The 72,089-nt window shown below is 29.5% G+C and overlaps 5 protein-coding genes and 1 pseudogene across 6 annotated transcripts; 3 read left to right on the forward strand and 3 right to left on the reverse strand.

Annotated features, from left to right (window-relative positions):
* Positions 1-935: 935 nt before the first annotated feature.
* On the reverse strand, positions 936-8,250 carry LOC111312645 (protein IMPAIRED IN BABA-INDUCED STERILITY 1-like). Its single transcript, XM_022913097.2, has 9 exons — positions 7,535-8,250; positions 6,213-6,497; positions 5,724-6,041; positions 5,028-5,255; positions 4,152-4,249; positions 3,512-3,599; positions 2,873-3,409; positions 1,886-2,018; positions 936-1,420 (listed from the first exon to the last, which is right to left on the reverse strand). Exons 1-9 carry the CDS (start codon positions 7,961-7,963, stop codon positions 1,401-1,403), a joined length of 2,136 nt encoding a protein of 711 aa, XP_022768832.2. The 5' UTR covers positions 7,964-8,250; the 3' UTR covers positions 936-1,400.
* Positions 8,251-19,790: 11,540 nt separating this feature from the next.
* LOC111312653 (eukaryotic translation initiation factor 5A-2-like) lies at positions 19,791-22,297 on the reverse strand. Its single transcript, XM_022913109.2, has 5 exons — positions 21,903-22,297; positions 21,220-21,342; positions 21,072-21,128; positions 20,900-20,974; positions 19,791-20,220 (listed from the first exon to the last, which is right to left on the reverse strand). The coding sequence occupies exons 1-5, from the start codon at positions 22,023-22,025 to the stop codon at positions 20,119-20,121; spliced, it is 480 nt and encodes a 159-aa protein (XP_022768844.1). The 5' UTR covers positions 22,026-22,297; the 3' UTR covers positions 19,791-20,118.
* A 2,056-nt stretch (positions 22,298-24,353) lies between these two features.
* On the reverse strand, positions 24,354-25,882 carry LOC111317543 (uncharacterized protein At5g01610-like). The gene is made up of 3 exons (XM_022919979.2): positions 25,595-25,882; positions 24,986-25,040; positions 24,354-24,878 (listed from the first exon to the last, which is right to left on the reverse strand). Exons 1-3 carry the CDS (start codon positions 25,679-25,681, stop codon positions 24,499-24,501), a joined length of 522 nt encoding a protein of 173 aa, XP_022775714.2. The 5' UTR covers positions 25,682-25,882; the 3' UTR covers positions 24,354-24,498.
* Positions 25,883-28,723: 2,841 nt separating this feature from the next.
* Positions 28,724-31,886, forward strand: LOC111317551 (WEB family protein At1g12150-like). The gene is made up of 3 exons (XM_022919988.2): positions 28,724-28,992; positions 29,634-29,788; positions 30,063-31,886. Exons 2-3 carry the CDS (start codon positions 29,687-29,689, stop codon positions 31,722-31,724), a joined length of 1,764 nt encoding a protein of 587 aa, XP_022775723.2. The 5' UTR covers positions 28,724-28,992; positions 29,634-29,686; the 3' UTR covers positions 31,725-31,886.
* Positions 31,887-34,627: 2,741 nt separating this feature from the next.
* Positions 34,628-52,553, forward strand: LOC111303488 (putative LRR receptor-like serine/threonine-protein kinase At1g74360). Its single transcript, XM_089765983.1, has 2 exons — positions 34,628-34,734; positions 50,260-52,553. Exons 1-2 carry the CDS (start codon positions 34,671-34,673, stop codon positions 52,392-52,394), a joined length of 2,199 nt encoding a protein of 732 aa, XP_089622109.1. The 5' UTR covers positions 34,628-34,670; the 3' UTR covers positions 52,395-52,553.
* Positions 52,554-65,707: 13,154 nt separating this feature from the next.
* On the forward strand, positions 65,708-68,977 carry LOC111303496 (putative LRR receptor-like serine/threonine-protein kinase At1g74360 pseudogene; annotated as a pseudogene). The gene is made up of 2 exons (XR_016345231.1): positions 65,708-66,162; positions 66,720-68,977. The product of XR_016345231.1 is annotated as a putative LRR receptor-like serine/threonine-protein kinase At1g74360 pseudogene (transcript).
* The last annotated feature ends 3,112 nt before the right edge of the window (positions 68,978-72,089 follow it).

Below are 72,089 nucleotides of genomic sequence, written 5' to 3' on the forward strand. Positions count from 1 at the left end.
GTATTGAACATTGAGTTGAAAGCTAAACTCAAATTCAAACTCAAATTTTTTTACTGTATCAACTCGACTCTACTCGACTATACTCCTACTCATCCCCCACTTTTTTACAATCTCTTTGCTCCCAGTTCAAATTATCCGATGCCCTTTGCTTCTGAATTCTAATATAGACTGAAAATGAATTTCATATCATAATTCAACCAAATTTAAATCTTCAGAAATTCAGTGATTATAAAAAAAAATTTTATATTATTTTAAAATTTTATTTTAAAATAATATGATATTATAAAATCTCGATCTTCAAACGTGACACGTACACTTGCATGTATCAACTGCTTTGGAGCAATTGCTACTACGTGCGGGTAACAACTAACAATTGCGGGTGTTTAAACAAAACAGAAAAAATAAATAAAAAGTAAGAGATAAGAACCATGGATTGTGCATATAAAATTTCTCCTAATCATGATTGGTATACGAGATAATTAATAAGATAAAATGATAATTATTTTATATTATATTTAATTTATATTTAAATAAAAAAATAAAATTATAAAAAAAATTAATTATTTTTTATAAAAATAATTCAATCCTCTCAAAATAAAAAAATTTATTTTTAATTCATAAAATTAAATTTATATATTTTATTATACTTTTAAAAATTATATTAATATTTAAATTATATAAATTTTTAAAAAATATAATTTTGATCAATAAATAAATTATCATATTCTAATTATTGTTTAGTTTATCCTTTGTTTTTGGACAAAACTCATGATTTCACAGCCACTGGAATCAAACAGGATGGGTTTTTTAGGTAATGTCATAACCCTGTGTGGCTATGACTTGTCCTGACTCCTGACTCCTGACATTAGACATTTCCAAAATTCATTGCTTGACAAAGGACCTAAAGAACTACCAAAGAAACACTGAACTATATATATCAGAAGAGAGAGAAGCCAGACATTTATAAGCCTTATGAATCATGATCAAAATACACAATAGTTCTCACAATTAATTGCTATGAACCCATACATGATAAGGTCAGTCTTGATGATGAGAAATTAAGGAAACAAAAAGGAAGTGAGTAGAAAACTTCAATTGGAAGGTTAAAAAATGAAATCATGGTTCTTTGCAGAAAGAGACCGACCAGCCACCCATGGCCATCTTCCTTTCCTCTTCCCTTAAAGCTCTATGAATTGTAACATGCAGCCGTACCATCATATTGTAGTTTCCCAGTTTTGTTCTTCACCACTTTTGTGCAGAAGCTTCAACTTGATGTTGTTATTGGTATGATTGATGGGCATGGCATTGGCAGCCGACTTATCACTTTTTTTCTTGGAGTGTAGGATCCTGAATCAATGCCTTACTGCCACTGAGCCCTTAGACCTGACAATATCTGAAGATTACTTCCCATGTTTTCTACCTGCAATACAAATTACTAGTATAAGTCAATGTTGGCCTGTATAATCTTGTTCAATAACATCAACTTACTGAGAAATAATTTTGCAGTGTGAAAGGCGAAAGCCTTGTGCATATATACAGCTTTCGTCATTAATCAAGTTCTATCTTGTGGTTGCTTTAAATAATAAGTCACCATAAAGTGGTAGAGAAGAATTGTAAGTTAAAACACCAATAATAGCCACCATAAATGTAAATAATTGTCTAACCAGGTTTTGTTTCCACACACAGTTAATTGTGTCACACTTTATTCATTTAATGGACTGAAATCAATTACATATAGATTTCAAGTAATTCATAAAGCCAACAAACTACAAGGGCAACAGGGCTCAAAAGGCAGGCACTAAACTAAGGTGGTTGGCAACAGAAATCATTTATATTAAGTAAAAACAGATTAGTAGTAAAGTTGCTTCTGTTGTTATTGTTATACCTCTTCGGAACCATGACTTTCGAATTGCTTGGCGAATCTGCCGTTCATGACGTTCTAAGAGTTCATCAACTCTATGTGATTGAGACAACAAAGGACCTGAAAATTCAACCTTGTCCCCTTCATCTTGGTAAACCTGTCAGAACAACAATACATAATTTGATCAATATAGATGTTCTAATGAAATTGATGTGATAATATCTACTGATTTGAGTTTAGGGGCATAGATAGAAATAGGTTCTTTTTCTTTATTCTTTTAGTTTTAACAGAAAAAATAAAGAGAACTGCATTTACAAAAGTCACATTCTTCTTTTTCTTTCTCTCTGCTAGGTATGAAAGGCAGTTTCCTGTTTCATTTTGGCGAGGAAAATTTTAAAACTAGAAAATTTATGGAAAAAATTGATGCTTCCATTTATTTAAAATAACATTTTCCAAATAGTCAAGTTACACTTGCATGCCAATTACCTCACTTCAGTAATGTAATGGCTACCATTAAAGGTCAAACCTAAACTTGACAAGCCTCCAATTATTGAAGTTCAATACAGTTATCCAACATTCTTTTTCTACTTTTAGTTTCAGAGATAGACTAATTACATTTCATAACAAAATTTGTCACCAAAAAATGAACAAAAAAAAAAAAAAAACCAGGGAAAGGAATAACAAGACCATGGTTTCCCCTTAAAACTGACACTGCACTTAGTAGCATTGAAAGAAATGATAAACCTAAATGGATGGAAACTCATCTGCTATAGTAGACCAAGTTCAAGGAAGTAATTATTTTCAGCCCTTCAAGGTTTGAAATTTTATTAAAGTATCCATTTTTTAGTTTTATATCGAACTGAAATAAATCGAGATGATTTACATAATTCTTCATGCAATATTGAATTCAAACTGAATAATTGATGCCACATGATCTGCAAAAGAAGTTTAAATTAGATGTCAAGAACAAAATTTTGATGTAATTTCTGGTTCTAATATTTACAGACATACCAAATTATTTCTCTTGGCTGCCATTTCCTCTCTTTGATAAAGTGCCAATGATAGCTCTTGTGAGTGGTATTCATCAGAAGCATCAAATGAATCTGGGCGCTCGAACTGGCTCCATTGTTTCTGCGTAGCATGCTTGGAAGATTCACATGAATCATGGCCTCTAGAATCAGTGCGACCTCCATATATTGCATCCCCATTTTCATGTCGTTTTGAATCAAAATTATTTTGTGTATGTAATTGAGCAGAAGGATCTAAAGAATTGTAAATGTGACCTCTTGAGATAGATCTGCTGTATGATATTATGGATGCATCATCTTTTCGTCTTTTGGCCCATGCAAAGCCACTTGATGTAGAAACTTGTAATGGACCAGAGAAAGGAATATCACCTTGGGATGCATGCTTTACATGGGTAGCCTCTTCTAGTGCATCAGTAGATGGGTTTGACACTCCCTCACTGATAGTGGCATTTCTTTGCTTTGAGTTATGGACATGGTTACCATTAATTTTCTGAGAAACTTGAGTTTGTGCAACAGCATCCTGCATGTAAAAGAAATATAGAAAATTAGTTTTCCGGATAACCATAAATATAAATATAGGGTGACGGGGAAGAGAGAGAGAGAGGGAGAGAGATAGATAGACCTCAACTGGTGCCAATTTACTTATGCCATGGGGTTTTATTATTGGCTTTCTTGTTTCAGGCCCGCGAACTCTTCCACTTATCTTTTTCCTGAGAATTCATTGCAGTTTATTCATTGAAGATGATGTTAAACAGTGTTAAGTGGTTAAATATGTGGGTATATGGTGGAATTTGCGGATGATCATCATTGTGTAAGGTGTATAACATGCATGAGTTTACCACATACTTTCTAAAACCTCAGAAAAAGAAAAAGATGAGGTACACAAACATCATTTGAGCATTTCAACGTTTCATGGAAGCAAATTATTTTGTCTGGAAATTTTCAATAATTGGGGGAGCTATCTTAGAAACTAAACGATAATACTTTCCGTTAGATATTTATCCTTGAATATGAACATTCAGGTGAGTACAAGGAGCCGGCTTGTTCATTTAAATGATATGATACCTTCCAAAATACATAGAATGACCTAATTTTGATAGGACATCTAGCTGAAAAGAAAAAAAGATTGAAATATTGGGAAAATATTGAGTGGAATGCCACAGTAATTAAAATTCAATGCAGATGGACTTAGCATTGATCCAGGTTCCAGAAAGCTACCTAAATTAATGTCTCCATAAGCATATGTTTATTAAAGTTCTCACCGCTTTGCTTCTTCACGATGTTTTGCATCAATCTCTTTGCTAGGTGGATATACTGGCAAGCTTGATGGATCACATGCATAAGGCTTTGTTGTGAAATACTGAAAATTGTAGATTAAGAATCAGAATATTGAAAATGAGGGAAATAAAGCTAATAAGTATAAGATTTGCACAAGCATGTTTATAACACTGGATATTGCATTTGTAATGTTCATCCCTCCGAAATAAATTTACAATGCACACCCTTATACCAGTAAACTCTTCTCTGTCGTAGCCACCCCCTTAATAGCATAGTCTCTTTCTCCCTCTTCTGTCAGATACTTTCTCTCTATCAACCCTCCCCATCCCTTCTCTCTATTCTCCTTAACACAGTAACAAGAAGTTCCAATTCTCCATCCATTTCATTCTTGGAATCAGCCACTGCTGCCAGAAATCACCCAAGGCCCAGCCAAATGATGAGAGAAAAGCACTACTCTTTAATGTCCTCATTACATCTTCCCTTACCTGGATCTTTTTTGTATGGTGTCTCATTATGTCTGATACACATCCAACCATATTAGGGCCATCCATGTCGCAGCCATTTCCATAGACACGAAGAGGGACATCCCTGCTTCAAAGTTGCCCTATCTGTTAAATAATTTGTTTGTTGCCCCAAATTTCTTGTCCATGGCGAGGGCATTTGTTTCAATTTTTAGCACTGGACCTAAATGTAAGGGTGTTTAGTGGTGTCATTCTAAGTTTTTACTTAAATTCGGCGATTGTGGTGGCCTAATATTTAAGTTGAAGTACTAAACCTATCAGATTAGATGCTTAATAAGGGTTAACAACAAGTTACAGTTTTGCATGAGAAATGTTAATGGTGCTATTTGGCATAATTACCTCTGATGCAAGAGCAGAAGAAGCAGTCCCACGCTTGTATGGCTCCACTGAAAGCAAAGTTTCTATTAGGTTCACAGCAGTTGCTGATAAATCTTTAAAAGTCTCCCGAAGACTACTATCATAAGGTTGTTGTGGTTTGAATAAAGTTGCATGAGGAAGTCTGGATTTTTTCCAATAATCGTCAGGTGGGGACCCACAGAGCTTGAAAATTTTATGCAATTGTTCGACCTGTACAAAATCAACATACTTTCATTAGTCTCAGATATGTATATCTCAAGAAATTATCTCAAGGATCACCAGAAAACAACGAAGAGATTGAAGTTAAGCAATGATCATCAGACAAAGCACTCTCATATAGAATTTTCTTATCAAACTTCTAAGATTGATACAGTAGCAACAATTCTCAAAAGAATTACTCAATAAAAAGACACATGGACTGGCATTTCCAGAGACTCCTTTTGGCAGCAATGTTGATTCCTAGTAAAATTTCCTATGCACCGTGAAAATTGTTCTGCTCTTGCAATTGATCCTTTTCCTTATTATGAGTTATCAATTATTGTACACCAGCTCATGTCAGTTTCCAATGAAACTGACCTTTTGTTTTCTTTTTAAAATATACATAAATAGTATTTGTCGATTTTAAAATTACTAAGATGAATATAATGTAAAAGGTACATACTTTAGCAAGGTGTTTACCTCTGTTCTTCCTTGCAGGATAGGTTTCCCAAGGAGAAGCTCAGCAAATACGCAGCCAACACTCCAAAGATCCACAGCTGCAGTATAATCTGTAGAGCCCAACAAAAGTTCAGGGGGACGGTACCATAAGGTTACGACACGACTTGTTAACGGTTGCCTGTGCCCAGAACCATAGAAGTTTGCCAAACCAAAATCGGCCATCTTTAGGATTCCTTCATTATTTACAAGGAGATTTGATCCTTTAATGTCCCGATGCATTATACCCCGTGAATGGCAGTGATCAAGTCCAGATAACAACTGCTTCACATAGCATTTAATCTACAAAACAAAATCAATTTTCATTGTTAAAGATGCATTTTTCTATTTTATTAAGGCGTGTGAATACTTCACCAGTTTTTCTCAGCATTATAATGCATTCATCTTCGGGTTTGGGAAAACAAATTTAGGTTTTGGTACTCCAATGCCATCACAAAGGCAAAGTGAACAAACCTGTGACTCGCTGAACTTGATGTCAGGACAAGACAAAAGTCCAGTGATATCATGTTCCATGTACTCAAACACAAGGTATATGCTACAAGACATTTGGGAAGTAATTATTCCATCCAATTTTATGATGTTTGGATGGTCAAGCCTTCGCAGAATCAATATCTCCCTTGCCATGAATCGAATGCTCTCAGGCTCAAAATTGTCAAACCGCACCTTCTTTAGAGCAACTATCTTTTTACTCTCAAGATCTCGAGCCCGGAACACAGTGCTATAGGTACCTTGTCCTATCTGTTAAAGCAGTTGACATGGTACAAGATTATTACATCAAATATCAGGAACAATATGGCATTCCAAGACAATGTTGATAGAAAACGGTTAAAGAAATAATAGAAATCACAAGCCAAAAAATAAATAATCACATCCCCAGTAGTAACTAGATTTAAGAAAACAACAGTTATCAGCCAAATTTTGAAAATAAAAGCTGCTCTTGGAAGAACAAGGTTCAAGTTAATATTGTGAATTCTATAGCAAAAGAAGCTTCACATGTAATTGAAAGGTTAACAGAACAACTATGCACCAATAGTCGTCCAAACAATTCAAAGAGCTTCTAAATCTGAATGGTTAAAAGTAGACTTTACCAATTTTAAACATGAGATGGTTGAACGACATGAAATAATAAGAAAAAAGACCCGAAAGTGTCAAGGTTTAAAATTTTGATAAAATCTATGGATTAGGCAAAAACCAAATAAGAATTTGAAATGGCAATTTTTCTGTTTTACAAAGATTCAATACAAAACAAATATAACACAAATATACGAATTGCTGGTTATAATTAAAAGCGACTCAAAATATGTGCATGTAACATGCATGATTAACAAGCAATCCTCTGCCTGCATAGCATACAATTTAAAAAAAAATTATCTATTGTCTATTACCAACAGTAAATAAATTCACTCCAACCAAATGCATATACAAATTGCTGTAAATTTTTACAGCTCTTCTTAATTTCTAAAGGGTATATAAAAGCAAAAATTGTTTGTAAGGAATGAAAATTTACACTTGAATAAATTCATAACGAAAACATAAAAAACGCTAGAAAAAAAAAAAAAAAAAACAGTAAGAAAACGTGAAAGAAAATGTTGAGTTCTTCCATTTATCTCCATTCTTCACAAAAGAATATAAAAGAACAAACAAAATCCCCATTACCCAACAAACACAATGCTCTCAATGAAACTACACACATCAAGAAAATGATAAAAAAAAAAAAAAAGAAAATTTATCGGAAAACATGAAAGAAAAAGGGAAAGAAAAAGGAAAATCCAAACCTTCTCAAGCTTCTCATAAGAGTCAGCCTTGAGTGGAACCCAACCCTGGATAGCTTCACCGGCGACGGCACTAAGCCAAGCAGGCCACCCGGCTGCCACGTGTTCACCTTCTAAATACTTTTGTAAATTCCCCAACCTCAAACTCAACGAGTCCGATCTCCAACTCGCCTGACCCGACTCACCCAACTCGCTCCCACTCATTCCCAACCCACTACCCAAATCACTGACACCCCCATTATTACTATTCTTTTTTTTCTTCTTGCTACCGCCACCGCCGCTGCTCCTATTCTTCTCACGCTCCGAGAACCCGACCCGAGACCGACCCGAATTGGTCCCGGCACTACTTGCACCCGCATTGTCACGTAAAGCGCCGGAGTTGTCGAAAGCAGGCGTCACCGAAACAGCCTGCTTGGAACTCACACAACCCATTAATGGCCGTTGATCATGTGATCAATAATCAAAGATTTCAACTTTCTTTCTGGGTTTCCTTTTTTGGCGCCAACACAACGCGAAAAAAGAATCAACAAACAGTGGAGGAGGTGAGTTGCAAAATGAGTTTCAGGCTTTCAGCTTCTCTCTCTTCTTTCTTCCTTAAACAGAAAGAAAAAAGAGAGAGCAAAAAATGAAGCCTTTTTATACAATGAACAACCAAAGATACAATTTTTTTTTTTTCAAAATTTTGTATTCATATGCATTTTTTTGGAAGCGACAATTGCGGAAGATAATGAATGGAGAAAGAAAAGATTTTAATGTGGCTGTCAAACAAACCACTCTGAAACTAACGAAATCAACGGAAAGATTGACATGAAAAAAAAAAAAAAAAAAAACTTTGATGATATCTTTTTTGCATGAAAAATTTTGGGGGAATTAATGAAAAATAAAATAAAATGTTAGCACCCTGTTTTGTCGGGGAGTTTATATTCTTCGTTCTTGTTTCTGTCTGTGTAAAAATTTTTGTTTGTCAACTCTGTTTTAATGAAGTTTGTATGATTCTGTGTTTGTATTTGACAAAATGAGTTCAAATATGGGCAGAAAGTTGGCTGTCATTTTACAACAAGTGGAATCACTTTTTTTTTTTTTTTTGCAATAAAAGAAATAAAATTTTTTTTTTAAAAAATATTAGTAAAAATAAAAAATTTTTATATTTATATTTGTTTTGAGTGGTTTGTATGTGGAACACTTTAATTTTTTATTTTAAATTTGAAAGATTTGTGATGTTTTTGCTTATGTTTAATCATAATTGTTGGGTTGTTGTTGACTAAATTAGGTTTTTGTCTTTGAAAATTATGAAATATTGGTCTATTTTCTTATAAAAAAATTTTAATTTTAAATATGTTAAATTTACGATATTTTCATGATTTTAATATGAAATTTTATTGTAATTTATATAAATAAAAAGTTTATTTTTGTTTATATAAATATAAATTTAGGTTTTTTTTTTTAAATTTTTTTTCATATGATTATGGTTGAGAATTGAAGAAGAATAATAATTGTAGGATTGGGCTTTGGAATTTTTTGTTACGTAAGAGTGGGGATGGGGGGGATTTCACATCCTACAAAAGGAAAGGAGACCCCTAATGAGAACATGTGAAAGAGAGAGAAAATCCCAAAAAGAAAAAGAGAGAATTCATTTCATTGAATAAGGATTTGATTTCTAACGTTTATCCCCACAATTTTTTTTTTTTAATTTTTACATTTTGTGCAATATAATTTTAAATCAATTCAAATAAATTTATAAAAAATTTAACTTTTCATAACTTTTCCAATAAAACAAACACAAACAACTAAAAAAAAAAAAATTATTTTTATCACTTGAATCCAACAATCATTAATTTTTATGTCTTCTTTCTTGTGCTTTTTTCACTTCTCATTTATTACACTTTTGCTTCTTCTTTTTTTACATTTAATAGTAATAATAATAAAAAAGTGGGTCCAAAGAATTTGAGTTGGAAAGCCAAAATCAAAACAAAATAAAGCATCTCCATCTCTATAATAGGAGTTCAATTTCCTCTTTTTTTTCTTTTATAAAATTTAATACCAATCCCTAATCCCTAGTGGAAAAATATCTTATGTTATCATCTTTTTGGCAAGTGTGACATTGATCATTTAAAATTTTTTTCTTGAAAAAAGGACACAAACTTTTTTAGGTGTTGGGATGGAAATAGGATGACCCAAGAGTTCATATTTGATGATTATGGAAGGTTTTTTTTTTTTTTTTATTTGTTGTTTTGATGATAGATCTTTGGGACCACTCTTGCCTTGGCAGTGATTAGCTAATATTAATATTACTAATTTTTTAGAGTTATTAAATGATTGTTTGAATTCAATCACATTTTTCATATGATATGATTAAATTTTTCGTATCATCAATTAAATATATATATTAATTTTAATAAGTTTCATTCGGTATAAAAATTTTGTTAAAATTTTTTTAATATTTCAATCACAATTATAATAATAATTATTATTATTTTTAATCTTATCACAATCAAATCACATCATTAATCCAAATAAAACCTAAATCTCTCAAATTTGCCCCCTTCTATCCTTTTTCTTTCTTTTGGCTTTTGTAAATCATAGAGGAAAAACAATTGGAGACATCAAATCTAGCATTGGATCTTGGGATAAGTTGTGAAAAGAATAATAAAAAGACATAGGGCCAGCCTCCTTCTTGATGTAAGGTTCTCTTGAAATGAAAAAATAAAAAATAAAAAACTTCTATGTGATTGAAAAGTGAATTAGATAAAAGAAAACTGCAAAACAAATTCAAGAGGGGAAATTAATGTGTAAACAATGAAGGTCATGACTTAGTTCAATCAGTGCCTATAATTTTTTTATTTTTAAATTATGATTTAAAAAATAAGATTTAAAAATAAAAAAAAAGTGAAAAGCTTTACTTTTGAAAAACATGATCCCATGCAAAAAGAAAGCATTGGGTTAAGAGAATATCTGCACTTGGCTTTAAGTCATAAATCTAACAATATAAAGAAAGTTTCAATAGATATAATATTTGCCCAACTGCTATTATACCAGCAATTCCTTTAATTTGCTTACTAAAAAGTTGTAGTATTTCATTTTTTTAATACATATAATTTGGTATTCATGAAAACATAGCTTTTTTTTTTGTCAAAAGAAAACATAAATTTTTTAAATTAATTTTATTTTGTTGGTCTCAAATCTTAAATTTGAGGTTTTCAAGTTGAAATAACAAAGTATTATGATTTTATGGATTTTGAGAATTATCATGGAATAACTTGATTAAAATTGTAAAATTCTTATTGAAATAAAAATTATTAATAAAAATTTAAATTTATTTAAAATTCAGAGTTTAACTCATTTAATTCATGTAATTATCATTAAAAATTAGCATCAAGTATATATAAAATTCAAATATAAGTACCTATAATTTTTTTATTCTCACATTGAGATCTCTTTTATATAAAAAAAAATTAAAAATTTTTAATTAAAATATTTAAAATTAAAATTATTTATTTTTTAAGTTAAAATATTGTGATTATAATTCTAAATTACATCAAAATTTCTTGATAATTTTCTCACAAATGAGTTCATGAAATTAAAACTCAATAAGACATAAGGATGTCAATGGGTAAGGTAAAATATTTTTTATCTGCATCATTAAATTTTTATATTATATCCACTCTCGTACCTATATTTAACAAGTATTTAAATTTATTTTCATCTCTATTCCTACGAGTATTTAATGAATATGAGTAATCCATATACCCATAGTTATTTAAAAAAATTAAAAACTAATTTTTTTTTTAATTTTTTAAAATTTTATCTTGAATATTTGATAATTTTTTATAAATATATATTTTTAATAAAATATATTAATTTTAATTAATATAAAATAAGAATATTTATATTATTTAATAAAAATCTATTTACTAAAATATAAATATATATAGTATAGATATAAGACGTGTATTATATTACTTATATTTTTATACTCAATAAAAATTTAAAATTATATCAATTCTTATTACTATAATATAATATACATTCTCATCTCTTTTTAAATAAAAAATCAAAATTTCTTGTTAGATAAAAATAAAATTGACATTCCTAATAAAATTCCCTAATAAGACATGCATGTCTTATTCAAAATAAAATTTTAGTATTTATTTGCCTTTCAATCAATGAAGTGACAACTTATAAAAATAGTTGAATTCTAATTTTAACTTTTTCTCTAACACCCTCCCCCAAAGAAAAAAAAATTGGACAATAACCAAAATTGAGGTTAAAATAAATTGTGTAATTATATCATATAAAATATTAAAATTCGTATATTTATATTATATTTTACATAAAAATTATATATTATAATTTATGTCGATATAATTTATATTTTTTATATCATATTCATATTGTATTACTATATTATATTTTAAATTATCATATCTAAATTGAAAGCCGAACTTTTTTAGCATATGAAAAAACTTAAATTAGACAAATTTTAATAATAAATAAAATGGATTTATATAAGAATACAATAATGTACTTTTGATTATTTTAGAAGAAAAGCTTATATAAAGCCATGCTTGATTTACATTTAATTGTCTTGCCCAAAGACCATACACAATTATCTTTAAAAATAACACAACAAATTTAAAATTTAAATTCTAATATTTATAATTTTTTTATCTTCAAGATCACTTTTATTTAAAAAAAAAAAAACCATGTTAAAGGGAAATAACATTTTTGTAGTCCAATTTCTTGTAAGCTTCTCCTTGATTTTTTTTTTCATGAGAGAAATGTTAATGATTGTCTATCTCAATGTTTGATAATTTAATCAGCGAAATAAGTTTATAAATTTGTTATTTGTTATATTCATATCGCTTGTTGGGGGTGGTATTGTTTGATTCTTCAATAAAATAGTTTATATTTATCATAACTTGTTTTCTTTTTAACATATCAAAATTTAAAAATATTTATTTTTTTATGCACTAAATGGTAAATGTTTTAAATTTTATAAACGAATTTAAAAGAATAAAATATTTATACGTAATTAGATATTTCGATAATTTAATTATTTAAACTCAAATGAACAAATGATATTAAAAGCGAATCCACATATTTAATTAGGATGTTCATTGGCATTTTTATGCAACATCCATTAAGAGCAGTTTGGCTAACTTTTATCCCCACAAATTTTTTTTTTTTTGAAAATTTTAGATTTTATGTAATATATTTTTAAATCAATTCAAATAAATTTATAAAAAAAATTAACTTTTCATAACTTTTCTAATAAAACAAACACAAACAACTAAAAAATATTATTTTTATCACTTGAATCCAACAATCATTAATTTTTTATGTCTTACACTTGTGCCTTTTTTTTTTTTTTTTTAACTTTTAATAATAAAAATAATAATAAAGTGGGTCCAAAGATTTTGAGTTGGAAAGCCCAAATCAAAACAAAACAAAATAAAACAAATCAAAGCATCTCCATCTCTATGTTAGGAGTTAAATTTCTTCTTTCTTCTTTTTTTTAAATAAAATTTAATACCAATCCCTAATCCCTAATGGGAAAATATCTTATGTTAACATCTTTTTTGCAAGTTTGACATTGATCATTAAAATTTTTTTTTTCTTGAAAAAGGTACACAAACTTTTTTAGGTGCTTGGGATGTAATTGGGATGACCCAAGAGTTCATATTTGATGACTATGAAAGGGTTTTTTTTTTTTTTTTTTATTTGTTCTTTTGATGGTGAGAATTTGGGACCACTTTTGTCTTGGCAGTGATTGGCTAAGATTAATATTTTTTAGATTTGCTAAACAAATCTCTCCAATTTGCCCCCTTCTATTCTCTTGCTGCTTGTTTTGGTTTCTTTAAATCATAAAAGAAAAACAATTGGAGACATCAAATCTGGCATTGGATCTTGGGATAAGTTGTTAAAGGAATAATAAGAAGTTCCTGTATGATTGAAAAGTGAATTAAAAAAAAAACACTGCAAATCAAATTCAAGAGGGAAAATTAATGTGAAACCAATGGAGGTCATGACTTAGTATCGATAATTTTAGACCTCTTTTATATATAAAAAAATAAAACTTGTTTAATTAAAATATTTAAAATTAAAATTATTTATTTTTAAGTTAAAATATTATGATTATAATTCTAAATTACATCAAAGATTCCTGATAATTTTCACACAAACGAGTTCATGAAATTAAAACTCAATAAGACATGCATGTCTCCTTCAAAATAAAATTGTAGTACTTCTTTGCTTCTCAATCAATGAAGTGATAACTTATAAAAATAATTAAATTCTAGTTTTAACTTCTTCTTCTTCTCTAACACCCAAGAGGAAGAAAAAAAAAATGCAAAAGAAATATCAAAGGAAATTTGGATGATCACCAAGATTGAGGTTGAAATAAATTATGTATTTGTATTGTATAAAATATTAAAATTATTATATTTATATTATACTTTATATAAAAATTATATATTATAATTCGTATTGACATAATTTATATTTTTTATATCATATTCATATTATATTATTATATTATATTTTAGATTATCATACTTAGATCGAAGGTCGAAGTCATTGAACCTTTTTAACATATGGGAGAACTTAAGTTGGATAGATTTTAATAATAAATAAATAAAATGGATTGGAATAAGAATATAATAATGTACTTTTGATTATTTTAGAAGAAAAGCTTACATAAAGCAATACTTGATTTACAGTTTAATTGTCTAGCTGAAAGACCATACACAAAAACCACTATGTAATTTTCTTTAAAGCTACTTGTCCAACAACCAAAAAAAAAAAAAAGGCACAATTCTTATATATTAATGCTATGAATCTTATTGAATTCAAAATTTAATTCAATCGTTTGTATAATTATCTTTAAAAAATAACATAAAAAATTTAAAATTTAAATTCTAACATTTATAATTTAACATTTAAATTCAACAATCTACTTGTTAGTATTTTAAATTAAAATGTTGATTTTTCAAATTTTAAGTGAACAATCAATCGATCAACTCAATTTGAACATATGAGATCAGTTCGAATATCTTAGAGTTGACCATGGACAATCTAGGTCCAAAATCCTTCGTCTCACAAATATAGATAGCATCATTCAGATTCCATTAATTCATGTGGCTTTTTCTTAACTTTAAGTGTTATCTCCTTCCTATGCCACTCTCAAACCGATTTTTAACTTTCCCTTTTTTTTTTTTTTTTTTTTCTTTTTTTTTTTTTTCTGAATCCTCTGTTGCCATGGGAGAAGCAAATCAGACAATGATTCTTTGGTGACATTTTAATCAACATCTTGACATGGGTTTTAGTGGACAAATTCAAGTTAGGTAAATATTCCTTGATATGATTAAAATTTAAACACAGAAATAAGAAAGAATCCAAAGAAACCTTTTTGGAACTTACAAACAATATTGTAAACCCTAAATTAAATCCATCTATTTTTCAATAATTATGTGGTTTATGGATAAAATGTTGACTTTTAATTATAATGATTATGTTTAAATCACGAAGGATTTTTATAAACGTATTGACATATTGATTGTTTTTTACATATTGACATTTGGAATCTTAATAGGCAAACTTTAGAGTTAATTAGATTTAATAACTTGTTAGAGTTTTTAACATAATACTTTGATATTTGAATATTTTATTGAATAATTTTATTTAATTTGTTTAAAATATGAGAAATTAAGATTTTAAAATATAATTTAATTTAAATATATTTATTATTTGATTAATAGAAAAAAATAATCGAATCGATTAAATTTAATTCGATTAATTAATTTTTAAAATTTATAAATTTAACTTAATTAACGAAAATAAAATAATATAATTCAGTTAATTTAATTTTAAATAATTTAATTTAAAATTAATCGAATTGACTGAATAAATACTTTTACTATTTAATACAAATTTTGTTGAAATTGAGAGAAAGCTTTTTTTTTAAAAAAAAAAAAAAAAAAACCCTACAGCAACAATACCAAATTTAATAGGTTATAGGTAATTCAATTCAATTAAGCAAGGGAAAAAAAGAATGCCAATTGGGCTAAGTCAAAGGTAGGTCTAGTGGTGTCATAATCCAAATCATTGCATAACAACCTCACTATAAAAAAATTCAACATTTCCTTTACCAAAATTTTTTACAATTTTAAAAAACATTAAAAAATTTATATATTTTTAAAAATATATAAAGCATTTGAGTTAATTTCAAATTTTTTTTATTAATTTTTGATATGGCATCTATATTTACATTTATATTTATACTCATCGGTAGGGATGGAAGAACCCTTTTCACTAGGAGCACTTCCTAGCCAAACAAGATAAAGGATAATCTATCCTAGGAGGACATCTTCAATTCCATGGTTACAGTTTAAATTTCCTAACATTATGACCTCAAATTTATATTTTGAAGACTAACTTGAAATAAATTTCAATGAAGAGTTATTTTCAATTGTAGAAAGAAAAAAGATTAATCTCAAAAGAATTATGGGTACCCTGATAATGATAATCAAGGAGATATGGTATCACCAAATTAGAGGATTCCATTAATCAGATAAATCAATGTTAGGTAATGAATTTGGTAGATAACTTCAATCATATATAGATTCTTTGTAAAACCCCAAGTGCTTATCCATTTAAGCTATTGTTTGAAAATGCTATGCCTTATGAAAAAAGTAAAAAAAAAAAAAAAAATTAAATTTAAGCAAAGATTTCTCTTTCTTATCATCTCTCTCCTTTTTCTTAATTATGATTTTGTAAAGACAGATTTTTTTTTGTTTGCCAGCTTGGGATGTTATTATTATGAATGATTACTTGTGAATTTTTCAACCCTCAAAATGGGGATTAACTTAGGGATTAAAATCTCTCTCTTATTGTATTTTATTAAGGTAAGTGCATAAGATGAGTGAATTTTGAAGAATAAGAGGCCAACCCCACGTTCTAAAACTTTAGGTGGTGTGGTTGGTTGACCTTTTCCATCCACTTGCTGATAATTTCTTCTTTTTCTATGAGAATTAAGACAGCATCTGATAAACAAGTTATGTCAGTCAATATCCAATGAGTAAAGAAGCATTGGTAAAGTTTTTCTACTAATCTTATAACAAAATGTTTCTGTCATGTGCTGGGAGCTAGGTATGACTTTTGAAGAGTGTTCTTCTGGAAAGGAAAAGGGAGAAGGGAGTTTGGTTTTTTTTCAACTTTCAGTGGGAAAATTTTGGAACATCCAACATCTTGACACTTTACACCAACTGTCAAATTAATTGACGTTTTTCAGGCATTCACTACGATACATTCAAGTCCTTTTCAAGATCTAGCCAAAGAACCAGCGGCCTCGAGCTCATGTTTGATGCTTTGGGACTCCTAATGATGAACTCAAATGCAGCGTAGAAGAAAGAATTCGGAAAATTCTGAGAGAAATTTTCATCGTGCCATCATATCGATATGAGACTGGAACTAAATCATCGACATATCCCACATGTTCAAGGCTACTAGATGATTATGGTAACATACGGCAAGGCATTGGAAACTAGTTCAATGAGCTCAATCATTCCTATTCCATTTTTCCCTGTTCTTTCATTCTTTTTCCAAGTCAAGACAAAGGAGTCATCCCCACTTCAACTAAACCCCATTGCGCGTCAGAAAAATGAAATATTGTAGCATAATTCAACCCACCTTTGACAAAGCAACACTCCCACACGAAAAACACAGAAATAGAGATGAAAATGACATCTCATTACATCAAAGTATAGTCAAGAATCTGATACAAATGTTCAATTAGTGGCCTTGGAGATTGGGGAGACTAAATTTCAGTTAACATTCCAATCAAATGAACATGTTTTTATGCACCGTACACAGGATTACAAATGCAGAATCAAAACACATGTAGCTTAAAAAATTCCTAAAACTCCAGCAACAATATGTAGCCCTAGTTTGCCATACAGATTCTTTATCATACAGCAATTTGCAAGCGGCCAAGTCGTCTTTTGTCTTGTATTTTCCAAACATTACAGCAACAGTTGTGCAACGACACTGATTATCAGGCCGAGTTACATCCCCATGAACAGCCATTTCTATACTGTCAAGCTCCTATCTACAAGTAGTAAGAAATACTTTGAATTACATATGGAAAATAGAGATATGCAACCACAATGAAACAAAATGGTTATTCCAAGAAAACTTTGGGTAGATTGTAGGCAAGAGCTACCTATTTTATGCTTAAGGAAAGAGATGATGGGACGTTCAGAAGCTCAGAAGTTGATGAAAACCTGAATGGTGAACAAGCAACAGGTCATAGTTGGCTAGAATCAAAATATCCTAACTGGCCAATAAATATCTACATAGGCTATTTCCCAGATTAAGATTGTGATACAAGAGGTTCTCAACTTCCTATAGTGCAGAAGAAAAAATGGAGAAACAATCATCAACCACAAGGATATCATCATCAATTGTTGATGGGTATATACAGGGATGCTGAGGAACAATGGCTGTGCCGATTCAGCAAAAAGCTAAAAACCCAATGATAAGTGATGACAAAATAAGGCATTTGACATCCATTAAGAGTTGTATGGCACCAAAAATGAAGCAGCGGTAGCAGTTTATCCTTCTCCATCACCATTCGCAAGTCAGTGAATGACAATAGCCAGAGAGCAAGGGCATGTTTGGTAAACCTGTTATTAAACCAATCAGAAATTAAAAAAAAAAAAAAAAAGCTTTCCTAAATTTTTTTAAGAAAACTATCTTAGAACACTGATGTTTCCAAAGGTAACAACTTGTTTTCAGAGGTTTCTACCACAATTGCTACCTGAAAACCAGTGTTTACAGGAAGGGAACAGACCGGCTGGCTCAACCAGCAACTGTTGCTTCACCAGTGGTTACAAGAAGGACCAGACCTATTGGCCAGTTGCCATTACCCAGCCATGCAGCCACCCAAGTCAGCAGTCTTATAAATGCTTGACTTCAGAATTTCAAGTTTGTCTATTTGGATTTTAGCAATTTTTAACTCATTTTTGGTTGAAATGCTTGAATCTAGTTCACTCATGGTAGTTCTGATTCTTTATAGTACTTTACAATCTGTAAGCTCTGACTCAGACCAAGTTCTTGAAGATATTCATAAGGCAGCTGCATTTTTGAATTTTCAAGTTGTTGCTGTTTTCATTTGAGAAAAAAAAAAAGTGACATTGCATGCACTCTGAGAGAGCTTTTGTTTATGTACACTGGCCAAGGAAATTTCCTTTGAAAACTATAGTAATGATATGGGAATGTGAAGCTTGAATGCTTTAACTTTGAGAGTGCGCCAGTGGCAAGAAGAAAGACTGGTTCTTTTCCTAAACTCAGGTGAAGATTCTGATGGTAAAAACTAAAATGCGTTCGACTGGCTGGTTCAACCAGTTGAACAGGGACCTAATTTCCAACCACTTCTTTCATGGGCCAGTTGTGAAAACACTACTGAAAATTTTGGCTCTCACTACAAAAGAACGAGCTGGTTTTCTTTTTCTTCCCTTTTTGAGAAATAAACAATGCCCTTAGCCAGACTAAAACAACTATTTTTGCTTGTTTATCACGAACAAAAGACAACCAGAGAGACAGATCCCTGATCTGACTCAATCTTCGATTCCCTGAATTAGAGTGATACCAAAATCATACTATTAGGACCAAAGATGATATTTCTACCAAGCTGTCCCTGTCCCATATCGTTGTCTTGCTTTTGCCAGAAATCTTTTGCTTACAGTCCTTCTGATTGGGTTGAGGACACCTTAAGAAAATAGACTGTTTAAAATCCCACTGATCCTTCTAAAATGATAGGCTAATTGTCATGATCCTAAAAAAATATTAGTATTCCCTTGAAATATAAAAATTCTCACCATCTTCAACTTTTAAAAAATCACACTACCTTCAACTTGTAAAAGAGCTGAAAAAGCTTTTATAAAACAAAACTGCAAGGTAATCACACTTCCTTCTACTTGTGAAAAAGCCGAAAAAGCTTTTATAAAAAAAAACCGTAAGGTATTATAAACCGTGACATTAGATATTAAAGTACTCTTGGGATACTAACGGTAAGCCATTATTGGAAAGGGAGATGTCATGATCACATTAATTTCACAACAACTATGTGCTAAAATTAGTATTTGAATGTAAATGTCTCACCACTTTCAACTCGTGAAACGTTTTTTGTGAAATAAAATTGTAAGATTCAATAAACTAAAAGGAATATTTTTTGTAAAATAAAATTTTGAGACTCAATAAATTAAAACAAATAATATCTCACAAATTGATATGAACTTAAACATTAATTCTGATCCTGTACTTTCAGCATTCAATATGAATCTAATTGAAAAGTATCACCAACAATTAAAATGACAAGTTCAAAACCAAGAGCAAAGAAAAAAGGGTTTGAAAGGAGAAACAGCACAAGAAGAAATGAGTAATGATGTTTTTTCCGTATCCAAACCAAACATAAAACCCATCCAGACAGCATTTATACCTACCCAAGTCTTGGAGAGGCAAGCTATTAAAGCTCTTACAAAAATCTTTCCATTTAAAATTGCAATAGCAGGCTGCAAATCAATCTCAAACTACTTTGGACCAATGTCCTTGAGAGCACAGATCTGCTCCTCCCCCATTGCAGACATAACAGACACAACCAGGTCTTTCCCCTCAGCAAAACCATCCTTGATCTGCAGTCACGAAAAGATATTTTTGTCAGCAACTCCACATGACGGATGCAGAGACAATGAATGCAAAATATAACTATCATGATAAAGAAATAAAACCAAAGTTTTATGGTTGGAACAGGTATCACTCACAATATAGACACCACATCGGTTACTAATCATGAGAAATGCAAACATATAAGTACACAGTAAAATGAGAAATGCAAAGTTCAGTAGAATCAGAATAAAAACAGAAGAACAAACAGTTTCGGCTAGTTTAAACATGCGAAAAGTAATATATTCTACATAGGAATTTGGGATTTCAGTCAGGATGCCCATGTCATAAGGCCGGGAAATCAAGAGAAGACATTTTGAAATCAATAAAACATAAACCTTGATTTTTTACCAATACTCCTTGAAATTAATAATAAAAAATAAACCTCTCTAATGCACAAATTTCACCTCTCTTCTTTGAGTAGAAGAAAAAAAAAGGCTGCAATGTGAGCTGCCACTGGAGCCCCTTAATCCAAGGGTGATGTGGCCAGAGGAGCCCAATCACACCGCAGAGGCACAATATAATACAAGTAGCCAACCTTAGACAGTGCAAAAAAGGCTTTGCTTATTGGCTTTAGAATTCAAATCAGTAAATTCAATAACAAAAGAGCCCAATGTAAAAGAACATATAAAACAATAGTTAACTGACCTGTTTCAACAAGCTCTCATCAGTTGGGAGCCTCAGATCATCCTTAGTGTCTCCACTTTCAGTCAGCAGACTCACCTGAAATATTTAACTAGTTTAGAAGAAAAACACACAAATACACACACAAACACAAAAAGAAAATAACATCAAGTAAAAAAGAGGCAAATGAACTCACAAATCCATCCTCAGAAATGTCAATCAACTGGTAGTCAGTACGATTGACATGTGGAACCTGTTAAAACAGAAACAAAACCATTCATTAACACAAATTCAATTACATGACAGATTAAAAGTTAAAACTGAGAATGAGATCTGATTCATACATCACAGTTGTGGGAGGAGGGAACAATATCTTCCAGCTTCTTGGCGGTGAAGATGTCAATTCCAACAAAGTGACACTTAGCATGACCATGCTTCCCAGTCTTCGAGGTGGAAACTTCTACAACCTGGTGCGCACCATACAACAACAATCAAGTTAGCAAAAATTGCAAACCATTATACACCCAAATCTAAATAGCAACCATAAGGTGCAAATCAACAGTCAACACCAATTTATCATGTGCCAATAAATATCATCAGCTTGCTCACATGATAGGAAGATTCATTCAAAAATTACTAATTTCTTAACACTAAAGGCTCCGATTTGTTTGTTTTTGTTACTTTTTGTTTTCCAATTTGCTTTTGCTTTATCAAAAGTTACCAAAAAGCTAAAGAAAACATTAAATAAGTAAAATCATATTTGATTCCGGAAACAAAATTAAATAAATAAATGAATGATAAAAGAGAAAATAGCAAAAGTAAAAATCAAACGAAATATATAGATTTTAATTATCCAACTATTAAAATTAATTTTTTTAAAAAAGATCTAAACCATCTGAATCTCATCTAGAAATTATATACAAATGAAAAAACTAAATCTAAAAAATAATCTCGAGTTCATTTTCTGGATAATATAAAAGAGATGTTTCAAAATAAACAAATAATTTCCGATATTCAAAGAGAGGACCTTGCAGGGGCGGCCTTTGATGACGATGTAGCCGTTCTTGCGGATGGTGCCGGCCTGCTGAGGATAAGTTTTGGAGGCGCCGGCGTCGGCCTTGGATTCGAAATGGTGCTCCTCGTCCGACATTTGCAAGTTCAAATTTTGTTTGTTTTCCCTTTTTTTGGTTTAGTGTGTGTTGCAGAAAACGAAAGGGGGCAGGTGGGGTAAAAAGGGTTTTTATATGTTTATTTTAAGAGTTAGGGTTTTCAATTTTATTTTATTTGTAGTTTCCGGGAGTGAAAGATGGTTATTGCGGGCATTTTTCGCCGTTGATTTCAGCGGTGATGGGTGATAAGGCGAGGAAACGGAGGTTTTCGGATAGATAATCATTAGGAAAATGCAGCAACACCTTTTTATTGGGCTTGGCTGGACTCGTCCCATTTTCCTTCATTTCCATTTTTGGGTCTACTATTGCTTTTCCCTGCAGAGAATTTGACTTGTTCAATTCATGCACGTATAAAAATATACAATTTCAGCCTATTAATCTTTAAATTAATTGATGTGTTATTATAATTGATATTTAAAAAAAAATTATTTTTCAATCAGATAAATAATAAAATAAAAAATTTAAAAATAAATAAAAAACTTTAAAAAATACAATTGAAAAATATACATATATAATTGTCTGTATATATATATATATACACACACTAATATGTAATAATAGATATGACAATGGGCTGGATTAAAGTGAGTTTTTGTTTTTTTAAATTTGATATGATTTTATATTCATAATATTTAAATTCGAACTGATTCGATCAAATTTTTTTTTTATATTTAAATTCAATTTGATTCGATATTATATAAAATTGTATTCAACCATAAATTAATAAAATATTATTTTTTAAATATAAAAATTAATTTTTAATATAAATATAAAATTAAATAAATATAAAAAAATATATAACTATAAAATTAAATAAATGTTTTAAAAATAAAATTTTAATTGTTTGATTCAACTCAAAATATGATTTTTAAAAAAATATTTTTAAAAAGATTGAATTGAATTAAAATCTGTCGAAAATGAGTTGAGGTAATAGTTTAAATATCACGTATGTTGTTAAGATTTTTAAAAATTATAAATTTGAAAGACTTAAGCTCTTGATGTTCTCTTTAAATGAATCAAGTAGATAGGACAAGAAAACTAAGGTCTAAAAATAATACGCTGCAGTTGTATTTTATTTTGCAAAACACGTTTATTTTGTTTTGTTTTTCATTTTATATCTTAAAATTTTTTTAAATTTTCATATCCTTAAAGTTTGAAAATTACACTATAATGAAAATTTTGAATTTTATTTGATATATAAAAATTAATAAATTCTTATAATAATTAAATAAAAAAGTGATATTTTAATAATATTTTTGAAATTTTAAAACTTTACCGTCATTTATAAAATAATAATCTTTTGAAATTATTATTGTATATTTTCAAGAATATTAAAGTAATTTAAAAACAAATATATAAGGGATATCACCCAATATGCATAAAATTTTTTGATATTTTACTAGTGTTACTTTCTTTAAACAAGTGACTTGGTAGTGATTGAGGACTAGATTAGATTCTGCAGCACGAAAAAAGGTTAATTTAGATTTTATTGTATTTTCGATGCACTGAAATTTAATTCTTTTTTGAGAACTAATTGCATTGTGAAATACATTTGGATGGTATCTTGCAATGTAATTTGCTTCGATAAAAGGTCCAATGAATCATTGAACCCTAAAATAGTCCATTATTTTAGTCTAAACATGACAAATGAATACGTTTTTCAACTATAGCAAGCAATTATCGAATATTATATTTAATTTTATTATTACTATTATATTTATATTTAAAAATATATTCTTACTTATAATATTTAATTTTACATAATATTATCATTATCATTATTTTCGGCCTTCATAAATTTTAAATGCTAAATTTAGAGTTGATTGAATGATGACTTAAAGTTTATTTTCGACCTTCGTAAATTTTAAATGCTAAATTTAGAGTTGATTGAATGATGATTTATAGTTTGATGGTAATATCATTTTTAGATATAGCAACAGGTCGAATCGAAATAAGTTTTTGTTTACCTCAATTTTATATACATAATATACGAATCCAAATTAAAATTAATAAAATATTTTTGTTTAATGTAAATATAAAATTAAATAAATATAAAAAATATTTAAATATGAAATTAAATAAATAATTATATATATATATTAAATCAGGTTGAATTTGTCTATAATACAATCTTAACTTGACCTTAAACCTAATTTAAAAAAAAAAATCATAAAAAATCAAATCGAGTCGAAATCGTAAAAAACGGATTGGTTACCATCCTTAATTATTTTTCGTTTTGAGCCACAACAGAGCTTCATTGCAGAGAATCACAAAATTACCATCTATGTTATAAAAAAAAAACAGAGCAATTTATCTAAAAATTTAAAGCAAAAAGAAAAATATATATAAAAATGGTTCGACATATTCATATGTGGAAAGCAATGAACAGATCAATGAATAGGTAATGTCGTTTCATCATATATGATTTACATCAGAAAGTTGATGGTAAGAAGCTCAAAATTCTTCTACTTTAACAGCATCACTAGGCATTTCATAAGCATCTTTAGGCCTTGATTTCTTGACCCCAGCCATGAACCAAACTTTGTCAGATTTGTAGCTCTCAACACTCACACTTGTGACTTTAACCCAAACGATGACCTTGGTTTTCATCCCTTCGATTCCGCTCAGCTTTCCCCTTGACAATGTGGCTTTCACACGAGTCCCGTATCTCACCACTGATGCATCCTTGAAGCTCACTTCACATGGGGAAGGGAAGTACACGATCAACTTGGATTTTAATTGATCGAATTCGTAGCATGTTATGTTTCGTGGGAAGAGTCCCGGTGGAAGGTTGTGCTCTCGGAGAAGATCTGGCAAGGCCTTCACTGGTTTCCCTATAAAACGACAAATCAACAACTTAAATGGAGGATTATGATCTGCAAAATTAGACCAAACCCAGCGTCTATGGCACCACATCAGAAAGCGACAGCTAAAGCTTTACCTTTCATCTTGTTGAATATCCATTTGGCCTTCTCTTCAACCGTGTTTGAGAGTGACTGGAATCAAAATTGTAAAACCACAACATTAAGCATTAACCAAATTGAAGACAAATGTCTGCCCGTAATTTCCAAGATACCATGTTTTTTCCCCCTCCCCAACATCAAAACCATCTAATCTAGTTACCCAAAATTTGAATCCAGCAACAATTACATGCATAATGGTAGAGAAGAAAACCTGAGGCAATAAATATTAAAGAAAGAAAAAGCCAAAAATAATCCGAGCTTATCTTAGTTGGTTCATACAGTCATTTGTCAGATATGAGTTTAAATTCTAGCACCTGTAATCTTATTTTAGAAAATAAAGCTAACAGATCTTGATTCTAACATTTAGCTTTACCATGAAATATTTGAGGAAAAAAAAAATTGATGAGTAAGCATTGTCAAATTGGCAAAGCTCAGGTGCTCAATAGTCAATACCAATAGCTGCATTATCAAATTCTATTCAAGGAAACAATGGAAGAAACAAGAAAGTAGAAAACAAATGATTATACAGAAATGCAAGAGGCTGAAACAGAAACTTGAACCATCTAAAATAAAGTTTATAGCCATACAGAGAGGTCTTCAGTGATGTTAGAGATTTCTTCCTTAGCTTTTTGGGAAATCCAGAAGCTACCAACTTTTGTCAATGCTTTCTCCATTTCTTTTCTGCTCTGGAGTTGGGAAATTGGTATGGTCACTCAGAGAAGATCCTAAAGGCCTCTAGTTTTTCCACCAATATATGGAATGGATGAGGCAGAGAGGAAGAAAATAAAATGCCCTCGTCTTAACAACAGCTCACCACATGCCAAAGCTATCTCACCAAATGTGTCACAAGCCTTACAGCTCTCAAAACATGACAAACTGAAAGAAAGAAAAAATGGCTGCCACATAATAAAATGAAAAAAAAACAAAGGATTGATTATTACTATTGCATCATTTTAAACGACACCGTTTCACATGCTTAAAATGTAAGATTTTATTTTGGAGGTTTAGGGTTCGAATTTTAAAAAATTAAAATAAAACTTACAAAAATGAGAGAAGATTTCGTCACATTATTAATCTAAATAAATTATATATATAAAAAGAAATTACATTGTTTATGTGCTCTCATTTTTATTTAAAGTAATCCCCTTTTGTATGGCTAAAATTAAATTTGAAAATTTTATTTGAACTTGAAATAATTTGATTTAACCAATTATAATTTTTAATAATAGTTTATTCATTTTTTGTTAATTAATAATTTATTTTTTTAAAATTATGATTTAAATTTGAATTTGAGATTTTTAATTTTAAAATCAATTCCAATACTTACTTATAAATTTTTAATAAATCAGCGAAAAGATGAAGCGGAAATTGAAATTGTTGATAATTATGCAGTAGTAGCTGGGGAGGTTGTTTCATGCTTCATTCTCAATTAAAGCCATAATGAAGATTAATTATTTTGTAAGACATGGTAGACAAAAAACAAGGACAGCTCAAGCTCACCTTGAGCATGCAAATTTTGAGCGGCTTAAATAGAGCCAAAAAAAGAAAAAGCTAAAAGACATTGACAGGTTTGATCATAGTTTCTCATTAATTTTCCATTTCCATGAATTTATTGGAGACCAAGTGCATGTGCATCCTCTGTTTTCTATATCTTTTCAATTTCTTCATATTTATTTAAGAGAAAATTTGTCAAAAATAATTGGATAAATATCAAGCCATCCGGTTGTTAAATTTATGGGAATAACTTTGTAAACAACATATTTTTTTTAAAAATGGAATAATAATTATTAACTTTGTATACCATTATAATTTTCGTTCACTTTGAATTTATAAGATTTTGCTAACAAGTGTTATAAGATATTTTTTTATTTTGTTTCGGTATCAATCATATTGGATGATATGTATTAGTTATATCAAAATAGACACACTTAAGGATATTTTTCATATCAAATTCGATATTGGATAATATTAGTTATTTTTGTTAGTTTGAATTGATTTTGATGAATTTTAATTGATTAACATGTTTCGATTGAAAGATGAATGTGAAATATATTTTGTAATTTTTAATTTATTTTTATTATTTAATTATTTTTAATCTAATACAAATAAAATTAATTAATAAAATAACTCTTAAAAGTTGAATTTTTTTATTTTTTATTATAATTTGTTTTCTTTTATATTTTATTTTTTTAAACTAAAGTTTATAATTTTAAAATCAAAATTTATAAGGATTTCAAATTCTTTTAAGAAAGCAATTATGTTTCTTTTATAAGATTTAACATTCATAAAGTCTTGGTTAATTTTTTTATCTTAATATTTTTATTAAAAAATATTATTTAAATATCATATGATCAGATTAAATATTTAAAGATATTATAAAAATTTATGATATTATTTTTTATACTTTTAAACTTATTTATTTGATTTTTAAAAATATTGCATATTTATTTTATAGATTATTAATAGTATTAATATACAAGTTAATACATATTTATAAATATATTTATACTAAATCGAAAAATATGAAATAATATATCAAAATAACTGGTACTAATATATATATATATATATATATATCATAGTTTTATAAAAAATGAAAACGTTACCTAGTATGATATTAATAACCTTGGTTTTAAATGTTTTTTTAAACTTAGTAAAGATATTGATATTATTTTTATATTGAATATAATAGTTAATAATTAATACTAAATTTTAAGAATCATTAAATTTATTGACAATTTGAAAATAAAATTTAATTCAATTAATTTATACAATTATTATTAAAAAATATTGTTTGATAAATTTAAAATTTAAATTTCAATACTTATAATTTTTTTTTTAATTTTTATTTACAACTTTCTTAATAAAAAAATAATTCATTGAAATCTTGAATTTCTTTTAATCAAAATGATCCTAACACCAAGCTTGATGATCAAACCAAAGTTTGGTCACGGACAAGAGGGGATGTATGAGCTTCCCTACAACTTAAAATAATCATCAACTAACAAAAATAAAAGAGTTCTAAAGCACGAGACAAGTGGCAATTTTTTGGCATGCATGTAATGCTTTAATAAAGTTTCAATGTAAATTTACAATCCTTAATTTTTCAACCATTTCATTTGCTCTTTATTTATTTTTAAAACATATAAACAAATTAATATTTTTTTTCAAGAAATTAACTTGATTAATATATTATAAAAAAGAAAAAAAATATTAAATGGTCAATAATTTTAGAAAATAAATATTCTTAAACACAATTCATGAATATAACTAATTTTATCATCGGATAGGGTTTGTTCGAGATCTAACTTTGTTCGATCGAGTTTAGAGCAAAATTTTCTTTAAAAATATTAAAATATTTTAATAAAAATAATGTTATTAACAAAATAAAATTTTGGATTAGATCCGAACTCAAAAATTCATGTTTATAGACTTGAACGTGAATGTATCTAAATATAATAATTATTTAAAGAAATTTAAAATTTAAATAGAAAAAATAATTAAATGATTGAGAATTAAAATTAAATTTCATAACCATGTTAAAAACAAAATTGAAATTAACATTTAAAAATTTTTAAGTAAAAGAGTAACGTAAAAAACAACTCAATAAATATTCTTATGTAAAAAAAAAAATTATTTTTAAATGAGATGGAAAATTCATAAGCACAAGGTTTTTATTTTTTATATTTAAAAATAAAAGGTGAAAAAAAAGAGAGAAAGCAGAATGAGCGCCAAAAAGAGCAGAATTAGGCATTTGTCAATCTCGATCACTCCAAGGAGGATTGAGAAACGATCAATGCCGGCAACCAGATCTGAAGTGTTTCAACTGAGACAAAAATCGCTGGCCTTGTTTTCTACGACAAAGTCTTTGTAAACAATGTCTAATGTTTTGTTCTATGAAACCTCAACTTCACTCTTTTCAAATCAGCGTTCCTTGGCGTTTCCTTTGCAAATTCCCTGGCAATTTAGTTTCCAGCAGTTCCAGGTACAAATTTTTTTTGGGGTTTCTTTTAAATGTTCATTAATTCGCCTTTGCAATTCAGATTGTTTATGGTTTCCTTGATTTGCCTTCTGAAATATTCATGCCATTGATCAACTTTAAGTAAGCTAAATCTATGGTTGTTAAGTCTCCATAAAACAACGTAGGGACCTCATAAAGAAATTGATTGAAGAATCTCCATCGCAAAGTTCTTCCCAGGAATGAAAGCTTTGAATAGGATACATTTGTCTGCTAAATCATTTCTTCATATCTGATTACTAAAAGAGTGAATCTTTCCATATTCTTGTTTACGTTAGACTTCGTAATTTTAAACACGGTAAAGTGACAGGAAAAATATATGAAAAAGAAAAACACAAAAGCAACATGGTTAAAATTTAGTAAAAACTGAATATAAGCTTTACAAAAACAAAAAATGTGTTTCGTATTTGGTATGTTAACATGAATTTTAATAAGATAAACAGAAACAGAGATAAGAATTGCTAGGTCTAATTTTATATGAATGCTAATGCCAAATCACTGGACTTGGTCTTCTGCTTTAGATTCTATAGATTTATACAGCTTTGTTATCGATGTAATAGAGTCATAAAATGCTTAAATTTGTTGGATGTGATTTGAGTTGCTTGCAGATCCTTCTTAGTTTTTGCTTGAAACACTTTTGGGCATTTCTCAAAAGGAAAATATGGGTGAGATTGATACCAAACCTATTGAACCAGTTCAAGTTGCACGATCTTTGTTTGGCGGAAAGGGTGATCAGTTAAAACACCTGTCCAGCAGCAGCGATGTAAGATTCTTGTTGTTATTCTGGTATTCAATTTTTTTACAAATCATAATAAATTTAGTTTAATGCTTACAATTTACAAAGCAATGCTTTCTTCTATCACAATTGGATCCCACACATGGGGCTAAACAAGTGTGTCAGAGAAGGAGAGCATTGCTTTTGGAATATTGAATTAGTTCATTGCAGTCATTGCATTTCTCAATGCATATGCAACATTAGTTAAGCTTCTGATTATGACCATTTGGTCCATTTCTGTCTCCTTTTTTTCTTTTCTCAGTCAGATGTGGAAAAAGAGAAAGATATTGAAAGTCTAGAAAAGGAATTGGCCAATTACAGACTGCAAATGGGAGCAAAGGACCGTGAATACACGCAGGCTCTTCTTCAACTAGAACACTACAAGAAAACAACAGAAGAATTTTCTGTCCTACTCCATAACTCTGAGCTTGAGAGAGATAGATATATAGAAGAATGCAATGAAGTCAAGAATCGGATAGATGAACTTGAATCCAAGATGAAAGGGATGGTACATCAGTTGTCAGAAACTGCAATGATCCGCGAGCAGCTTTCGCATGTTTTAAATGAGCTGAAGGTTACACAAGCTGATCTACTTACTATGGAAACTGAACTTGCTGCTGCCAAAGATTCAGAGCTCAAGGCAATGACACAAGTGCAATTGATGGAAACCTCTGCTAACATGGAAAAGGAAAAGTCAGAAGAGCCTTTAGGCCGTATTTTGGAGCTTCATGATGCTGTTCTTATTTCAAAGGTCACTGCCACTGAAGCTGAGAAAGAGAAGTGCAGAATTGTATTTGAGAAAGGTGCTGAGTTGGAGTCATTGAAGGCAACATCATTTCAAGCACAAGAACTGATAGATCTGAGAAAACAATTGGAAACAAAAGAAGAACTGGAGAATCAGCTCCTAACCAAGTCTGCACATATTGATTCATTACAGGCAAAACTTGAGCAGGTAACTAATATACTTGGTTCAATAGAGAATGCTACTTCGGATGGTGAAATTGATCTGAACCAGATAGAACAAGACTTGGCATTCAAGGAAAGAAAGATATCAGATCAAGCATTTTATATTGAGGCATTGGAAACAGAACTGAATCGCTTAACGCATGAACTGAAAAATGCTAAGGAAGTGGCATGGAACTTGAACCGTACTGTTGGAGCACTTAAAAGTGATCTTGATAAGCTAGAAATTGAGATGGATGAAGTTAGAGAAAGAGAGAATGATGCACAAGTCGAAATATCGATGTTAAAGTCTGAGCTTCATGAAGGGAGGTCAAAAATTGCTGCAGCAGAAACAGCTGAAGCAAGAGCTCAAAGTTTTAAATCAGGGCTGTATCTTGCAGTTCAACAGCTAGCAGTTGAAGCAGAAGAAGCCAAGAAGGAAAATCAGAAGTCGAAACAAGAAGTGGAAGCTGAAGAATCTGACAACTCTACCTTCAACCATCAAGATGAGAATGAGAAGTCATCTCAGGGTGCACTAGATTCGGATATTGATGATCAAAGAGATAAGTGTGTTGACAGTATAACAATTTCAATTGAGGAATACAACTCCTTGATCCGAAAAGCTGAGAAGGCAGATCAAATTTCAAAGTCACTAGAAGAAGACTCTAAACAGCTAACCACAGAGTCAGAAAATAAGAATGAAGTTGAACTTTTAAAGAAGGAATTGGAAGTTGCAATGGCGAAAATTGGGTTGTTTAGGAACCGTGCAGAACAAGCTGCTACGAGGGCAGAAGCAGCGGAGAAAGCCAAAGCAACAATGGAGGATCAGCTGAGGATGTGGCAAGAGCAGAAGCATAGAAGAAAAGCTGCATTAGCTGCCCTCAGGGAGGAGTCTACGCCTAGACAATTCAGTCCTCCCACTATGGAAAAATTACCTGAAAAAAATCAGCCACTAGGTAAAGCTCTTAACTTGAAATTCTAGTCTAAACAATTTTTCAGTAACTTGGTTTGATTATAGAAGTTCTGAGTGAGAACTATAAGCTCTGAGCTGGCAATTTTATAGACTGAAATTATCATATTGGTCTATTTGCATGAAAGGTGTTATATTAATAATAGTAAATGTGGTGTGGCATTGATGTTCATATATATTCTTCACGTTGATTAGAGACTTTCAAATTTTAACCTGGATTGCATAAAGCTGGAGAAATGCATAAGAAGATAGCTATGTTTGTAAAGGACCAGTACAAATTAGAGGTTTGGACTTTAGAAAAATTTTTCTGATTTTTAGTTTGTTAAAAACTATGCTTCAATAATACTTGATTCGAGTGGTTGGTTCAAGTAGCAAAGAAAGCAATTTATTATCTTGGTTTGAACCTATCAAAAGCTATGATAAGATAATTTTCTTGAATTTGTTAGTGTCAACTTAAATAAAACTGCTGGAATCAATATGAAAAAAATGAAATTGTATTAGATAAAACCCAAAAATCTCTTTCACACTTAATAAAAAAATGTTATGCTCCAATTGTCAATACAAAACAAGTCAACAGCGGCAACCAAGACAAGGAGCCCAAACTTTGGGGCTTGCTTTCTCCTGGCTGTGGTAGTTAAAATCTTGGTCTATTTGTGAGATCTGCAGCTCAAATTTGGGCCAAGGTGTTTTACCCTAAGACTAGACTTCAGGCTCTTTTATAGAAGTCCATTCCATTGCTTCATGTTTTTTTTTTTTTTGGATAAATGGTATTTTTATTAATCCAAAGAAGCAGTAAAACCCGCTATCAGTCAACAAATCAACAAATGAAATTTAGCAACTTCCTATACAATCCCCCAATGTTTACTCATTGCTTCATGGTAATATTCTTGGAAAATTACTATTTATGTACTTACTCTTTATTACTTAACATGCTTTGAATATGGGGTTTCAAAGTTCACCAATGTAAAATTTGATTTACATGTAAAAGAATCTAACATATTTGATCTCAATTTATGTACTTAAACCAAGTCTTTCTTTTCCCTATAGATTTCAATTATTTTTATTATTTATCTCAATCACATTTTCTTTACAGTTATATACAATATTTTTACTGCTTAGTTTTTGTTGTTTGAAAAAAATAAAATGTAATATAATAATAAATAAAAAAGTTAACCAATCATCAAAATGTAACTCCCATTAGAACATATCAGAAATTGTGTGGACTTTGAAAAGTCCATAACAAGCATGAAAGGAAAGGGAAAGAAAGAGCCAGAGCCCTTGGTCGGCCAATCTCGCGTTTCACGTTTGCATCTAATGGGAAAAGAATGGTAGACCATTTTTTTTTCTCCCTTTAAGTTCCGTTTTTTCTATCTTTTCCTTGCTTGGTAGACTATTCTCGGTTTGTATCTTCTTTGAAATTATGCATGAAATAATAAAATAAAATATATAAATTAATTAAATTTGATAATTTTAAATATAATATGATCATATAATATAAAAATAATACGATTTAAAATTTTAATTAAATTATATATAAACTCAATAATTTACACGTTAATATGAATTATGAAATGATAAATTTTATGATTTAACGTATTTAACATAAAATAAATATCATACATATATATGAGTTATCAATTCTAACAATTAACATAATTTGTGAGAAATATACAAATTTCACCATCGGTGTTGTATAGAAAACAAATTAACACTATAAGAATTTTTTTTTTCTTTTAGGATAGAGTTATAGAGTTAAATTGTTACGTTTGGTAATGTGAACGATGCCATATGGCAAAAAATTTCAGCCCCTAATTATAATGTGGGAACAAATTTTGTAAAATTTCAGCGGTTTCCATTGTGTGGAAGCAAAAGAAACGCGTGATTAATTTGTATTTGGAATTTGCAAGAGAAAAAGCTGAACCCCTCAATAATTTTAATCTGGTATACTCCAGTGGTCTACAAAGCCCTGATTACATGCCAAATGAAGGTATTAGGGTATTTTTTTTTTTTGTAATTTTAATTATTGGAGTTTGAAACTAAAATTCTTACTTGATGTTGATATTATTTAATTATTAATTTATTGGTTGAAACCTAAAATTTAATTTAATTAATTTATATTATATTTAACATATTTAAAATTTAAAATTTAATAATTATAATTTTTTTATCTCGAGATTATGGTTTTTTTTTATATAAAAAACAACTCACTGGTTGGTATAATTTTAGCTGACTAAGAGTAATTAACAAAATTAATTAAGTAGAATCTTGACTAAATCATATTGGGGGCCTTTAAATAAAAAAATCCAATTATTATAAAATAAAATTTTATAAATGGATAAATTTTAATCTAATTAATTTATATTTGATAAAGTGCTTATGTTCTACTTAATGAAAAAAGCTAACTTTGTGATTTAAAAAAAAAAAAAATTCTAGGGAGTTAATATGAAATCATTATCAATGTGTCTTACTCTTAGAAAGATCGATTCTTTTTCCCATAAACAAGAAAATACATGGAAATTCTAATATGTATATGTGACAGTGTTGAACTGAATAAGATTTAATTTAAAATTAATTAATAATAGATTAAAAAATTTAATAAATATAAAATAACATCACTTAATATTAACCACTTCGTTAATATATATTATGTTGATGGAACATTTTTTTTTTTTAATAAAGAAGATTGAAGGGAAAAAAGAAATTGTACATTCAAATTTCAGATTTAAATGCCATTGATTTTTCGAAGCTTGGTCTCTGGTCGTCAGTGCAAGTGCTGTGTTCTTCCACTGACTTTTCAAATACACGTTTACAACTTTTTACTATATTATTATTTTTCTGTCTTAGTCCAAAATTCATTTTCTCATTTCTTCTCATGTTTTCATTTGATGGGTGTTTAAGTAACTCATTATTGCAAAAGTAAATTGTCTGACAAAAGTGAAGAAGAAGAAGAAGAAGATCATGGCAGGAGACCAAGCTGTTACATGTCGTTTCACTTTGTTTATATTCTTAATCCTGATTACAGGTATGTTACAATCTTTTTTTATCAGTTTTGTTCTAGTTTAATTAGATTCTAAGTTCTAGTTCCAATAGATAAATGATTACAACAATTCTGCGTATAGGAGTATCATTTCTTACTTATATTCAGTTATTGATTGGCGTTTAAAGAGCTTAAAATCTTGCTGTTGATATTAAATTTTCTTATGCATGCATGAAAATCTTTCATGGGGCAGCTTTTTTTTGTTTTTTTTTTTTTTTAATTTCTGTTAATAAATTGATTTTGTAATTTTCAAGGTTGATTCTGTTGACTTATTGCAAATTTATTTCAGTAGTCATGTTTTGTAGTCATGTCTGAGTTTAAGGAATGCCATATCCATTTTGAGGATTATTAGATAATTAAAAAAACAAAAAGAGTGGTTATCAATTATATTTGATTAAATGCGATTGTTCAGATAAATAAAATTTAATTTTTTAATGAAATTTTAAAATTAATTAAAATTTTATTTAACAAATAAATTTTGATCTGTTAAATACAATTTAAGTTTAGAAGTACGATTACGCTTGGTAAAAAATTAGTACCCTCTACAATACCTGTCCAAGAACTATACCAATTAATCTTGTGTAATTTTTTAATGTTGACAAATGTGGTCTTAATTTTGATATTTAAAATTAATTTTCTTAACTCCCTTTATTTATCATAAATTTTGTTTTTTTATTTTATTTTTTTTGAAACCTTGATATTGAAAATTTCTTAAAATATTCAAATATGTTAGTAACATTAAGAGAAATTTTTTCATCTAAGAATTTATTAAGAATCAATTCTTGGATTTTCTTAGAATTTCATCATCGAAAACTCTTGTATATTTTTTAATTAATTAATGCAAATAATATTCATATATTATTATATGTAACCTTGTTAAAAAAATAGTACTCTTTTCTTTTATTTTTCTTCCATTTTTAATTAAAAAATAAGTAAATAAAAACTTTTTTGTATTGAATATCTTTCTAAATACTCTAATATTTTGGTAACATTTTATAAAAATATTCTCACCTAAAGATTTTTAAGAAATCACTATTCAAAATTTTTTAAAATCTCTTCCTTGAAATTGCAAAAAAATTATTTGTCATCATTTTATTTTTTTAAAAGAAAAATGTTGTTAATTTTCACATTTTTCTCATTTTTGTTGATGGGTATAAGAGAGAAGAATTTTTTTTATTGATAAATTTTTATAAACACTCAAATACGTTGGTGGTGTTTAAAAAAAATTATCACCTAAAGATTTTATAGGAATAACTATGTGGTTTTCCTTAAATCTCATTATCGAAAAAATTTTTTCTTTACTAATTTTTTTAATTTATTAAAGTTTTTACTTTTTTTTCCTTTTTTAAAAAATATATATTCAATCTAAAAATTTTAAAAAAATTAAATATGCAAAGATAAACAAATAAATAACTTATCAAAATATGTAAAAAAAATTTAAAAAATAAAAAGTTACCCAAAAAAGGATTGATCAAAATTTGTCAACGGTTTGGGTGGTCAAGAGCTATTTAAGAATCTATCAACGGTTCAGCAATGATTTTTCTACGGTTCATGAGTAGTTCAAAGCGACTTAGTTTGGTTCGTTTATGATTTGGAGTGGTTCATGAGTGGTTTAGTTGAACTAGTTCAAGCTGGCCAAGGGAGGAAGGCATGTGTTGGGTGTGTGGACCTTGGGTCAGGTTCAAGTCCCCGAACGAGTCAAGTAAGTTTTTCTCTTTTTCTTTAGTTATAAAAGCTAAAAAAATTTTTCAATTCATTTTTCTCTTCCCTTCTCTCTCTACATTCCCTTTCTTTCTAACCCTCTTTTCATTATCTCCATACAAATGTTGGTAGCCACTTTAAACCTAGAATTTTGCCATCAATCATTGTGTTATTGTCATCCACTGTTGTCAGCTATCAGTTGTCAGTTATCAGTGTAGAAAAAATTTTAAAAGTATAAAAAAAATCCTTTCTTTCTTTTTCTTATTTTCTAGTTGGTTTTGCCCAAAACAACTTTGAACTGCCTTAATCTAGATTTAAAGTCACAGCCTAAAACTTCAATATGCCCTTTCTTTCCATCGATTAAACACCTCTTCCTCCTTTTAATATGTGTTTCTCAACCCGCTGCCTTCATTTCCTCTAAAAACTAAGCCATAAATTGCCTAGAATGGATTTAATTTATTTATTTTTTTTGGCTTTGTTTTTTTGTGTTTTTTTTTTTGTTTTTCTATGTTCTTTTGACTTGTGTTGATTATGGCCCCCTTTGAAGATGTAATTTTTTTTATAGTTGAGATTTTTTAGGATGATAAGCTTCAGTAGGCACTATTTTAATGGTGGTAACTTTAGGTTTATTTGTTTCTGGTAAGTTCGGGTGTTTTGGAGATGTTGGTGATAGGGCAATAGGTGTATTATGATGAAGGTTTTTTTATGGAGTATTCTTCTGCAAAAATTGGCCTCATTATTTACATTGATTTCAGTTAGGATTTATTGTGTTTAGGTTGAGATCAAATCCCATAATTTTAAGGATTAAAATTAGTTTGCTAGTTGATTTTTCGTTGGTCACGGTGGCTATATTAGATTGAAATGTTAGGGTAGCTGGTAGGGTGGCTTTGAAGGGATAGGTACTGGTGTCGTACACAACACTGTGCTTTAGTTTCTTTCTTTTTTAAAATTTTTTTTCCTTTAATTGGTTAATTTTTAATTAAACTAACTAATTAATTCTAATTAAAAAAATGGGCTTAAATTGAAATTTGGATTTTGTGCTTTCAAACCCAATTGAATTGGATTTAACCTATATGAATTTTGAATTAGACTTAAGGCTTTTCAACCTAATTAACTTGGACTTCAGATTTTTTGACTTAATTGACTTAAATTGATTTGAATTGAATTTTATCCATGCAATCGAGCCACCTGAGCCCAAATAAGCAACTCAAATAAGATATTTGAACGAATATGAATTGAGACTTATTTCAATTATCGTAGACAAAATTAGGTATCTATAGTTGTCGTTCTTGTATAATGTTGACAATCAGGAATAAGGTAAAGAGAATAGATATAAATTTTGATTAGGCTAACCAATTTACTCTTTGGACAAGATATAAACAAACCACTCAAAAAACTTATAAACATGCTAAATTTACATTTGAATGAATTAATTTACACACACTCAAAAAGCTTTTTATTTTTATTTTTTATTTTTTTTGGAAATTTTGCAAACTAATACTGATAAATTTAAAGGCTGCCTCAAAAGCTCTTCTCACCAAAGGCTTTACAACTTTTTAAAAGTTGAAAGGAAAGCTCTTCTCACCAAAGGCTTCACAACTTTTTGAAAGTTAAAGCGAAAGCTCTTCTTGCAAGAGACTCCACAATTTTGAAAGTAAATTGAAATGAAAACTTCTCTCACTATAAGTTTTATAACTTAAAATAAAAATAAAAACTCCTTTTACCAAAGGTTCTATAACTTTAAAAATAAATGAAAACTCTTCTTATAAGAGGTTCTACAATTGTAAAATAGATTGAAATGAAAACTCCTATCACAAGAGGCTCTATAACTTGTCATAACGTATTGGTCTGGTAACTTGATTGCTAAATGTAAAAAATTAGGAGTTGCCACCAATAATTTTTATTTAGGTGTGATTGACTACTTGTCTTTATCTTTTAATAAACCTTAAAATTAATTAAGCTTTTTTAAAAATATTTTGGTCTACGAATTGAAGCTAGATTTGAGAATACGGTTACGTATGAGGAATGTTGTAGTACTTTCATGTCACTTGTATGAAGATGGCATCAATTAATTTTGTATTATCCATTAAACTTGACAAAGCTTTTTTTTTTTAAATTCAAGATAATTTAATATTGAAAATTATTCTTAAATTACTTTGATCTTTCAACAAAAATTCAAGAATATACCCTGACTCAGGAGTATTCAAAATATCTATTGATCTTTTTGAAGGGGCTTCATTGTTGGATTAAAAAATATATTTTTTAATTTTTTATTAGAATCTTTGATATTGGATAATTTTTGAAATACTTTAATATTTTAGCAGCATTTAAAAAATAATGCCTCACATAGGAAATTACATCGAAATTGTTATTGCAATTTTCTAGCAATTTCATCATTAGAAGATTAAAAAAATTTTATTTTATTTTTTTAGTTTTAATAAAATTCACATTTCAAGTTTTTCCTAAATATTCTCAAAATTTTATTCTAAGAAAAAAAATTGATATTTCAACCTTTTCTTTATCATTTTTCAAAATTTATATTTTCAAATTTTTCGAAACAAAAGTTTTATTTATTTTATATCATTCTTATTTTCAAAGATATTTTAAGAAAAAAATGATATTTTAACTTTTTTCTTAATATTTTTCAAATAAACAAAATTTTTTATTTTTTATTTTCGTTTTTTTTTTATTTTTTAACTCTTTAATATCTAAGTGAAATTAAAAATTAATTTAAAAAATTCATCAAAATAATCTCTTTAAAAAATAAAGATGATATTCTTTCGTAAAAAAAATAATTATTTAGATTTCCTCCAATATCTAAGTAGGGTTTTAAAATTATTTTGCTTAAAACTATCATTCTATTTTTTATTTTCAAAAAATTAAAGTAATTTTCATACTCATCAATGCTTTCAAAAAAGAAATTAAAATAAATGCAATAATTGATAATATAAGCCCAAAACTATAAAAAAAATTCAATTGAAGTTGAGTTAAAGTCCAAAAAGTTAAGTGGCCTAACGAAAATAAGCCTTTGGGTTAAAAAAGTGTAGGTCGGGTCGAGCTTTTTGGACCCAAGTTGGTTGCCTGTTTATACTTTCTCTTTTTTTTTTTTTTACATTTTTTAATATTTTTCTAAAAAAGGCCGTTTACCATTCCCTTTGACTTTCAAACTTTCTTTTCCTTCCTCATTTTTTCCTTTTTTCTCATTTTTTTCTTTTTTTTTCCCTACATCGCAGACTTGACGGTTTTCTATTTCTTTTACTTTTCTACATCTTCCTTTTTCTGTTCTTTCTTTCATTGTCGAATAGTTCATTCTTTTTCTCTTTTTTTTTTTTTGGTTTTTCCTGCCACGGTCTCGACCTTTTTTTTTTTTCATTCTCTTATTTTTTCCTTTTTTTCAACCGTCAATTTGTGCCTTTTTTCATTTTTTTTTGGCCAAAATAGCCTCTTCTTTTTTTTTTCTCTCAATTGGTGTGAACCGAGACCCATTACTCTTTTTTTTTTACATCAATTACAGCTGTTAAATTTTTTTTTTAGGTTCTTCACTAATTGGTGAGGACTATGGTGGTTGTGCTTTTGGTGCTGTGTTCCCTTGCAAGGGATATGATTGAATATATTTAGGCTGTGAGTTTCAGTTCCTATTGAAATTTTGTTGCTAGGATGGTTTTTGTGAGGTGAGGTTAGTTTTCAGTGGTTAGAGGTTTTGATAAATTGGCAAATGGGTTTTGTAAGGTTTGGGATTTTCAAAAAATGTAAGGGGAATTGATTGATTTTTTTTAGCTGAGTTGTTAGGTATTTTAGGTTGTATGGTGATGGGGAGGGCGTTGGTTGTACTTATGACTGTAGTGAAAAGTGATGCTTTTTTGGTCTATTGTGTGTGATGATGGGTAAAAAAAATTTTGCTTGAAAAATTGACCCTTTTTTTTTTTATTTATGATTTTCATCTTCGTTTATGGAATGAATTAGGGGCTCAAATCTAAGATTTTTTGGGATCACAAAAGATTTTGTATTTGGCCGATGAGAGTGGTTAGAGTGGTTGGTAGCTTAATTTCAGTTGCCAACCCTTTGTCGAATTTAAAAAAAATTGACTTTTTTTAAATTAATTAATAAAATAATAATAATATATGTATAATAATTGTATCTAATAAATAATAAACATGATCAAAATGCTCGTAAAAGTTTAAATTGGACACATTAAAATTGAAAATACAATTCGAATTCATTTCGATCAATCTGAACAAAATTAGATAACTACAATTGTCTCTCTTTTCATTACTGAGAATTAGTAATAGAGTAAAGACAAAAAAGATAACGATTTTGTCTTGGCAGACACATACAAAAAACCAAACATTAAACATGAAGATTTTTTTTTTTTGTTTTGGTTTTTTAAATAAATTGAAAACTTATGACAGCTTTTGAAAAGAATGATATGACTTGAACTAAATTGAAGTTTAAAAGTGAAATGACCTGGATTGAGCCAAAGTCAAAAAATAAAGTGACTGAGATTAAATCGTAAGTTAAAAAATTAAATGACCTGAACTGACTTGAAGTCAAAAATAAAATAACCTAAATTGAACCAAGTCTAAAAATGATTTGACTTGGACTGAACTGAAGTTTGAAAATTAAATGACTTGGATTGAACTGAAGTTTGAAAATGAAATGATCGGGACTGAGTTATGAGTTAAAAAATGAAATGACCGAGATTAAACTACAAGTTGAGAAATGAAATGATTGGGATTGAATCACAAGTTGAAAATGAAATGATTGTGAATGAACTACAAGTCGAAAATGAAATAACAATAGGGACTGGACCACAAGTCAAAAATGAAATGACTAAGACTAAACCATAAGTTAAAAAGAAAATGACCGAAACTGAACCACAAGTCAAAAATGAAATGACTGAGATTGAATCGAAGTCGAGAAAGAAATATCCGAGACTAAATCACCAGTTAAAAATGAAATGATTGGGGTTGCTTGGACAAAATATCACTAAAAGATTCCAAAATTACTCGAATATTGCTATCGGGTTATTTTGAAAAAGCTCGGATATGAGCATTGAAAAAATATTTTAGATATCACCATTGAAGAGAATGCAAATATTTTTGGATATCACCACTAAAAAAGGCTCGGATATCACCAATGAGAAAATATACAAATAACTTTAGATATTACCACTAAAAATATCACCATCAAGTGAATGTGGATAATTTTAGATATCAACACCAAATAGAACTCGAATATAATAATCGAGTAAATATAAATGACTTTGAATATTGCTATCGAAAAGAACTCAGATATCACCACCAAGAACATGTAAATGACTTCGGATACCACCACTAAAAAAATATGAAAATTTAGAATTGGATACTCGAATATATCACCAAGTGACTTTGGAAAAAAACTTAATTAGAACATTTTTCTTTATTGATGCCAACTTCATTACGTTTAATAACTTTGTGCTAACTAGATTAGGGTTATAGTGCCAGCTAAATTGAGTTTAAAATCTGGGCACCAACTAATCCATGGTTTAATGCCAACTAGTATGGGCTTGGATGTTAGCTAATGTGGGTTTAAAGTGTCAGCTAATTTGGGTTTAAATCTTATCAATGCCAACTAAATTAGGCTTCAAATTTGAGTACCAGCTAATCTGGTTTAAATATTTTTAAAGCTAACTAAATTGGTTCAAATCTTAGTAGTGTCAGCAAAATTAGACTTAAAATTTAGGTGTTAACTAATCTAGGTCTAATGTGCCGGCTAAACTAGATTTAAATTTTATCTTGAATCAATCTAATCTTAAAAATATCATTTTTATTTTCAAAAGTTCTCAAACATCTTTCTCTTTTTAAAAGATTTTTTTGTTTTTCTTATTTTTTGGATATCATTTCTCTTTTTTCCTGGATAACACTTTTTTTTTCTTTTTTTGATACTTTTCCTTTCTTTGTGTTCTTTTTTAATTTTTTCTTTCAAAAGATTGTTCTTTTTCTTTTCTTTTTTCTTTGACAAACTTTTTCCTTGATATTTTCTTTCTTTTTTTTTTCAAAACTCAAAAGAACATTCATATCTCTTATTTCTCCTTAATGTTTGCAAAATTCACAAATGCAACTATGATGCAAATATCTGATTAAATGATGAAAATGTAATATCTTTACACCAATGTAAATGATTACAAATGCAAAATTCTTTTTTGATGATTAAAATACAAATGTCTTTTCCATGATATGAATGTTCCTAATAAAGATGCTTAACAAAGATGTAAATGCCAACGTTCTTTTCTTGTAGATACTCCATGAAAATGTAAATAAACCATGAAATGTAAGTTTTATCCATATGATGCAAATGTCTCTAAACAAATGTAAATGTCTCTTAAGGAAGTAAACGCAGAATGCAAAAATGCAATGCAACATACAGAAATGCAAATATAGATTTTTTTTCCAAGATGCAAATGTAGATGATTGACTACCATAATGTAAATGCATATATATATATTTTTTTCATTTTTTTCAAATAAAAATCTGTATTCAAATTCTCACTATTCAAAAATTTACTGTTCACTTAAATGTGATCTCTGTATTCTGTACAAAATGATTGACTCTTCTTTACACTTTCTAAAGTAATCACAAAATTACCTCACATAATGTATTCTATAAAAAATTAAAAACATGTAACTTTCAAATCTCTTGAAAATTGATGATAATTATTGGAAATATCCAAAAACGGGGTTAATCAACAATTTAATTTTTTCTTTGGTTGAAGGGCTTTACTAGGATCACAGTTCAAAAAAAGGGGGGTTGTTCTTTTATCTAGGTTCACAAATGGAATAATTTTTCAAAAACATTTTTCTTCCATGAAAATCAAACATGATTTGACCCTCTATTAATTTCCTAACGTGATACTTTGATATGTGTCAAAATTAACATTCAGTTTTAGGCAACGTGCCAAATTTTGATGGCACGTAGGGAAGAAATAAAGTTTTGGACTTTGGGTTTTTAATCTTTTGAAAGATATAAGATCTTCAATCGGTATTGATCTCTAAAAAATCTTCCATATTTGTTGCTATTTCTTTTTCGACCTCTTTTTTTGGTAACAAACTTGGAAACTCCTTTTTTAAGAATCTCATTTGGTACTAACATGGTTATTTCTACTATAGACTATCTTTTTAAGGTTTTCACCATAGAACTCCATTATTCATTCTCCTTTTTTTTTATTATTTTTAATGGTTTTATCATGCACACTAACATTCAAAATTTTCACAACAAGAATTAATTCATATAACATAAAAGTTCCTAACATCGAAAGACAAAATAAAAGCTCACAAATTAGTAGCTGGTATGTATAATTTCTAAGAATTAAACTTTTTAATTCAAATGTCTATGTTTGATCAAAATGAACTTTTCATGATTTGTAATGTAGGTTAAGATTCAGGATTATGAAAGAAAGGATAGATAGGCTCAAAATGCATATTTGAGGTTAATGAAACCAAAGATCAATCATAGCTTGTTAAGCATTTCCTTTGAGATATTTGTCTTGTCTTCGGCAAAGCCTTCGTCTTATTATTTCACTATCAGTTTTTGACTTTTTTAATTTTTTTTTTCAAATTTAAAACTCAATCCATAGATGTTTGCCTTTTAAAATAAAAGCATTCTTTTCCTTCAATAAGACTTTATTATGAATGAATCTCGAACATGTAGTTTTTTTTTTCTTAGTATGGAGGATGATCCTTGATCAGGGTTCATGTAGAAGAAAATATTTTGATAGGCTTACAAGGGTAGCAAAAGGGGATAATTTTTTTCTATTTATAAAGCATAGTGAAAGATGATCATTCATCATTTCAAACACAATCACTTAAATTGAAGAGCAGGTATTTGTGAAGAATAAGAAACATAATTTTTCTTTTTTTTTTGGATTTTTGTTTTTTTTATTTGAATATTTTGAGTGCACAATGTAACCAGCAACAATTTTTCTTTTTTTTGCTTTTTTTTAAAAATGATGCCCCAATATTTTTATCACTCGGGTTTACTAGGAAAATCATGCTACATCAAGTGTCTCGAATTCCAACTTGATGTGCATTCCAAATAGTCTCATTTTGGTTTCATATTGTTTACTTTTTTAGTAAAATGAAAGGGAAAATTTTGATTAAAAACTTTTCTTAAGTGATGAAAAGTTGGTTTCTTTATGGCCTCGCTTTAGGTAAACAAGTTATGGCATTTATGAGTATTTGATTGTTAAAAGAGAGTTGGATGGTTTTGGATAATTTAGGGTAGAACATAATTTTGACACATCATATCTCCCACATTTAAGTTCTTGAGAGAATATCATGTTTGATTTTCAAAGAATTCAAAATTAATTTTTAAAATTGGTTCATTTTGTTCATCACCCAATGAAAGTTTCTACTCTTAATATCATGTTAAACCACAATGGAAACAAGGTTCATACAACCCAAACTTATGCCCCTCAAAGAATTAAGTCCAAATTTGAAATGTGAAAGAGGTCAACTAAAAAAATGATTTTTGATATGAGTTTATTTCCAATAATGATCACCAATCTTTTCGAAACTCAAATTTTATGTCATCTTTCTTATTCTCATGATCTAGACATCAAAATATATGAGGCTTTTATTTCAAAAAAAATTTTAGTTCCTAAAAATTTTTTTACAAATGGAGTGATGAATGTCACTTAAATCGTTACACTATTTTATCACAAATTTATTTATACAATTGTCAAATTATAATATTAAACATATACAAACTTCAAAGTAAATAAAAAATCTCTTTCATTGGTGCCTTTTAAAAAATTCAACTTTGATGCATAAATGGAAATGTCCCTAAAAGATTAAACTTAAGATATCTAAGAAAAGAAAAAGTTAAACTTTTAAAACTTTTCCTTTTTTATTAATTTTTATGGAAAGTTCAAAAATAATTTTACCCTCTAAAGCATACATTGATAGATGTACCTTTCTTTATTGAGATCGAATACAAAGTATTTATAAAGATGATGCAGATTTATGTACCAATGATATACATGAAATGCAAAAATATTTTCAATGATAAATCATGTATTTGCATGATTGATTATGCACTTGCAATGCAACAATATTTACTATGCACATGAAATTAACATATTCACATGAAATGTAATTTACCTTGTGGTGTGATCGAAATTTTTATTATCTTTTTTTTTTTTACTTTTTTATATTTGTTTTTAAAAGAAACTTAAAAAAACCCATTTGATTTTTTTTAAATGAAATGAAAGAAAATAACATTTTTTTTTCAATATATTGAAATAAAAACTTTATACAATCTCTTGACGAAATCAATTTAACAACACATAGAAAAATTACAAAACTAACAAGAAAATACAAAAAGGATACAAAAAAGCTCTTTCATGTGACCTAATCAAGGTGCATTCTATAAAAATTCGGCATGGCTTTATCTAGGGTTGGCCTCTTAAGGTGCACTATATGTAGGGTTTAAGGTCTGATATAGTTCCCAAAATTTTCCTCACTATCGTCTACACTGGACTAGTAAGACAATTTGATCCTTACCTATGATAGGCTATAATTGAAAAAAATTTAATTTGAGTGGGAGTATTTCGTTAGCCACTACGGAGACAATAAAATTTCACAAAACCTTAGGTACTATACTCCTTCTTAGAGGAATGAAGCTCGACTATAGAACTTATGTTATGCACATGCAGGATGAATGATAAAATATTAAAATACTGAAATTAAAATTAATAAATAAAAGAAATCAAAATTTTGAAAATCAAAAGAGAAACAAAAGAAGATTTTTTTTTTTTATAAAAAAACACAAGATAGGATAACATAAAATCAAATACTGCCTTGACTCTCTTGGTTTCCAATGGAGTCGCCAAGCTATCATAATGTATCCGTTTGAAAATTTGATTGTTAGACTAAAAAAATTAAGAATTACTACCAATATTTTTTGTTTAGATGTAATTGGTTACGTCTTATCTTTTAATAAACCTTAAAATTAATTAAGGTTTATTAAAAATCTTTTAGTCTATAATATAAGCTCGATTCAGAAGTACGATTATGTATGGGGAATGATGTATCACCCCCATAATGCCTATCTGAAGACTTTACCAATTGATTTTATGTTATCTATTAAACCTGACAGTTTTTAAAAAAATTCAAAAAAAATTAAAATTAAAAATTATTCTTAGATTACTCTAATATTTCAGCAGAAATTCAAGAATGTTTCCTAACTTCATGAGTATTCAAGATATCTATTGACATTCTTGAAGGAATTTTGTTATCAGGTTTAAAAATATTTTTTTATTAGAATCCTTGAAATTAGGTAATTTTCTAAATATTCTAATATTTTAGTAGTATTTGAAAAATAATACCTCATATAGGAATTTACATTGAAATTGCTCTTGCAATTTTTGAGTAATTCCATCATTGAAAGATTAAAAATTTTTTACTTTTTTATTTTTAGTTTTAAGAAAAATTGACATTTCAAAGTTTTCCTAAGTGTTCTAAAAAATTCATTCTATGAAAAAAATTAATATTTCAAACTTTTCCTTATCATTTTTCAAAATTTATATTTTCAAAATTTTTTAAAACAAAATTTTTTTTTATTTCATTTTTATTTTCAAAGGATATTTTAAATAAAATTGATATTTCAACTTTTTTCGAAATATTTTCAAAATTTTATTTCAAGAAAAAATTTGATATTTTAGCTTTTTCCTAAGCATTTTTTAGTAAAACAAAAATTTTCATTTTCATTTATTTAATTTTTTAACTCCCAATATCTAAATGAAATTAAAAATTAATTTAAAAAATTCACAAAAATAACTTTTTCAAAAAATAAAGATAATATTGCTTTGTAAAAAATAATTATTTAAATTTCCTCCAATTTATAAGTAGGGTCTTCAAAATTGTTTTACTTAAAACTATCATCTTTTTTTTTTTTCAAAAAATTAAAGTAATTTCCATACTCATTAATGCCTTAAAAAAAAGAAATGAAAATACATGCAATAATTGATAATATAGGCCCAAAGCTATATATATAAAAAAAAAACTCTTTAGTTGAACTTAAATTGAAGCCTAAAAGTCAAGTGGCCCAACCAGAATAAGCTTTTAGGTTAAAGGAAGATGGGTCATATTGGGCTTTTTGAACCCAGGTCAGCTTGCCTATTTATGATTCTTCATTTTTTATAGTTTATTTTTTAATATTTTTCTAAAAATGGCTGGTTACCTTTCCTTTTGACTTTTCAAACTTTCTTTTCTTTCCTTATTTTTTTCTCTCCTTATTTTTCTTCTTCTCTTTCATTTCTTTTTTTTTTTCTTTTTTTTCCTTCTTTCTTTCCTATGTCGTGAACTTGATGGTCCTCATTTTTTTTTTCTCTTTTCTTATCAAATGACTCTTTTTTTTTTTAGTTTTTCATCATCATTGCCATCGACCTTCTTTTCTCTTTCTTTTTTTCTCATTTTTTTCTTTTTCTTCTTATCTTCTTTTTTTTCTTTTTTCCAATTGTTGATCCGAGCCTTTCTATCCTTTTTTTAGTCGAAATAGCCTCATTCTTTTTATTTTTTCTCATTTTTTTTAATTGGGTTGTTAGGTATTTTAAGCTTTGCAGTGATGGGGAGGGCATTGGTTGCTGTTAGTGGCTGTAGTGAAAGGTGATGATTTTTTGGTCTATTAGGGGTGATGATGTGTAGAGGAAATTTTGTTTGAAAAATCAACCTCTTTTTTTATCTGTTATTTCCATCTTCATTTAAGGAATGAACTAGGGGCTCAAGTCCTAGATTTTTAAAATCTTAGATTTTTTGGGATTACAAAGACTTTAGGTTTGGTCAGTGAAGATGGTTAGCGTGGTTGGCAACTTAATTTTAATTGCCAGCCCTTAGCCAAATTTGAAAATTTTTTTGACTTTTTTCTTTTTTTAATTAATTAATTAGTATAATAATAATAATAATAATAATAATAATAATAATAATAATAATAATTGTATCCAATAAACAATAAACATGATCAAAATGCTTATAAAAATTTAAATTAGACACATTAAAATCTCGAATGCAACTTAGATCCATTTTGATCAATCTCGTCAAAATTAGATGTTTACATATCTTTAAAATAGATGCGATAACTCGGAGATTATAGTTAAAGGTTTTACAAATTGTGTCTGGAAGTGTCAATGGTTATGTCCAGAGATTTTTAAAATTTCCTATCTTGGAAATCTTAAAAAAAAACTCAACATTTTCAATTCTAAAAAACTTTTCCAATTTTTCTAAACACTTTTCCTTTCTCATCTTGGAGGTCTTAAATAGCAACATTGTAAACTCTACTAGGAAGACTTACAAATCTTTGCTCGAAAGTCTTACAAATCTTGACATTAAAATAGATTTAACTAAAAAACATATGAACCTTGCTTGGAGGACTTAGAATCTATACCTAAAGGTTTTATAATTTCGACACTAAATTAGATTCGGCTCAAAAGACTTATGAATTTTGCCTAGAGGACTTAAAGTCTATGCTTTGAGGTTTTACAAATCGAGAAACTAAAACAGATAAACTCGAAAAATTTACAAATCTTGTCTAAAGGACTTAGAGATTATGCTAAGAGTTTTACAAATCTAGACACATGTGAATGCTCGCTTTCAATTTGGAGCAATTTACGGGCGATTCAATTGAATCAGTCTAAATTGGTCAAGAATAAGGTACGGGTTGGGCATATGGACTCTGGGTCGAGTTTGTGTCCAAGCGCAAAATAAGTCCGAACCGCCTTGATCTAGACCCAAAATCACTGCCTAAAAGTACCCTCTTTTTCCTCCGGCCAAACACTTATTCCTCCTAATATGTTTTTCTCCTACTCGCTGCCTTTTCTCTTCTAAAAACTAGACCATGCAACCGCTTAGAACAGATTTGATCTACTCATTTTTTCTGGCCTTTTTTATGTTTTTGTATTTTTTTCTTCCTTCTGTACGCTTTTAAAATGTGTTGATTGTGGCTCCCTTAGAGGATGTGGTTTTTTAATTTTGTTAATGGATGTTGGGATTTTTTAGGTGGTGGGTCTTGGTGGGCACTGGTGATTTTAATGGTGATAACTTCGAGTCTATTTGTTTTTGGCAAGTTCGGGTGTTTTGGGGACAGTGGTGATGGGGCAATGAGTGTACGGTGATGAAGGCTCGCGTATTGGAATTTTTTTTTTTCAGGGTTTTCTTATTCAAAAATCTGCTTGCTTCCTTTTCGTATTGATTTCAGCTAGGATTTATTGTGTTCAAGTTAAGATCAAATCCCTTAAATTCAACGATCAAAATCAGTTTACCAATTGATTTTCTACCGGTCATGGTGATCATATTGGAATTGCAATGTTAGGCTAACAGGCAGGGTGGCTTGGAGGGGATGGGAGGTGATGGGTGCTGGTACCATAAACTTCACCATGCTCCAGTTTCTGTTTGTGTTTTTTTTAATTAATTTTTTAATTAGTTAAATTTTAATTAAACAAACTAATTAATTTTAATTAAAAGAAAATGGGCCTTAAATTAAAAATTGGATTTTGGGCCTTCAATCCAACTGAATTGGATTAACTTAAATGAATTTTGAGTAAAATTTTAGGCTCTTCAACCTAACTGACAATGATTTCGAATTTTTCAATTTTATCGACTTAAATTGATTTGAAACCAAAATTTATCCATGCAACGGAGCCCGCTTAAGCCTAAACAACCAAACTCAAATAAAATATCTGATGAATTGAGGCCCATTTCAATTAACCTAAACAAAATTAGGTATCTACAAGGAAGATTATGTCTTTGCTTGATGTGTTCGTAAGTTCTGTTATTTACAGGTACTATTGTCGCCGGAAATTGTTTAGACAGAGACAAAGAAGTTCTACTGAATCTGAAATCATTCCTGGAAGAAAAGAATCGCGTAAATCGAGGAAGATACTCAGAATGGAATGCTGACAACTCGACACCATGTCAGTGGCATGGAATATCTTGTTCTCCTGAAGGACAAAGAGTTATTGGAATAGACCTCTCTGACAACTATATTTCTGGTGAAATGTTCAATAGCTTCTCAGCCTTAACCGAACTTCAAGAACTTGATCTCTCAAGTAACACCATTGGTGGAGCCATACCTGACGATTTGAACCTATGCAGAAGCCTTGTATACCTCAACTTATCACATAATATCCTAGAAGGAGAGCTGAACCTGACAGGGTTGAATAGTTTACAGAAGCTTGATTTGTCTACTAATAGGATTCGAGGGGAAATTAAAGTTAATTTTCCAGCAATTTGCAATAGACTGCTTGTTGCAAACCTTTCAACTAATAATTTCACCGGTGGTATAGATAGCTGCTTTGATGAATGCTGGAATCTGCAGTATCTGGACTTGAGCTCCAATAATTTTGTTGGCAATATATGGAATGGATTTGCAAGGCTTGTGGTGTATTCAGTTTCTAAGAACTTTGTTTCTGGGACACTTTCAAGATCAATGTTTACGAGTAATTGTAGTTTGCGGATTTTGGACCTTTCACAAAACAATTTTCGGGGTGAACTTCCAGGGGCGATTTCAAATTGCAAGAACTTGACTATCTTGAATATAGGGGAAAACAAATTTAAAGGGCCAATTCCATTAGAGATGGGGACGATTTCGACTCTTAAAGGTTTGCTCTTGGGGAACAACAGTTTTTCTAGGTTGATTCCAGAATCCCTATTGAACCTGACGAAATTGACCTTTTTGGATTTAAGCAAGAACAATTTTGGTGGGGATATACAAAAGATTTTTGGGAGATTCACACAGTTGAAGTTTCTTGTTCTAGACGGAAATTCATACTCAGGAGGGATTAGTTCTTCTGGTATTCTCAAGCTACTAAAGATTTCTCGTTTAGACCTGAGTTATAACAATTTCTCAGGCCCATTACCTGTTGAAATCTCTCAAACGCAAAGTTTGAATTTCTTGATGCTGGCCTACAATCAATTTACAGGTGCTATACCACCTGAGTATGGAAACTTGCCGCAGTTACAAGCCCTTGATCTCTCCTTCAACAGGCTTTCTGGATCAATCCCACCAGCCCTCGGAAAATTGAGCTCTCTTTTATGGTTAATGCTTGCAAACAACTCCCTTAGTGGTGAAATTCCACCTGATCTCGGAAACTGCAGCAGCTTGTTATGGCTAAACCTCGCCAATAATCAATTTTCTGGAAGAATCCCTGCTGAGTTGGCAAAGATTGGGAGAAATGCTACTTCAACTTTTGAATCAAATCGGCTACGCAATGACAGCATGCTTCCTGGTTCTGGTGAGTGCTCGACAATGAAGAGGTGGATACCAGCAGACTATCCACCTTTCAGTTTTGCGTATACAATTCTCACGAGGAAGACTTGCAGGCACATATGGGATCGGTTGCTTAAAGGTTATAGCCTTTTCCCAATGTGCACTGCCGGTTCAATGGTGAGAATATTACAAATCTCAGGTTATCTTCAACTTAGTGGGAATAAGTTTTCGGGTGAGATCCCTTCAGATGTTGGAATGATGAGGAATTTCAGTATGCTTCACTTGGGTTTCAATGACTTCAATGGTAAACTGCCTGCACAGATTGGACAGTTGCCACTTGTAGTCCTAAATATCACCCAAAACAAATTTTCAGAAGAAATTCCAGCAGAGATTGGGAATCTAAAATGCTTACAGAATGTAGATTTGTCATACAATAATTTTTCTGGCATATTTCCAACAAGCTTCAACAACCTGACTGAACTGACCAAGTTAAACATTTCATACAATCCGCTCATTTCTGGTGTAATTCCATCAACTGGGCAATTGGCAACGTTCGAGAAAGAGTCCTACCTGGGTAATCCACTACTGGATGTTCCAGATTTTATTGACAACAGAACAGATAACCTGCCAAACCATAACCAGAGGCAGAAAACATCTACAAAGTTGGCTGTGCTTGTAGTGTTATTAGCTCTGACACTGGCCTTCTGAGATCTCGGGGTTGTGTTGTACCGATTGAACTTTTTATATATATATATAAAGAAGATAGAAGGGAAGAATGAAAGGTTGTATGTATTAAAATTAGATTCTTAAATTTGAATGTCACTCATTACAAATGGTTTTTTTAGCTACAAGTAAGATGTTAGTTATTGTCTTTGGTGGCTTTAGGGATAAGGTAAGCTTCAAATGGTATTCTTTGTCACCAAGTCTACTAGTCAAGGCGACTACAACAGCCTTTTGCTCTAGATTTTTCACCTATAGGGCTTTCGCATTGAAACACGTAACATAGTCTTTTAAAGACTTGTTTCTACCTTGATGGACTAACATCAGATTCAATATAGTTTTCTTAGTTCTCCTACTGCTGACAAAACGGGAGAGGAAAAAATGGCTAAGCTTTTTAAATGTGATGATCGACCTTGGTTTAAAGCTATAGTACCAAGATTGATCTGCCTTTTTTAGGGTTATGGCCAATCTTTTACACATCAAGGCTTCATTTGCGCCCTACATCTTTATATTAGTTCTATAAAGTTTCAAATGATAAAAAAGGATCAAAGGTACCATCGTAAGTGTCAAGGTCAACATTTTGAATCCCTTTGGGGGTATTATCCTATCAATTTCTTCGGTGAATAACAAAGTCTTCAGGAAATTTAGCTCGTCTTCAAAAGCAGTAGCTTTCCCTTTTAGCTCTTTTTTCATAGCCTACATTCTGGCCTTCAGATCTTTGTTCAATTAGGGTTTTTAGTCGGTTTGTTTGAATTTTTATGTGGTTTCATAGGTGGAGTTGTGGTTGGGATAATGGTGATAAATGGCTAGGGTGGCATGTTCTTCTTCCCTAGTGGCTGAAGAGACCTTAACTCCTTCATAATTCAGTTGTCTCTATATTGGTTGTCTACTAAGGTGATTAGGAGGGTTACTTTTGAGGCTTGAGGTGGTGTTATGCTTTGAACCATTTGTTTGAGGGTTTAGATTTGTTAATTCAAAAGGTTGGAATTGCTCCATGGTTGGTTCTACTTGCATTTACGCAAGTCAATCTATATGTTGGCTATCGTGAGTTTCTGTCCTAGCCGGGACAGTTGGTTTTCCTTTCTCGTTGGCTCTTTTTCTGTGTGGCATGGTGTTTGGCTTGGCTAAAGAATAGGCCTCTTACTTGGCATGTCAAATGTTTATGGTGAACTCCGAGTTAAAGGTAAGGACTTTGAAGTCACGAGAGAAAAAGAACAATTAAGAGCAAAGGCAGAGGGCGTTCCTTACATTTCTGCTTCGACATTCAAGTCAAAGGTTGGCTAAAAAAGGTCAAAAGGAAAAGAAAATAGAAAAGTAAAGGAGAAAGTTAAATTTGATTAGATAGTACCTGAATAGCTCTTTTAATAGGCGAAAGATAAGGGATCTGTAAGGTAAGATGGTGACATGGTTGAGCTAATGTGGCATTATATATGTCAGGTCAATTTAACATGTGAGGTCGACCTAAAAGTAAAAAATGTTCTTGCCTGTCTACTGACAGTATCTAATGAAAAAAAAGACAATTTATCCTCTTAACCAAAAAATACTCCTAACACCATATTTGTAAGAAGTTATGTAAAAGGACCAGTACAAATTAGAGATCTGGACTTCAAAATTTTTTTTTTAATTTTTACTTTGTTGAAAATTATGCTACAATATCATTGGATACTTAGTTCAAATGGTTGATTCAAGTAGTAAAAAAAGTAATTTGTTATCTAGGTTTGAATAGGTTATGATAAGGTAATTTGTTTTGAATTAACTACTGGAATTAACATGAATATATATATATATATATATATTTATGTAAAACCCAAAAATCTCTTTCTCACTTAATGGAAAAAAAAATCTTATGCTCCAATTGTCAATACAAAGCAAGCAACCAAGACAAGGAACCCAAACTTTGGCAGACCTGCTCTCTCCCTTTCTGGGTTAGTAAAATCTTGGGCGATTTGTGAGATCTGCAGCTCAAATTTGGGCCAAGGTGTTTTACCCTAAGACTAGACTTCAGGGCTCTTTTATAGAAGCCCATTCCCAATGCTTATTTTTTTTTTGGATAAATGGTATTTTTATTAATCCAAACAAGCAGAAAAACCCGCTATGAGTCAGCAAATCAACAAATGAAGTGTAGCATCTACCTATAGAACCCCCCCCCCCCCCCCCCCCCCCCATTTTTACGCTTTGCTTCATGCTAATATTCTTGAAAAATTACTATTTATTTACTTACTCTTTATTGCATAACATGCTTTGAATGTGGGGTTTCAAAGTTCACCAATGTAAATTTTAATTTAGATGTAAAAAAATCTAATATATTTTATCTCAATTTATGTACTTAAAACAAGTCTATCAATTTCTTTAGTCGGCCAATCGGGCTTTCTTATATTTTCATCTAATGGGAAAAGAATGATAGACCATTTTTTTTCTCCCTTAAGTTACATGTTTGTCATCTTTTCCTTGCTTGGTAAGTCACGTTCACTCCATTTTTTTTTCCTTGGTCTTTGCTCCCAAATTTCAAAAGGAATTAAGTCGTTGCTGTGTAGGAAGCAAACACGATAACACCCTGGAAATGGCAACCCAAAAATTTCCAAAAGCTAAAGCGGATTAAATCTCGCATCAAGCGATGGTAATATATCTTTGTTTCGGTCAAAGTTTTCGTCAAATTCCATTTCTTTGTCGTGGAAAAAAAATCATGGCTATCTATGTCCTTTATTATGAACAAATAACTTGAACAATCACGTCTAAACTTAATCAAACAAGTAATTTTTTTTTATTTTATTTTAAAGGGCTCTCACATCATAAATTATACCCTCTAATGTGGTGAAATTTTCAATTGAGTTCCTAAATATACACTAAATCCAGCAGTTTCGTTAACAGTACAAGTAAAAAGAATTTATTGAGTCAGGATGATAATTTTCTAAAATAAAAATACATATATTTATCAGTAAATTGAAGACAGAAATTTTCAAATAGCAAAACAAGGAAAGGGGCAGCAAGGCATCCATAAACTGAGAGATGATTTTTTTTTTTCCAAAAAGTGAAATTAGAGGGTCAATTTTTGTGGCAAAGAAACCTTGATCAGTCGGTCCTGGTAGAATCCCATGCGTTACATGTGGTTGCCAAAGGTTCAAAAGATGACTCTCCCTACCTGGGGTCCAGACTGTCAAATTGTATGACTATCTCTTTCAACTTTCCTAGATATAGGCTGTGACTGTGAGGCAAGCTGCGTCTGCTTGCTATGAAACATTTTGATTCACCTCACAAAATGAAACTTTTTGCACACTCAGTTTGTAACTTCTTTGAAATTATGCATGAAATAATATAATAAAATAAAACACATAGATTAATTAGATTTAATAATTTTAAATACGATATAATAATATAATATAAAAATAATACAATTTAAAATTTTAATTAAATCATATATGAATATTTAAAATATCGATATAAATTATAAAATGATAATTTGATTGTTTTAATCTATTTGACGTAAAATAAATATAACACACATATATATATATATATATGATTTGTCAATTTTAATATTAAAATAATTTGTGAGAAGTTTACAGTTTCACCATCACTGTTGTATAGAAAACAAATTAACACTATAAGATTTTTTTTGTCTTTTTGGAGAGAGTTTTAGAGTTAATTGTACGTTTGGTAATGTGAAAGATGCCACATATGACCAAAAGTTTCAGCCCCTAATTATTATATGTGAACAAATGTTGTAAAAATTCAGCAGTTTCCGTTGTGTGGAAGCAAAGGGAAAGCGTGATTAATTGTATTTGGGAGTTGTAAGAGAAACAGCCGAACCCCCCACAATTTTAGTTTGGTGTGAGGGAAACTGTGGAAACTCAGACAGTGAACAGATTTTTCTTGATTCAAAAATTTTGAAGGTCAAAAGTCAATATAACTTCCACACGTTCTCAAATGATGTGACCTCACCATTGTCTTTTGTAATCAAATTTTCATTTTGAAAATTTTGGATACATTTGGTGGACTCCAATGGTCTAATACATGCCAAATGAAGTAATTAGGGTTAACTTTTTTTTTTTTTGTAATTTTAATTATTGGAGTTTAAAACTTAAGTTCTTAGCCGATGTTAATGTTATTTAATTAATAATTTATTAGTTGAAACCCAAAATTTAAGTTTATTAATTTATATTATATTTAGTAATTAAAATTAAAATTTTAATATTTATAATCTCTTTTTTATCTCGAAATTACAACTTTTTTTATATATAAAAAACAATTCATTTATTGGTATAATGTTAGCTAACTAAGAATAACTAACAAAATTAATCAAGTAGAATATTGACTAAATCATATTGAGGGCCTTTAAATAAAAAAAAATCCAATTATTAAAAACTAAAATTTTATTAAATTAACAAATATTAACCAAATTAATTTATATTTGACAAAGTGCTTTGTGTTCTACTTAATAAAAATGGCTAATTTTGAGATTTTTTTTTGTTTTTTTAAATTCAAGGGAATTAATTGAAATCATTATCAATGTGTCTTACTGTTAGAAAGATCGATTCCTTTTCCAAAAAACAAGAAAATAAATGAAAATTTTAATATGTATATGTGACCGTGTTGAATTGAATAGAATTGTTAAGTATTTAATTTAAAATTAATTAATAAAAAAAATTAAAATTTAATAAATGTGAAATAACACCATTTAATTTTTTTTTTTCACATATAAGCCCAATACTAATATTAACCACTATGATTTTCTTATGCCCAAAAGAAAATTATGAGAATGTATACTATGTTGATGGGGCAGTTTTGTTTTAATAAAACAGATCGAAAAAAAAATTATACGCATTCAAATTCGAATTTTAAATTTAAATGCCACTGATTTTTTTTAAGCTTGGTCACTGATCTTCAGTGAAAGCACTGTGTTCTCCCACTGACTTTTCGAATACGTTTACAACTTTTTATTATATATATATATATATTGTCTTACTCCAAAATTCATTTCTCATTTCTTCTCATGTGTTCATTTGATGGGTGTTTAAAGTAACTCATTACTGCAAAAGTAAATTGTCTGACAAAGATGAAGAAGAAGAAGATCATCTCAGAAGACCCAGCTGTTGCATGTAGTTTCACTTTGTTTATATTCTTAATTCTGACTACAGGTATGTTATAATCTTTTTTTATCAGTTTTGGTCTGGTTTAATTAGATTCTAAGTTCTAGTTCCAATATCATAAATGATTACAACAATTCTGTTTAGTATCATTTCTTGCTTATATTCAGTTATTGATTGGTGTTTAAAGAGCTTAAAATCTTGCTGTTGATATTAAATTTTCTTATGCATGCATGAAAATCTTTCATGGGGCAGCCCATTTTTTTTTAATTTTTATTTCTATTAATAAATTGATTTTGTGATTTTCTAGGTTGATTCCGATGATTTATTGCAATTTTATTTCATAGTCATGTTTTCCTATCTGTTTGACTTTAAAAAATGTCATAACCGGTTTTAGGATTGTTAAACAATTTTAAAAATATATATAAAATGTCATTATCAATATTTTTTTGGTTAAGTATGATTGGTTACATAATAAAATTTATTTTTTAATAAAATCTTAAAATTAATTTAAACTTTATTTAAAAGATAATTTTGGAGATTGTGAATGCAATTTAGATTTTTGAAAGTACGATTAAGCATGAAAAAAAATTAACATTCTATAACGCTAATTCAAAGACTATATCAATTAATCATTTGTTATCATTTAATCTTGATAAAAGTGATCTTAATTTTGATATTTAAAATTAATTTCCTCGACTCACTTTATTTATCACAATTTTTTTTATTTAATTTTTTCACACATTTCTCTTTTTTTTTAATGAAAATTATTATTTCATTTTTATTTGAAAAAGATTATTTGGAATCTTGATATTGAAAATTTTTTGAAATGTTCTAGTACATTTGTAATATTAGGAGAAATTTTTTCACTTAGAGATTTTTTAGAAATCAATACTTGAATTTCTTAAAATCTCATCTTTAGAAATTTGTGCTTATTTTTAATTAATTAATATAAATAATATTCATGCATTATTATATGTAATCTTGTAAAAAAATAAATAGAAAATTTTCTTTTATTTTTCTTCCATTTTTTATTAAAAAATAAGTAAATGAAAATTTTTTTGTATTGAATATCTTTCTAAAAACTCTAGTACTTTGGTAGAATTTTAGAAAAATTTTTCACCTTAAAATTTTAAGAAATCATTGCTCGAATTTTCTTAGAATCTCTTTCTTAGAATCACAAAAAATTATTTGTCATCATTTCACTTTTTTAAAAGAAAATTTTGTTAATTTTTTTATTTTTCACATTTTTCACATTTTTGTTTGATGGGTAGAAGAGAAAGAAATTTTTTTGTATTAAAATTTTTTTATAAAAACTTCAATATACTAGTAGTATTTTAAAAAAAATTTTCTCACCTATAAATTTTGTAGGAATTACTACACGAATTTCTTTAAAATGTCATTATCAAAAAAAATTTCTTTTTTCTCTTTTTTTATTTATTAAACTTTGTACTTGTTTTGTTTTTTCCCTTTTAAAAAAAATTTAGATACTAAATGTTTTTTAAAAAAATTAAATATGCAAAGATAAATAAACAAATAACTTATCAAAATATGTGAAAAACTAAAAAATTACCTAAAAAAGACTGATCAAAGCTAATAAATAGTTCGGGCGATCCAAAGTAGTTCAACGGTCTATCGACAGTTTAATAATGATTTTTCTATGTTCACGGGTGGTTCATAATGGCTTAGTCTAGTTCGCTTACTATTTGCAACGATTCATGGACAATTTAGCTAAACCATTCCAAGTTGGTTAAGGGAAAGGGTGTAGGTTGAGCATGCTGATCCCGAGTTGAGTCCAAGTCCACACTAGGTCAAGTAAGTTTTTCCTTTTTTTTTTAACTATAAAAGCATTTTTTTTTCAATTTTTTTTTCTTTTCCCCTCCCTCTACATTCCTTCTCTCTTTCTCCAACCTTCTTTTTATTTTTTCTATTCAAACATCAACAGCCACATCTAAATCTAGAATTTTGCTACCAATCATAGCATCATCGTCATCCACCACTGCAGGTTATTAGTTACTGATGCAGAAAAAATCCTAAAAATACAAAAAAAAAATTCTTTTTTTCTTCTTTTTTCTTGTTTTCTAGTTGGTTTTAGCCCAAAACAACTCCGAACTACCTCTATCTTTACCTAACGTCATAGGCTAAAACTTAAAATGCCCATTATTTTCATTGGCCAAACACTTCCTCCTCCTAATATGTGTTTCTCCTACCCGTTGCTTTTCTTTTTATTTGAAAACTAGGCCATAAAATGGCCTAGAATAGATCCGATCTACTCATTTTTTTTGGCTTTTTATGTTTTTGATTTTATTTTTCTACGTTTTTTTGGCTTGTGTTGATTGTGGCTTTCTTTGAGGTTGTATTTTTTTTTTTTTTTATGTTTGTTGCAATTTTTTAGAATGGTAGGTTTTGATAGGCACTGGTTGTTTTAATAGTGGTAACTTAAGGTCTATTTATTTCTGGCGAGTTTGGGTGTTTTGGGGACTATGATGATGGGGGTAATGTGATGAAGGCTCGAGTAGTGGATTTTTTTTTTCGCAGAGTATTCTTTTCAAAAAATTGGCCTCATTTTTTTGTGTTCATTTCAGCTAGGGTTTACTTTATTCAAGTTGAGATCAAATCCCTTACTTTCGAGGATCAAAATAAGTTTACTAGCTGGTTTTCAGCTAGTCAAGTTGGTTGTATTAGGATTGAAATATTAGGGTAGCTAATAAGGTGGCTTTGAAGGGATAAGAGGTGATGGGTGCTAGTGCCATGCACGACACCATGCTCTAGTTTCTATCTATTTTTTTTAAATTTATTTCCTTTAATTAGTTAATTTTTAATTAAACTAACTAATTAATTTTGATTAAAAGAAAATGGGCTTTAAATTGAAAATTAAATTTTGGGCTTTCAAACCCAATTGAATTGGATTCGACCGATATGAATTTTGAATTGAACCTTAGGCTTTTCAACCTAATTGACTTAGACTTTATATTTTTTGGCTTAATTAACTTTAATTAATTTGAAACAAAATTTATCCATGCAATTGAGCCTACCCAAGCCCAAAAAATCCAACTCAAATAAGATGTTTGAAAGGATATGAATCAAGACCCATTTCAATAACTCCGAACAAAATTAAGTATTTACAGCTACTCTTCTCTGTACATTACTGAAAATTAAGAATAAAATAAAGACAAGAAACAATAATTTTGTCTGGGGGGAACCAATTTACCTTTTTGACAAGACATAAACAAAACATAATCAAATACAAACAACCCACTCGAAAAACTTGTAAACATGTTAAATCTACATTTTAATGAATCAATTTAGACATGATCGAAAAGCTTCTTCCTTCTTTTTTTTTTTGGAAAATTTTGAAACTAACACCGATAAACTTAAAGGTTGACCTCAAAAGCTATTCTCACCCAAGGCTTTATAATTATTTGAAAGTTAAAATGAAACTCTTCTAACCAGAGGCTCCGCAACTTTGAAAATAAATTGAAATGAAAACTCTTCTCACCGAGGTTGCACATATTAAAATAGAAATAAAAACTCTTCTTATTAAAAGCTTTATAACTTTAAAAATAAACGAAAACTCCTCTAATAAGAGGCTCTATAACTTTAAAATAGATTGAAATGAAAACTCCTATCACAAAAAGGCTCTACAGCTTTAAAATAGATTGTGATAACTCAAAAATTATACTTAGAGGTTTTACAAATCATGTCCAAAAGTCTCGATGGTTATGCCTGAAAGTCTTTAAAATTTTTCCATCTTGGAAATCTTGAAAAAAAAATCTCAACATTTTCAATTCTAATAAACTTTTACAATTTTCCTAAAAGCTTTTCTAGTTCGCATCTTAAAAGTCTTAAATCGCAACAATATAGATTCTACTAAGAAAACTTACAAATCTTTGTCCAAAGGTCCTACAAATCTTAACACAAAATATATTCAAAGTGAAAGACTTACAAATCTTGCTTAAAGGTCTTGTAAATCTCAACACAAAAACAAATTTAGTTTGGAAGAATTATGAATCTTACTAAGATGACTTAAAAACTATGCTTATAGGTCTTACAAATTGAGACAATAAAGTAGATTCAACTTAAAAAACATATGAATCTTATCCGGAGGACTTAAAAACTATGCCTAGAGGTCTTACAAATCTCGACACCTATGAATGCTCTTCTAAATAAAGGCTCTACAACTTTAAAATTTTAACTGAAAAGGTTTTTCCTAAATAAAAGTTAAAAAACTTTAAAAATATCATCTGAAAAAAAACTATCCTAATTAAAGGTATTTAAACTTTAGAAATCTCATCTGAAAAAAGTTTCTTTTATTAAAGGTACTGAAACTTTAAAAATCTTATCTAAACAAAAAATCAGAGATTCCCATATAAAAAAATAAAAATTCATTCAAACATTCATATATGAAAAGTTAAAAATTCATAATTGAAAGTTTTTGGGATTAACATTGAAAATTTTAGAGATTCATATTGAAAGTTTCAAGATTCACATAGAAATGTTTGAAATTCACACTGAAAGGTTCTTGAAAGTTGTATCATAAGTCTTTGAGTTTCATATCGAAGGTTCATAAAGGTTCATAAATGATTTTGAATAAATTTAAAGGTTCACAAAAGAAGAGTCAAAATTTGAAAATGACATAACTTGAATTGAATCAAAATCTGAAAGTGAAATGTCTTAGATGAAGCCCTTGCAAGTAATGAGGTGACCAAATTTGAATTGTAAGTTGAAAAACAAAATGACCTAAACTAAACTGCAAATCAAAAATGAAATAATTAGGACTGAGTCACTAGTTGAAAATTAAATAACCAAGATTGAGTTGCAAGTAAAAAAATGAAATGACTTGAACTAAATCGAGATAAAAACCAAGGTCTCGAAGTCTTATGAAACTTGCTCAAAAATTTTACAAATCCTGCTTTTCGTTTGAAATTTGCTCTTTTAAATATAGACAAACGATTTTTGAAAATTTAAAATTTTTCTTAAAATTTATTTCTCAACCAAAACCTAAAATCTTTTTTCTAAAAAATTTTTCTCAACCAAAGATAAAAATCATTGTTCCAAAATTTTCCTTATCCAGAGGTCAAAATTTTATTCTCAAAATCCAATTAAAATCTCAATTTTGAAAAGTTGAGTTCATTATTTTGAAATTTTCCTATCTTTGAATAACCTTTCCATCAAAATCTTGTTTTTTGAAAATTTCTTCTTGTGCCTCATGCCAGTGTAAACGTACATGCGAATGCCTTTTGTCCATACGATGCAAATGCCTCTATATAGATGCAAATGCAAATGCAAATGTCATTTCCTTGCAGTATGTAAAGATGTAAATATTGATGTCTTTCCCAAGATGCTAATGCAACTTGTAGAAATACGAATGTAGGCATTCTTTCATGTAGTTGATTGACTATTACAATGCAAACGCAATGGGTTTTTTTGTTTTTGTTTTTCATTTTTCAAAAGAAGATTTCTATTCAAATTTTTGTTGTTCAAGATTTTACTCTTTACCAAAAAATGATTTCAGTATTCTTTACAAAATTCTTGACTATTCTATAAACTTTTTAAAAGTAATCACAGCCTTATATAATGTATTCTATTATTAAAGTGTGACTTTCAAGTCTTTTGAAAACTAATGATCATTACCTGAAATATCTATGGATGAAGTGGTTGACAATTTAGCTCTTTTTTGACACATCTTAAGGAAGGTTTCACAATAATCACAATTCAATATAAGAAGTAGGTTAATTTTTTTGGCTCAAACTTTCCAAAAACATATATTTCTTAAAAATTAAGTGTTTCTTGCGAAGGTTCATTTTAAAACACAATCATTTTGATACTCTTTGAGTTTCTTAACATGATATTTTGATACACGTCAAAATTAGCTTTTATTCGTGGGCACCAAATTTGGGTGATTGGTTTGGAAAAAGAACTTTGGGTTTCACAAGATTAATCTTCAAGAAATGTTAAATCTTTAATCATCATTGATTTTTCAGTATCTTCCTTGGTTGGTCCATTAAGCACTTAAAAAATTTAAAATTCATCCAAAATAACTAATAAATTACAAAGGATAATATTGGCAAAGAAAAAAAAAAAAGCCACATTGGTTATGATGATTCTTCAATGAATAAGCTCTTTAGTTTTAAGTTTTCATACTTAATCAAAATTAACTTTTCAAGGTACATAATGTAGGATGTGGTTCAAGGTTTTAAAATAATGGATAAATAGGCCAAGATAAGTGTTTAAAAGTGATTAAACCAAGGTTTGTTTCATATGTAAAGGAAACCCTTTAGGACATTTATCTTGATCTTATCATCCCATCATCTCATTTTTCTCATTTATTTCCTTTCTCTTTTTTTTTCATCATTTTCACTATTGCATTTCCCTATGTATTTCAACCTTTGATGGAATGGATTCAAAATTTTTTACTTTTGCCACTCATAATGAGGTATTATTCCTTTGTCCTTAGAGCACGACTTCATTAATAATATTTTTAATAGATCTTTTTTTATGTTCACCCCTTGTAATCCTAGGTTAAGGCATATTTAAAAAGAATTCATTAGGCTCAAATAGGTAGCAAGTAGTAAAGGATGATGAAATATGGTCATTTCTAATTTCAAATATAGCACTTGCACTAAAGAGTAATTCTTTGGAGCAAATGGGTTCGAAATAATTTGAATCTTTCTTCATTTTTTTTTATTTTTAAGGTTTTTTCCTTTTTTTTAATCTTTGGAATTTTTTTGGTTTTTCCAATTTTTGTTCTTGTTTTTTGTCATTTTAGGTTTTCTAACGTTTTCTTTTTTGAGTCATATGAATATCTCAAGCGCATGATGTAACCATCAATCTTTTCTTTCTTTTTTTTCATTATTTATTTATTTTTCATGCTTTTTCAATAGTTAATCATTGCTGATGGTACAATTCAAAGAGAGGGCTTTATCTTAATGTCAAAAAGGTTCATTTGACAATGGAAATCATGTTGGAAGGGTTCATGCATAATACATCCACCAAATGAGATTGAGAAATGGTGAAAATTATATTGTCTAAGGATTATAGGTAATTATGCTTTTGGTCAATATGCCTTTAGATATAAAATGAGGATGACTTTAAAGTATTTTTGGTCATTTAAAGAATGGGTAGTTTTAGTATATTCGAAATTCCAGCAATATCCCAACACACGTTGGTAACATTTGGAGAAAATTTTCACCTAAGGATTTTTAGGAATCACTAGAATTTTTTTTAAGTCTCATCCTCGAAAACTCTTGTTTATTTTTTAATTAATTAATTCAAACACTATTTATGCATTATTATATGTAACTTTGTAAAAAAAAAAAAAAACTCTTTTCTTTTATTTTTCTTTCATTTTTAATTAAAAAAAGTAAATGAAAACTTTATTGTATTGAATATTTAAAAAAAAAAAAACACCAGTTCTTTTGTAATATTTTAAAAAAATATTCTCACTAAAAGATTTTAAAAATCATTACTTGAATTTTCTTAAAATCTCATCGTTGGAATCATAAAAAAATTATTTGTCATCATTTCATCTCTTTTAAAGAAACTTTTGTTTATTAATTTTTCAATTTTCACATTTTTTGCATTTTTGTTTGATGGGTAGAAGAGAAAGAAAATTTTTTTATACTGAAAGGTTTTTAGAAACACTCTAATACGTTAGTGTTATTTAAAAAAAATTAACGTAAAAGTTTCATAGGAAAATAACTATATAGATTTTCTTAAAATCTCATTATCAAAAAAAATTTTTTTTCTCTTTTTTTGTTAAACTTTTTACTCGTTTGATTTTTTTTTTCTTTTCTTAAAAATATATATTCAATATAAAATTTTTTAAAAATTTAAATATATAATGATAAACAAACAAATAACTTATCAAAATATGACAAATTTTTAAAAAAATAAAAAATAAAAAATTACTTAAAAATGACCTATTAGAGTCGGTCAACGATTTGAGCGGTCCAAAACAGCAGCTCAGTAATCTATCAGCTGTTCAATTGTGGTTTTTCTATGGTTCTCGGGTGGTTCAAAGCGGCTTAATTTGATTCACTTACAATTTGGAGCAATTCACGGGCGATTCAATTGAATCAGTCCAAATTGGTCAAGAATAAGGTGCGGGTTGGGCATATGGACTCCGGGTCGAGTTTGTGTCCAAGCCCAAAACAGCTCCGAACCATCTTGATCTGGACCCAAAATCACTGCCTAAAAGTACCCTCTTTTTCCGCCGGCCAAACACCTATTCCGCCTAATATGGTTTTCTCCTACCCGTCGCCTTTTCTCCTCTAAAAACTAGACCATGAAACCGCCTAGAACAGATTTGATCTACTCATTTTTTCTAGCCTTTTTTATGTTTTTGTTTTTTTTTCTTCCTTCTGTACACTTTTAAAATGTGTTGATTGTGGCTCCCTTAGAGGATGTGGTTTTTTTATTTTTGTTAATGGATGTTGGGATTTTCTAGGTGGTGGGTCTTGGTGGGCACTAGTGATTTTAATGGTGGTAACTTCGAGTCTATTTGTTTTTGGCAAGTTCGGGTGTTTTGGGGACGGTGGTGATGGGGCAATGAGTGTACGGTGATGAAGGCTCGCGTATTGGAAATTTTTTTTTTTTTGCAGGGTTTTCTTATTTAAAAATCTGCCCGCTTCCTTTTCGTATTGATTTCAGCTAGGATTTATTATGTTCAGGTTAGGATCAAATCCCTTAAATTCAAGGATCAAAATCAGTTTACCAATTGATTTTCTACCGGTCATGGTGATTGTATTGGAATTGAAATGTTAGGCTAGCAGGCAGGGTGGCTTGGAGGGGATGGGAGGTGATGGGTGCTGGTACCATAAACTACACCATGCTCCAGTTTCTGTTTCTGTTTTTTTTTTAATTAGTTAATTTTTAATTAAACAAACTAATTAATTTTAATTAAAAGAAAATGGGCCTTAAATTAAAAATTGGATTTTAGGCTTTCAATCCAACTGAATTGGATTAACTTAAATGAATTTTGAGTAAAATTTTAGGCTCTTCAACCTAACTGACATGGATTTCGAATTTTTCAATTTTATTGACTTAAATTGATTTGAAACCAAAATTTATCCATGCAACCGAGCCCGCTTAAGCCTAAACAACCAACTCAAATAAAATATCTGAACGAATATGAATCGAGGCCCGTTTCAATTACCCTAAACAAAATTAGGTATCTACGAGGAAGATTGTCTTTGCTTGATGTGTTCATAAGTTCTGTTATTTACAGGTATTATTGTGGCCGGAGATTGTTTAGACAGAGACAAAGAAGTTCTACTGAATCTGAAATCATTCCTGGAAGAAAAGAATCGCGTAAATCGAGGAAGATACTCAGAATGGAATGCTGACAACTCGACACCATGTCAGTGGCATGGAATATCTTGTTCTCCTGAAGGACAGAGAGTCATTGGAATAGACCTCTCTGACAACTATATTTCTGGTGAAATGTTCAATAGCTTCTCAGCCTTAACCGAACTTCAAGAACTTGATCTCTCAAGAAACACCATTGGTGGAGCCATACCTGACGATTTGAACCGATGCAGTAGCCTTGTGTACCTCAACTTATCACATAATATCCTAGAAGGAGAGCTGAACCTGACAGGGTTGAATAGTTTAGAGAAGCTTGATTTGTCTATGAATAGGATTCATGGGGAAATTAAAGTTAATTTTCCAGCAATTTGCAGGAGACTGATTGTTGCAAACCTTTCAACTAATAATTTCACGGGTAGAATGGATAGCTGCTTTGATGAATGCTGGAATCTGCAGTATCTGGACTTGAGTTCTAATGATTTTGTTGGCAATATATGGAATGGATTTGCAAGACTTGTGGCGTATTCAGTTTCTGAAAACTTTGTTTCTGGGACACTTTCAAGATCAATGTTTACGAGTAATTGTAGTTTGCGGATTTTGGACATTTCAGAAAACAATTTTCAAGGTGAACTTCCGGGGGAGATTTCAAATTGCGAGAACTTGGCTATCTTGAATATAGAGGGAAACAAATTTATAGGGCCAATTCCATCAGAGATGGGGACGATTTCGACTCTTAAAGGTTTATTCTTGGGGAACAACTGTTTTTGTAGGTTGATTCCAGAATCCCTATTGAACCTGACGAAATTGACCTTTTTGGATTTGAGCAAGAACAATTTTGGTGGGGAGATACAAGAGATTTTTGGGAGATTCAAACAGTTGAGGTTTCTTGCATTAGACGGAAATTTATACACGGAAGGGATTGGTTCTTCTGGTATTCTCAAGCTACCAAACATTTCTCGTTTAAGCCTGAGTTGTAACAATTTCTCAGGCCCATTACCTCTTATAATATCTCAAATGCATAGTTTGAATTTCTTGATGCTTGCCTACAATCAATTTACAGGTGGTATGCCCCCTGAGTATGGAAACTTGCCGCAGTTACAAGCCCTTGATCTCTCCTTCAACAGGCTCTCTGGATCAATCCCACCAGCCCTTGGAAAATTGAGCTCTCTTTTATGGTTAATGCTTGCAAACAACTCCCTTAGCGGTGAAATTCCACCTGAGATCGGAAACTGCACTAGCTTATTATGGCTAAACCTCGCCAACAATCAACTTTCTGGAAGAATCCCTCCTGAGTTGGCAAAGATTGGGAGTAATGCGACTCCAACTTTTGAGTCAAATCGGCTACGCAATGACAGCATGATTGCTGGTTCTGGTGAGTGCTTGGCAATAAAGAGGTGGATACCAGCAGACTATCCACCTTTCAGTTTTGTATATACAATTCTCACAAGGAAGACTTGCGGACACATATGGGATCGGTTGCTTAAAGGAAGTGGCCTTTTCCCAATGTGCACTCCAGGTTCAATGGTGAGAACATTACATATCTCAGGTTATCTTCAACTTAGTGGGAATCAGTTTTCGGGTGAGATCCCTTCAGATATTGGAATGATGAGGAATTTCAGTATGCTTCACTTGGGTTTCAATGACTTCAATGGTAAACTGCCTGCACAGATTGGACAGTTGCCACTTGTAGTCCTAAATATCACCCAAAACAAATTTTCAGGAGAAATTCCAGCAGAGATTGGGAATCTAAAATGCTTAAGGAATCTAGATTTGTCATACAATAATTTTTCTGGCATATTTCCAACAAGCTTCAACAACCTGACTGAACTGACCAAGTTTAACATTTCATACAATCCGCTCATTTCTGGTGTAATTCCATCAACTGGGCAATTGGCAACGTTCGAGAAAGAGTCCTACCTGGGTAATCCACTACTGGATGTTCCAGATTTTATTGACAACAGAACAGATAACCTGCCAAACCATAACCAGAGGCAGAAAAAATCTACAAAGTTGGCTGTGCTTGTGGTGTTATTAGCTCTGACACTGGCCTTCTGAGATCTCGGGGTTGTGTTGTACCGATTGAACTTTTTATATATATATAAAGAAGATAGAAGGGAAGAATGAAAGGTTGCATGTATTAAAATTAGATTCTTAAATTTGAATGTCCCTCATTACAAATGATTGTATGAATTAACTAATTTTTATATTCAATAAAACGGTTTTTTGTCATAAATTAAATCTATAGACAATTTTTAAACATAAAATTATCAATTATCATTTGATAATTATCTTCATCTTTATATATGAAGAAAAAAATTACAACAAATATATTTATATTCAATTATTAGATATAAATATTCAATATAACAGTTTTTTTTCCTATAAATTAAATCTATAAACAATTTTTAAACATAAGATTACCTTTTGTCATTTGAAGATTATCTTCATTTTTATATATGACAAATTGATAACAAATATATTTATAGTTAACTCTTAAAAAGAGGCTGAGTAAGATAAAGGATTTGAAAGGGCTATAAAATTTTAAGGCAAATTGTCCCTTTGACCTGTCCCTTTGAGCGGCTGAGGATGTGGCAAGAAGAAGAAAAGCCGCATAAGCTACGCCTAAACAATTCAGTCCTCCCACTATGGAAAAGTTACCTGCAAAATATCAGCCCCTGGGTAATGTTCTTAACATGAAGTGTAAAAGTTACCTGCAAAACATCAGCCACTGGGTAAAGTTCTTAACATGAAATTCTAGTCTAAGAAAAATTTCAGTAACTTGGTTTGCTTATAGAAGTTCTGAGTGAGAACTATAAGCTCTGAGCTGGCAATTTTATAGACTGTTATTAACAAATTGGTCTATTCACTAAATATTTATGGGAAAAAAAAAAGTTATGCTCCAATTGTCAATAGAAAACAAGGCAAAAACAAGCACCCAAAGCAAGGAACCCTGCTTTCTCCCTGGCTGTGGTAGTTAAAATCTCGGGCTATTAGACCTATAGCTCAAATTTGGGCCAAGGTGTTTTAGACTAAGACTAGACTTCTGGCTCTTTTATAGAAGCCCATTCCATTGCTCCATTCTATTTTTTTTTTTTGGATACGGCATTTCATTAATCCAAAGAAGCAGCAAAACCTGTTATCAGTCAACAAATCAACAAATGAACTATAGCAACTTCCTATACAATGCCCCAATTTTTACCCATTGCTTCATGCTAATATTCTTGGAAAATTACTATTTATGTACTTACTCTTTATTACTTAACATGCTTTGAATATGGGTTTTCAAAGTTCACCAATGTAAATTTTAATTAAGATGTAAAAGAATCTAACATATTTTATCTCAATTTATGTACTTAAACCAAGTCTGTCTTTCTTTTCCCCATAGATTTCAATTATTTTTATTATTTATCTTAATCACATTTTCTTTACAGTTATATACAAAGATTTTGAGTAATTGATATTTATACTTCTTACTTTTTGATTTTTAAAAATTTTTAAGAACAAGTAAAAAAATAAAAAGTAATATCATAATAGATAAAAAAAATTAACTAATCATCAAAATGTAACACCTATTAGAACAAATCAGAAATTGAGTAAATTTTGATAAAATATTAAACTCTTAATTTAATTATCAAAATTTAATTTTCAGTACGTACAAAGTTAGAGGGTAAGTAATTTTCCAAAGCATAAACAGAAGTACATAACAGGCATGGGAAAGGAAGAGAAAGAGCCAGAGCCCCTAGTCGGCCAATTGCGCGTTCTTACATTTTCATCTTATGGAAAAGAATGGTAGACCATTTTTTTTCTCCCGTAAGTTACATGTTTTTCATCATTTCCTTGCTTGGTAAGTCACGTTCACTCCAAATTTTTTTCCTTGTCTTTGCTCCCAAATTTCAAAAGGAATTAAGTCGTTGCTGTGTACGAAGCAAACACGACAACACCATGGAAATGGCAACCCAAAATTTTCCAAAAGCTAAAGCGGATCAAATATCGCATCATGCAATGGTAATATACCTTTGTTTCGGTCAAAGTTCCAAGTGACTTGTCAAAGTTTTCATCAAATTCCATTTCTTTGTCGTAGAAAAAAAATCATGGCTAGCTTTGTCCTTTATTGTAAACGAATAACTTGATCAATCAAATCTAAACTTAATCATACAAGTAATTCTTTTTCAAATTTTAAAAGACTTTCACTGTATCAAAAAATTAATCATAAAATACACCTTTTAATGTAATAAATATTTTAGTCAAATTATTAAATAGACACTAAATCGAGCAGTTTCATCAATAATACAAGTCAAAAGAATTTAATAATTCAGGATGATAATTTTTTAAATTAAAGATACATACATTTATCATTAAAGCAAAGACAGCAATTCTCAAATAGCAAAACAAGAGGGGAAGGGACAAGGGAAGGGACCACAAGGCCCCTACAAACTCAGAGGTTTTTTTTTTTTTTTCAAAAAGTGAAATAGGGAGTCAATTTTTTTTGGCAAAGAAACCTCGATCGATTGGCCCTGGTAGAATCCCATACGTTACATGTGTTTGGCAAAGGTTCAAAAAGGTTACTCTCTCTATCTGGGGTCCACATTGGCAAATTGTATCACAATCCTAGATGTAGGCTGTGACTATGAGGCAAGGCTGTAGCCGCTTGCGATGAAACATTATGATTTGATCTCACAAAACCAAATTTTTTGCACACTAATCTCGGCTTGTGACTCCTTTGAAATTATGCATGAAATAATATAATAATTAATATAATAAAATAAAATATATAAATTAATTAGATATGATAATTTTAAATATTATATGATGATATAATATAAAAATGTATTATTTAAAATTTTAATTAAATTATATATGAACTTAAAAATTTAGTATTTGACCCGTTAATGTAAATTATAATATAATAATTTTTATATTTTAATTATTTAATATAAAATAAACATAATATATATATATATATATGAATTATCAATTTCAATATTAACATCATTTATGATAAGTTTACAAATTTCATCGTTGGTGTTGTACAGAAAACAAATTAACAGTATAAATTTTTTTTTCTTTGCTTTTGGATAGACTTGTAGAATTAATTACATGGTACGTTTGATAATGTGAACGATGCCATATATGACCAAAATTTTCAGCCCCTAATTATTAGATGTGAACAAATGTTGTAAAAATTCAACATTTTCCGTTGTGTAGAAGCAAAAGGAATCCGAGATTAATTGTATTTGGATTTTGCAAGAGAAAAAAACGAAACCCCCCACAATTTTAACTTGGTGTGAGG

Source organism: Durio zibethinus, chromosome 9, assembly GCF_047325235.1.
Source record: "Durio zibethinus cultivar Kanyao isolate XHJ-2024 chromosome 9, ASM4732523v1, whole genome shotgun sequence".
Classification (NCBI taxonomy): Eukaryota; Viridiplantae; Streptophyta; class Magnoliopsida; order Malvales; family Malvaceae; genus Durio; species Durio zibethinus.

Bases quoted from the DNA above. Each gene is read 5' to 3' on its own strand.
- LOC111312645 (XM_022913097.2), bottom strand. From the start codon at position 7,963: ATGGGTTGTGTGAGTTCCAAGCAGGCTGTTTCGGTGACGCCTGCTTTC. The intron at 3,410-3,511 runs GTCTATCTATCT...TTTTACATGCAG, and splicing joins GTAAATTGGCACCAGTTGAG to GATGCTGTTGCACAAACTCA. The intron at 2,019-2,872 runs GTATGTCTGTAA...TTGTTCTGACAG, and splicing joins CAGCCAAGAGAAATAATTTG to GTTTACCAAGATGAAGGGGA.
- LOC111317543 (XM_022919979.2), bottom strand. From the start codon at position 25,681: ATGGAGAAAGCATTGACAAAAGTTGGTAGCTTCTGGATTTCCCAAAAA. The intron at 25,041-25,594 runs GTATGGCTATAA...TTTTGATTCCAG, and splicing joins ACATCACTGAAGACCTCTCT to TCACTCTCAAACACGGTTGA. The intron at 24,879-24,985 runs GTAAAGCTTTAG...GTCGTTTTATAG, and splicing joins GATATTCAACAAGATGAAAG to GGAAACCAGTGAAGGCCTTG.
- LOC111317551 (XM_022919988.2), top strand. From the start codon at position 29,687: ATGGGTGAGATTGATACCAAACCTATTGAACCAGTTCAAGTTGCACGA. The intron at 29,789-30,062 runs GTAAGATTCTTG...TTCTTTTCTCAG, and splicing joins ACCTGTCCAGCAGCAGCGAT to TCAGATGTGGAAAAAGAGAA.
- LOC111312653 (XM_022913109.2), bottom strand. From the start codon at position 22,025: ATGTCGGACGAGGAGCACCATTTCGAATCCAAGGCCGACGCCGGCGCC. The intron at 21,343-21,902 runs GTCCTCTCTTTG...GGTGCGCACCAG, and splicing joins TCAAAGGCCGCCCCTGCAAG to GTTGTAGAAGTTTCCACCTC. The intron at 20,975-21,071 runs GTGAGTTCATTT...TAAATATTTCAG, and splicing joins ACATTTCTGAGGATGGATTT to GTGAGTCTGCTGACTGAAAG.
- LOC111303488 (XM_089765983.1), top strand. From the start codon at position 34,671: ATGGCAGGAGACCAAGCTGTTACATGTCGTTTCACTTTGTTTATATTC. The intron at 34,735-50,259 runs GTATGTTACAAT...TGTTATTTACAG, and splicing joins ATTCTTAATCCTGATTACAG to GTACTATTGTCGCCGGAAAT.